This window comes from Vigna unguiculata, chromosome 2 (genome assembly GCF_037176805.1).
Source record: "Vigna unguiculata cultivar grain cowpea cultivar isolate G323 ecotype 2 chromosome 2, ASM3717680v1, whole genome shotgun sequence".
Taxonomy (NCBI): domain Eukaryota; kingdom Viridiplantae; phylum Streptophyta; class Magnoliopsida; order Fabales; family Fabaceae; genus Vigna; species Vigna unguiculata.
Window position 1 is genome coordinate 17,199,538 of NC_140793.1, and position 72,089 is coordinate 17,271,626.

Genomic DNA, 72,089 nt, shown 5'->3' on the forward strand with positions numbered 1-72,089 from the left:
ATAATCGATTATCACTAGTGATAATCGATTATCCTAGTCAGTTGGGCGCGACTGTTCAACTTTTTGACCTAATTTCTGGAATCCCTATTTAAGGAACATCAGAGTTACTTCTCACTTACCTTTTTGAGAAGCTAGAGTGCTAGTGTTGTGACTGCAAGAGAGTTCTCTGAGTGTTCTCAATAGAAGCTTTGAAAAAAAACCTAGTGTGGGTAGAGCGATAACTTTTCTTGAGAGGTGTTCTAGGAGATTGAGTGCTACTGCTGTTGCTAGGAAAGCTAAGGTCAAGGTTCTTTGTGTGATTCAGAGAAAGATGTTCATCTCTTGTGTGATCAAGAGAGGTGTTTTGTTTCCTTACTCTTTTACTATCTAATTGTAAATCTGTTATTTGTTAGTGATTTAGTTAATCTCATTTTTGAGAGATTAACAACTGGACATAGGGTCTTTTGATCCGAACCAGTATAAATACTTGTGTTCAATCTTCTTCTCTATCTATTTATTTCATCTATTATTGTGTTTAAAGAAATTAATATTTGATTTAATCGATAAATTTTGGAAAAATTTTAAAGTATTAATTTTATTACTTAAAACCAATTCATCCCCCCTGTTGGTTTTTGTCCAAACGCTTAAACATTCCGCTGCGCGATACCAACAATTGGTATCAGAGCTTGCTTTGATAGTTATTCAAATTTTTCGAAAATTGTTGGACAAAATCAAACCTTTGCTGAGGGTGCGTATATCAACAGACCTCCTCTATTTACTGGTGAAAACTATCCTTTCTGAAAAGTTAGGATGCAAATTTTTCTGAAATCTGTTGATAGAGGTATTTGGGATGCTGTGGTAAATGGTCCATTTGTTCCTGTTAATGTTGTAAATGATGTGCAGGAACTAAAGCCATTCTCGCAATGGACAGCAGACGAAAATAAACGAGCCTAGTATGATGTAAAAGCTAGAAATATAATTTCATCTGCCTTAACCCTAGATTAGTTTTACAGGATCTTAGTCTGCACCAGTGCAAAAGATATGTGGGAAATATTGTGTGTGACCCATGAAGGAACAGACGATGTGAAAAGGGCACGCAAGAACTCCTTGATCAGAGAATATGAAATGTTTCGGATGCAACAAGGAGAAACTATCTACGATGTGCAGAAACGATTCACACATATCGTCAATCATCTCACAGGTCTAGGTAAAACTTTTGACACTGATGAATTAAATATAAAAATTCTTAAATCCTTGAACAGGACTTGGCAGCCGAAGGTGACAGCCATCACGGAGTCACAAAATCTTGCGACAATGACGATGGCGGCTCTATTTGGAAAGTTGAGAGAACATGAGCTTGAATTGGGCAGAATAAATGAAGAAGAAGATATTGGAAGAAAAAAAAATATAGCCTTTAAAACTGAAGTGGTTAAAGGCAAAAAGCAAAAGGAAGAAGAAGATTTGGATGACGATGAAAATCTTAGTCTTATGATTAAGAAGTTTACAAAATTCATGAAGGCAAAGGTAAAAATCAATTCAAGAACAACAAGAAAGATAATCAAGGATCATCCTCAAATTTCAAATGTTACGGATGTGGAGAATCTGGACACGTCAAGGCTGATTGCCCAAATTCAAAGAAAAGTGAAGAAAAGAAGGGTATAAAATTCTTTAAAAAGAAGGCATACATAGCATGGGAAGACAATGCCTCAAGCTCATCAAATTTCAGCGATTCTGAAAATGAAGAAGCAAATCTATGTTTGATGGCTAATCACGATGCTTCTGATAATGAGGTAAATTCTACTTGCTATGAAAAAGACTATGATGATTTGTATGATGCTTTTCAATAATTACTTGTTAAATCTAGTAAATTGGATACTGCTCATAAAAAGTTAAAAACTGATTTTAAAGATTTGCAAAGTAAATTTGAAAAATCTCTTGAAGAAGAATAATTTTTGAAAAATAAAATTTCAATATTAGAAAATAAAGAAAAAAAAACTGTTGAATGTGCTTCATGTAAAAGTTACATGTTTGATATATGTATTTTGGAAAAACATCTTGAAGATGCCTTAGAGAATAAAAACTGTGAAAAGTTTGATATCAAGAAATATCCAAATAAGACCAAGCATGCTCATAATCATAATTCTAAAAATAAAACTGAGAACTCGTAGAGTTTGGGTAAAAAAAGGAACATATCATTCTATTAATACATATGCATGTACTGCTACATGTTTTTATTGCATGAAAAAGGGTCATACTTCAAACAAATGCAATATTAAACATTTTGGTGTTCCTAATAGGAAGTATCATTGGGTTCCTGTTCATAAGTAGATATTTTTATTCTAACCCCAAGGACCCAAACAAGTTGTTGGGGACCTAAATGAATTGTTTCCTTATTTTGCATATGACTTCTAAATCCAGAAGATCAATGTGGTATCTTGACAGTGGTTGTTCAAGACACATGACTGGAGACAAAAAGAAGTTTAAGAACTTTAAAAGAAAGGAACAAGGATTTGTCACTTATGGGGATAACAACAAGGGAAAAATACTTGGAATGGGTGATGTAAGTGGAGGAAATACTTTGGAGATCAAGGATGTACTGTATGTGGAAGGACTAAAGTACAATCTTCTCAGTATAAGCCAATTATGTGATAAAGGACTCAAAGTAATATCTGAGAGTGACTATTGCACTATTCATCAAAAGGACTCCAAAGAAGTAACCTTAAAAGGTATGAGACACAATAACATTTACTTGTTTGATCTTGATAATGCATCATCCAGTGATATAACTTGTTTGGTTGTTAAAGAAAAAATTCTTGGTTGTGGCATAAACGAGCTGCTCATATTAACATGCAACAATTAAACAAACTAATTTCTAAAGAATTAGTAATTGGATTGCCAAAAATAAAGTTTGAAAAAGATAAACTATGTGATGCATGTCAAAAAGGAAAACAAGTAAAATCTTCATTTCATTCAAAAAATGTGATTTCTACATCAAAGCCTTTAGAACTTTTGCATATGGATTTGTTTGGTCCTTCAAGAATAAAAAGTTTTGGAGGAAATTACTATGCTCTTGTTATTGTTGATGATTACTCAAGATATACATGGACTTTCTTTCTGACACTAAAAAGTGAGGCCTTTAAAGCTTTTAAGAAATTTGCAAAAGTAATTCAAAATGAAAAAGATTTGAAAATTAAAGTTTGTAGAAGTGATCATGGTGGAGAATTTCAAAATGAATTGTTTGAAAACTTTTGTGAAGAAAACGGAATTATGCATAATTTTTCTGCACCTAGAACTCCTCAACAAAATGGAGTTGTAGAAAGGAAAAATAGATCCTTAGAAGAATTAGCTCGCACAATGTTGAACGAATATGATGTGCCTAAATATTTTTGGACTGATGCTGTGAGCACAGCATGTTATGTATTAAATAGAATGCTCATTACACCAATTTTAAAAATTACCCCCTATGAATTGTTTAAAGGAAGAAAGCCAAATGTAGCACATTTAAAAATATTTGGATGCAAATGCTTTGTTCTAAACAACGGAAAAGAAAATTTGGGTAAATTTGATTCTAAAGCCGATGAAGCTATTTTCCTAGGATATTCGTTAACTAGTAAAGCCTATAGAATTTTCAATAGAAGAACCTTGAATGTGGAAGAATCTATACATGTTGTTTTTGATGAAATTATGGACCTTGAGGAGAACCCTCTTGAGTCAAATAAAACAAATGTAGGTGATGAAGAATATTTTAAAGAAGCTCTTGATGAGATGTATCTAAATGAAAATCCATTGACTGAACCTGAAGATCTTGCCAAAAGCTGGAAATCACCTAGAGGATTGTCTTTGGAAAATGTCATTGGAAAAATATCAAAGGGAGTAGTTACTAGAAATATGTCAAATTTCTGCATGACTGTTGCTTTTGTTTCACAGATAGAACCCAAAAGTGTAGAAGAAGCTCTTCAAGATGATCAATGGTGTATAGCAATGTAAGAAGAGCTGAATCAATTTGAAAGGAATGAAGTTTGGGAACTCATTCCTATAGATGATTCACACCAAGTCATAGGAACAAAATAGGTGTTCAGAAACAAGCTGGATGAAGATGGAAACATCACTAAAAACAAAGCCAAACTTGTAGCAAAGGGATACAAACAAGAAGAAGGTATAGACTATGATGAGACATACGCTCCAGTTGCCAGGTTAGAAGCTATACGTTTACTTCTTGCCTATGCTTCTCTCATGAAATTTAAACTATATCAAATGGATGTCAAAAGTGCTTTCTTAAATGGATTTATAAAAGAAAATGTGTATGTTGAACAACCACCTGGCTTTGAAGACTATAAGTTTCCTAATCACATTTATAAATTAAAGAAAGAATTGTATGGATTAAAACAAGCACCTAGATCTTGGTATGAACGATTAAGTACATTTTGGTTAGAAAATGATTTTGAAAGAGGTAAAATTGATTTAACACTGTTTATTAAAAGAGTAAATGAGCATATTTTGCTAGTTCAGATTTATGTATATGACATAATATTTGGGTCTACTGATAGTTCACTATGTAAAGGCTTTGCAAGCATAATGCAGGGAGAATTTGAAATGTCAATGATGGGAGAATTGACATTCTTTTTGGGTCTACAAATTAAGCAAATGGAAAATGGAACTTTCATTTCTCAATCTAAGTACTGTAAAGAAGTACTTAAGAAATTTGGAATGGATACTGCTAAGGAAGCAAGTACTCCTATGGGAACCTCCTGCTACTTAGACAAAGATGAATAAGGAATAGAGGTAAATCAAACTATGTTTAGAGGCATGATAGATTCTTTGTTGTATCTTACTACAAGTAGGCCTGACATTATGCAATTTGTATGTGTGTGTGCTTGCTTTCAAGCCAATCCAAAAGAATCACATCATACTGTTGTGAAAACAATTTTAATATATTTAAAAGGAACTGCATGTTTTGGACTTTGGTATCCTTCAGGAGCATCTCCTAATTTGATAGGCTATTCAGATGCTGATTATGGTGGTTGTAAAATAGATAGAAAAAGTACCAGTGGTACTTGTCACCTCTTAGGAAGTTCATTAGTCTCTTGGCACTCTAAGAAACAAGCTTGTGTGGCTTTGTCAACTACAGAGGCTGAATACATAGCAGCCGGAAACTGTTGTGCTCAAATTCTTTGGATGAAACAACAATTAGAAGACTATAATATCTTTCTAAAACATATACCTATGAAATGTGATAATACCAGTGCTATTAACTTAACCAAAAATCCCATAATGCACTCTAGGACAAAGCACATTGAAATAAGGCATCATTTCCTAAGAGATCATATAAATAAAAGGGAATTGTGAGATAGAATATGTAGATACAAAGCATCAATTAGCTGATATTTTTACCAAACCTTTAGCTAAAGATAGATTTTATGAACTAAGAAGAGACTTAGGCATATTAGAGATCTCTTAAAATTGCCAAAAACTCAATTTCCTTAAAAATCCGAAAAATAGCGTCAATAATCGATTATAAGTGTCAATAATCGATTATCAGCCAACCCTTAAAAATTCAAAAATAAACATTATGGAATAATCGATTATTTGGTGCGATAATCGATTATCCTTAATTCTGAGCTAAAAATTAAAAACTCTCTGGAATAATCGATTATCACTTAGGATAATCGATTATCAGCTCGTCAGGATCATATTTTACCCAGTTCTTGAACCAATAATCGATTATCACCTTCTGATAATCGATTATTACACGTCGTTGGACCAAATAAATTCAAAAACTAGTTGTTGCAACAGCTAGATTTGCATTAAAATTCATGTATATGGTCGTTGGAGACACTTCTCTATAAATATTAGCCATTTTGGTCGCTAGAACACTCTTTTCTCACCTTCCATACTCAAGAACCTCTCATTTTCTCAAAATTCTCAAAAACTCTCAAAGCTTCCCTCTCCTTTACCTCAACAATGGCTGAACCCTCTCGTCGAAAGATTCCTACCCGCAGAAGGACTGCATCTTGTGCCTCTCAACCCTCAACTGCACCTAGGACTGCCTCCATTGAAGGATGGATTTCAGATGAAGATAGAAGATTTGAATTCATCACATTATGGAAAGACAAACCCCTTATCACTCCGAAATGCATCCAGTCTCAATGGTTTATCAATCGCCATTTCACAATTCCTGCTTTTCTTGCTGAACAAGGGGTCAAATTCTTCACAAAGATGCATGGCACCTACTACCCTGATTTGGTACGATCTTTCTATTTCAATTACAAATTCAAAGATGGAGTGGGTTTTACAAAGGTGAAAGGTGTTGACATTATTCTGGATGATGATATTTGGGAAAATGTTGCTCAATTTCCCATTGATGATGGCACATCTCCAATCCTCACTGCTGGAATTGAAGGGTTCAACAGAATATTCGCTTATAGATCCTTTATGCGACGACCGAATCAAGAAATAGGCCGCCAATTGCTAGCAGGACCTCTCAAAGTTGATGAGCGTCTACTTCACTACCTTATTGTTTGGATTTTATGTCCACGTGGTACAAATGACGCACAGTGCAGTGAAGCATATCTTATGATCATCTATGCTATGCTCAACCACATTCCTATCCATTGGCCAAGCATCATTCTTTACACCATGCTCAAAGCCAAGAGATTGCCTTAATATCCACTCCCGTATTCCTTGCTCATCTCTCGTATTTGTGAGTACAAAGGGGTAAATGTCTCTGATGAACAATCTCATAAAACCACTGAGGCAAACAAAATTGCGGAAAACTCCTTGAAGCAAATGAAATTTATTCCTTTTGGGAATACCTACATTCACAAGGATGATATGCCTTCCTTGGACAATGAAGAAGAAGAGAATCCTCCTACTGCTCCTATTCCTCCTTTTGACACAAATATTAGACCATCCAGTGGTGTTGGTGGCTCACCCTCTTCTTTAGAGGATCACATTTTAAACCTAAACCAGAGACTTGAAGAATTCTTTCTTCTCTCCACTCACAGACATGGAGAAGTCACTAGCTTAATTAGAGGACTAGATTCTAGGATTTCTAATTTAGAATATAAGTTTGATAAATATGATGAAGGTGATGACATGAGTCAAGACTTTTAAAAGTCTACATCATTGTAATTTTTTATTTGCTATTGTAAGTGTTTTCCAGTTTTATTATTTCTTAATGACAGTTTATTTTTTATTTTTCTTTACAATTGTTTAATTGAGGGGGAGCTTCTCTATTAAAACTTTTTTTCATATGATCAAAATAGGAGAGAAAATGTTTAAAATTTTAATTGCAGATAACAAATCTACTTGTAAGATATTTTGATTGCAGATACTTTAAACATATTATTTTGATCATCATCAAAAAGGGGGAGATTGTTGGCAAAAGCAATACAAGTCTAAATGCTGAAGCAAGATTTTAATGATGATAAAAGAAGCCTGAAAGCCATCTGGAAATCAATATGAAGAACATGTGCTATTATGTTTAAAGCTATCTTGTAAAGTGTAATTAGAATAGTTAGAACCAATATTGTACAAGGAAATTCTGGATTTCTCGAAAAATCAAAGTGATAATCGATTATCACTTAGGATAATCGATTATCCTGAGCTGAACCATTTTTTATCAAGAAAGCAATGGAATAATCGATTATCACCTCTGATAATCAATTATCTGTTCAAAAGTTTGATTTTCATAAAACACACTGGAATAATCGATTATCAATCGATTATCCTGGTCAGTTGGACACGACTGTTCAACTTTTTGTCCTAATTTCTGGAACCCCTATTTAAGGAACATCAGAGTTACTTCTCACTTACCTTTTTGAGAAGCTAGAGTGCTAGTGCTGTGACTGCAAGAGAGTTCTCTGAGTGTTCTCAATAGAAGCTTTGAAAAACCTAGTGCGGGTAGAGCGATAACTTTTCCTGATAGGTGTTCTAGGAGATTGAGTGCTACTGTTGTTGCTAGGAAAGCTAAGGTCAAGGTTCTCTGTGTGATTCAGAGAAAGGTGTTCATCTCTTGTGTGATCAAGAGAGGTGTTTTCTTTCCTTACTCTTTTACTATCTGATTGTAAATCTGTTATTTGTTAGTGATTTAGTTAATCTCGTTTTTGAGAGATTAACAACTAGACGTAGGGTCTTTTGATCCGAACCAGTATAAATACTTGTGTTCAATCTTCTTCTCTATCTCTTTATTTCATCTATTATTGTGTTTAAAGAAATTAATATTTGATTTAATTGATAAATTTTGGAAAAATTTTAAAGTATTAATTTTATTACTTAAAACCAATTCACCCCCCTCCTGCTTTTTGTCCAAACGCTTAAACATTCCGCTGCGCGATACCAACAGACTTAGGGTTAACTTTACCTTTTCTATTTTCTTAACTATTATCTTAGCAACACTGAAGTTGCTATAGTTTAGTAGTATTAATTTGATCGTGTCAACGACAACGTTATCAAATTTGGCGCCATTGTCGGGGAACACGGTTAGAATTTTATCATTTTTGTTCTTTTTTTTTTTATTTTTTTTGTTTATCACCAACATTTTTTTCCTCAATTTTTTTTTCTAACATTTATTTTATTTTCTTTAGTTATTTTATTTTTTTTAGTTACTTTATTTTTTATTTAATTTTTTTAAGCATAATATTTGTTTGAGGAATTTTGTTGAGAGATTTGTGAAACTAGTTGGGAAACACTTTGGCTAAGAAAGATAAGGTACTTAAGTTGTCCATTGAGACACACCTCTTTTTCCTAGAAGTCTATTCAACAAGGTTTCAACTTATTTCTTTTCAGAAAATCTCTTTCAAAAATGCAAAATCATTTTTCATATGAAAATAATCAACAATATAGTTTTCAAATGGATTACAATTACTATCCACAGCAACCATGTGTTCCAAATAATTTTCAACAACAATATGTACCACCACAGCAAGTTGAAGCAACTAATGGACCATCCAATAGAGAAGTTATGATACTAATGGGTGAAGTGATAGAGAAATTAGAGTCCGTGGATGAAAGGTTGCGAGTTGATCAATGATGCAAAAATAATGAGCAAGAGTGGTACGAATATAAGAAAATATTGTGTGATATGTTGAAGGATGCAAGTAAGAACAATTTCATAGAATTACTTGTAACTATTAATACCACCCTTCAACCCCATCAGAGATTTCTTGAAAATCCAGATTTCAACGCACTTCGTCATGAAATCAAAGATATGCTTCTGAAGTTGGCCATCAAAGCTGAACAAATGTTTGAAGATTTGAGTTAGCTAATGAATGATACAGTTAGAAAACTCACTTTGGAAGATATGATGAATATGATGACTGAAATGATGAAGATGAATCAGACATATTAGAAAGAGAAGAAGAATGCCGCCACACAAAGCTTGCAGAATCAATTTGAAAAACCAATAGCGAAATCACATCATGTTGATATATCTACTAATGGATATAATGGTTGTCATAGTAATATGTCTGCTGATGGACATATTAAGGATGTTGCTAAAGTTGATAAGGAAATTGAAGGTTCTCACACTGACATATCTACTGAAGGATATGATGTTGCTCAATGTGAATATAAAGTGTTACCTGTTGATGAGGATATGAGTACAAATGATCATTTTCAAGAGCAAAGTTGTGAGGATAATACAATGGAGGAACCAAGTGCAATTGAAGAGCCAACGATATTCGAAGATGCAGTTGAAGCATATACTATTGCAACTGACTTGGTTAATGATGAAGCAGCAAATTCAACTACTTCAAGTGCAGGTTTTTGCTCACAAGATGAGATTACAAGGATTACTGATGATCCGGTTAACCATCTGAATGCACCTGATGATGCTCAAATTGAGTTGAAGTCACATACTCCACACATCAAGTTTGTTGATGTGAATGATTCAAATAAGTTTTCAGTGGTTATCTTTGTTGACATGGCTGCAGAAAAAGAAGAAAGGTTGCTACAACAGGAAAAGTGGTTAGATTCAAAACATTTGAACTCTTAACTTATTTTCCATCTTGCTTTGTGACCAACACATTCCCAATAGCCACGACTTGAATAATCATATTGCCAACAAATATCACTTGCTATTCCTTTTTCCATCAAAATCAATAAGTCATTCATAGTTACCCTTCACGCGATTTAAGAACTTGAAGTCTATCTACCAGATTCCATTATTTAACCGATCTAGGTTAGTGAACAATCATCAATATCATAGGTTCTTCTAGTTCTTAATTGTTCTCCTCTTTGGCGATATGTGCTTGATAATCTATCTTTGTTTGATTCCCTCCATAATATGAATTACTAGCTTTTGTTTTGCATTCTATTGAGAAGTGACCAATTCGATTACAGTTGAAGCATTTTATCATCTTCCTATCAGTTTTCTTCTTTCCTCCTTGCCAACTAGTGGAATTCCATTGTTTGTTGTCAGAATGATCTTCACTACCTTTTTCTTGTTATGAAATTTACTACCATTTTCATATCTACCTTTTTAGCTTCTCCCGTGACCCCAACCTTGGAAACCTTCTCAGAAATTGCTTCTACTTTTGTTGGACATTTGAGCCAACAAAGCTTCATGAAGGTTTTCCACCTTTAATTCTTCTATATTCTTGGATTCTTTGATCGTCACTACAATATGGTCATATTTAGGATTGAGAGTTCGTAGAATCTTTTCAACAATCATCTGATTATAAATCTTTTATCATAGTTCGTCATGCCATTCGTATGGGTGACGATTCTATTGAATAAATATGTTATCTTCTCATTGTTCTCCATATGCATTAGTTCATATTTGCATTACATAGTCTACAACTGTATTTTCTTTAATATTTCTACCCATTCGTTGCATTTTTCGAAAATATGCCAAGCTTCTCTTGAAGTTGCAACTCCTACAATACTATCAAAATGTCTTTCATCCACACACGTATGAATCAAGAACACTGCCTTACAATATTTCTTTTTTTTTTTCTTTATATAGAGCCTTATGTTCATTTACCAAAGCTTTGCCCAGAGTTTGAAACACTTCTTCCACGATCTCTGAAACATCTTGATAACCTAAGATAGTCTTCATTTGCATTTGCTATCGACTCCAATTCTTCCTATAAGAACAAGGATATTTTTTGGAAACACACCAAATCCCATTTTGGATACTAGTTTGTTGGAACAAAGATTGCAGAGCAAATGCACGCCACACACTTAGGCAGATATACAAAAATGATGCTATATTAAAATGAGCCTTCAATCACGTTGAATATTAATGAAACAATATTTATACAGGACGATTATTCAGAAACAAAAAGAACTTTTACTATTGTTTGGATCATAACCTAACAATAGGTTGATTGAATGTTATACATATTAAAATATAATAGATATCATTGAAGTTTAATTTATTAATTTGAAAAGAAATTTATGGGAGAGTATGATGAATTTTTAGAGGGAAATGTTCGTCTATAACATGAAGATAAACTCATTTCATAATTTTCCTAGAATGTGTGTTTGAAATAGGGGTGGCAAAATTATGGCCTAACCCATTTTTGGCCCGTTGAAAGCGGGTCGGGACAGGCCAACACGTTTATACAACACGGACCAAAAATTACAACCTATCTCGTCCCATGATGGGCTAACAGGCTAACGAGTCAACCCGTCTAGCCCATTCTCTTTTAGTAGAAAAAATGTATTTTTTTTTCACAAACTGTGCCATTCTTTTGTCAATTTTCACCTACACAATACATAATGTCTTCAATTCCAAAACGCCATCTTGCAACAATGACATTATTCAAGGTAACGGACAAAAAAAAAACTTTATTCATAATGCTCCAACAAAACAAACTCGATACAATATTATGCGGAGAAGTAATACATTTGAATATCACTTTTCAAAATAATGTCATTATCAACAAAGAGAGGTATCAAACATCCCTAAAAGCGATAATGCAGAAAACTTAACCTCTAAATGAAGGTCAATGACATTGATTTGCAAAGAGATAGTAAGAAGAAAAATCCAAAAGCATGTACACGCAGTCCAAGAATAAAACTTTCAAATGTTTAGCCATGTTTTTCGAATCACACAAAACCAAATCCAAAAAACCATTAAGAAAAAAAAAGATCATAACATTATAATGATGGATTGAAAGTCAAACAGAACTATTCCAAGAAACAATTGGAAATGAGGGAGTTACTTATTGGCAGAATAACGATGGTCGTGGTCATCAATTGCTCGCTGCCAACATCATGGGTTAAATCTTTGTCGGTGACTGATAGTGGCTTTCCACCTCTGTTCCTTTATTGCGTCTTTGAATTCTATTCAGTAACTTCAATTAAGGGAGATGGGATGAGTGAGAGAAGTGAAATCTAAATTTGTAATTAAACGGGTTAGGGTTATAAGGGCCACCCATTTTCATAATTGAAGAAAAAAAAATATTATGAGCCAGCCCGTGGCCAACCCGTCCTACAATGCAATATAGTGATGGGCTGGATTGATACAAACTAATGGCTTTAGTATTTTAATCCAGCCTACCTTTCTTACTGACAAGTTGATATGGCAGCCCGTCGATTCTGATCCATTTTGTCCCCCTAATTTGAGAATAATAATCTTTCTTTTAATTTTTTCATTGAAATGATATTTGTTTATTGAAACTACCATGACTTGGGGTGGGCAAAAGTAAGAGAATTGTACTGCACTAATAAAAACTGTACTGAACTAAATAATGGGGTTTGCCTGAACTAAACTAAACTAAAATTTAGTTCAGAAAAACTGAACTATTTTTTGTTCTACAAAACTGCACTAAATTGTACTGAACTGCACTCAATTAAAATATAAATTGAACTATATATCTTAACCTGTTTCCAAACTGCACTATTCCTGACCTGAACGGTTTGTCAACTACCTTTAACTTGTGTTGGATTTTTTTTACAAATTAAAAAAAAAGAAAAAAATAATACCCAAGATTAATTTTGGCTATACTCATCATTTATTTACAAATTGATTAAAGAAACAAAATTTGTTTCTTAAAATTTAATCTATTAAATTATTGAATTTACGACATAAAAAAGTAAGTAAATCATGTTAATTAAAACTGTATCGTGCAGCGTGAAGCTCAACACTAAACACAGTTAATATTTTTTGTGTTTGAAATAGAAGATAATAAAATATTTTGGAAATATTATAATTTATAATAAGCTAATGTTTTATATATATTTATCATGATCTCAATTTCATAAATGTTTTTCAAAATCCTTAAAAATAGTAAAATACATCCTAAAATTAAAATATAAGCGTTAGTGCACAAGATTTGAATTAAGAAGAAGAAATAAATAATGATAGTTTTGAATTTGTTGGAAGAGAAAGGAATTAGGAATTACCAATTAGCAGAATGAATGAATGAATAAAAGTAAAAGTGTGTGCATCACTAATGAGTTGGGGTATGATTTGGGAATTGAATGAGTTGAGGTATGGTTTGGAAATTGAAGTTAAAGTTTGAGATGGTAAGTGAGAACAATTTTATTAGTTTTGCAGGTAACTGAACTATAAATCTAAAAGTTTTAGTTTCTTAAAACTAAACTAAAAAATATATAGTTCAATTATTATTATTAATAATTCAGTTTTTTTTAAAATATTACGGTGTAGTTAATTGTAGTTTGGTACAGTTAAGTTATTACTGTCCAGATACGGTAATAAGGTATTATCATATAAAAGATATTTATTAAAAAAGTAATAATAACAAAAAGTACAGAGATCAAACTAAATCCATACACAAAAATATTGCTATAAATAAATAAGTAAATAACTTCAATTCAAAAGAAATATTTTCTACAGCAAATTTACAATAATTTAAATAAATTTCAAAATGTATTTTCGACGTTAGTTTTGTAACATTCAATTTTTAATATATATATATATATATATATATCGTTCATAACTTTATTTTTTTAATGTTACGTTAGACGATGAAATCGTTGGTAATATTATATAAGAAAATTACTAAATAAAACTAATTTTAGTTACTGAAAGAATTATGTTTTACAAATTAATTATAATATTTTATTTATGAATGATATTATTTTAAATATTAATAATTTTAATTTATAAATTAATATTTAAATTAATCGTTATAGTAATTAATTATATTTTATTTATAAAATTGATTGCTTTTTTAATGATTTTTTAGGGCGAGAAGTAATAAATATGGCTTGGAAAGTGAAAATCCGTATATATTCCAAATTTTGTAGTTTACGATTTCTTTATAAATAAGTTAACATATATTTTGTTTTTTTTTTTCTGAGTATTGGCTCGGTCTCTCGATTTTTGGTTACTCCCTTCTCCTTTTACATAGACTTATAATATGCTTTTGCACATTATAGATTTCCTTTTAAGAAAATTACGAACCAAAATTGGAAATTGGAAAGTATCTACATTTTATAAGAATTCATTCTACATTTACTCACAAAATTATTCTATAAAATTGTGCACAAACAACATGCATTACGAACATAGTTGACAAAATTCGGAAAAATTAAAAATAAAATTAACATTAAATTAATTTATATGTAAGTTAAAAACAAAATTTACATAAACTATATTAAAATTTTCTAAACTACATATATACAATTCACTTTTTATTTCAAATTTATGAGCCCAGTTAAATTAAAAAGGACAAAAGACAATCCACTCCTTTTTTTCCTTTTCAGAAAACTTTTCAGTTTTTCACTCTATTTTCTATCTCAACTTCTCCACTCTTCACAACTATTGTTCTCCCCTTTTCTAACTCAGTTGCTACCACTCCATCAAATAGAGACTGAGTTGCGAAGTTCTACAGAGATCAAGTCGAACATTTCCTTCCTCCACGTAAGTTGAACTTCACACCTTCGTTTCCTTTTCCTCTTTAGTTTCGAAGTACTGGTCTGATTCGGTTTTTGGTCATGGACTTCACTGTGTTCTCCCTTTATTCTTGCTTGCCAACTCCTTAAGTTGTAGTCGTGTTGTGGTACTCTTCCGTTGGGGCTAAGTTTTGTTGGGTTAGCATCTGTTAAGGTAAGAGAGGTAGGGTTCAAAACTTTTGAAGTGTATTGCATATTTTTGGTCTTGAATCATGTTTACAATGCTTGTTTGATGTTTGTGTTGTTTGGAAATGAGTTAGGTGTTGTTTTGTTTGTGTTTCTAGATTTTGCATGCATGAGCAGGTGAGAAACCTACTATTCTCGCCCAACCGAGCAGCCCTCGCCTAAGCGACAATAGTAGAAAACTCACCCTTGTCCTGTTCGAGTTGTCACTCAGGTGAGGAGCTTCAGTTTTGAACGAAGAGCAATCTCGCTCAAGCGAGAAGGTCTCGCTCAAGCGAGAAGGTCTCGCTCAAGCGAGAAGGTCTCGCTCAAGCGAGAAGGTCTCGCTCAAGCGAGAAGGTCTCGCTTAAGCGAGCACTTGTAGAACCTCACAATACCTACTGTTCGAGCTCTCGCCCAAACGAGAATGCCTAGCTTAAAGCGAGAGAACTTCTGTTGCTTAAGCGAAGGCTTCTAGCTTAAGCGAAATTGGTGCAGGGAAATGTTTAATTGCTTGCTTTCTTCTATGGTTAACTATTTTACTCCTCAAGGGTATGACATGTGATGTTGTGCATGTATGATGTGATGTATTGGGACAATATTTAATATGATTAGCATGGGATGATAATGTTCTAAGATAACATGTGGACTTGGTGTGGATATTTCATGGAGAAATCCCTTTTGATGATAAAGTAGTGTGTGTAGTGACTTAAGGATTAAAATAAGGTTGCATCTTGAAACTCTAATGAATCAGTCAGACTCACATAAAGTAGACTAACTCATGTGGTGAGAGTAGCAAAGATCTTAGTCTCTAGCAGGATAATGGCCTTAGACGATTATGGACTAACCTTGTGTGTGGTAGGATGAAACACATTTGCAATGACTCTGCAGAGCAATAGAGGCCACCATAAGTGCAAGTAACCAGTGAATTCAATTTCATTACATGTATAAGGATAATCGAGTTAGAGGGTCCTTTATTGTTTGCTCCTACATGTTGTTTGTGCTCATAATCTGTTTATTTATCTATTAAAATTATTTTCATTAGCTTATCTTTTTTTTTTCTGTGTTTGGTTCCTTCTGTTTTCCTTTTTGTGATAATCACGAATGTTGGATGTAGCAGATATGGAGACCCCTGATGATTGCCAAGATGATGGAGATGTTGTTTACTTTAGACATGTTAAATCTTGCTCATTGTTGAGCATCTTTTGAAGAACTGCTTTTCTTTGTATTTCTTTGCTCTCTAGAGTAATGTTTTGTCAAATTGTTTTATGTTTTAAGATATTTTATGACATTGTTTTGTGCCCAATTATACTTCTATTGATTCTAGTCTATTTTAGAAATGACTAAATAGTTCATTTCTGATATACTTTTAATGGTTTGCTCTATTTTATTATAAAATGTAATATTTTATTTATTAGAGTTATTTTATTAAATGAGATGTCAAAATAATTTTTTGAAAAAATTAACTTTAACTTGCGAATAATTTTTTAAACTCATTATAAAATGAAATTCCATTGTATTTTAAAAGGATTTCGATAAAAACATGACGTAATGCTGTTTTGTCTTACTTCTCTATATATGCCATCGCAAGTTTTTTATATGTACTAGCCAAAACATTGGTGCTGTCGTGTTCCTGTGTTTGATTTTTTTATTTTTATAGAAATCTTAGTTAAATTAATAAAAAATATATAATGGTTAAATAATTGTTAAAAACAAAATATGTTTTTAAAATAATGGTTAAATAAATTATTTATAAAATTATTAATTTTTAAAATAATAATTAAAAATAAAATTGGAATAACAAAATATGAAAACAAAAAAGAGCGTATCTCCTTTTATATATATATATATATATATATATATATATATATATATATATATATATATATATATATATATATATAAAAGTAACTCTTACGTCAAACCAGTATTATGAGAAGTGGTATTCGATTAAAATGTCATTTAACAGTGGTTGGTACATCAGAAAAGTAAATTTTATTCATCTCGTTTCGTTAAAAATGATCTAGTATTTGTTTTTTTTATGTTCTTGTTCATATTTTTCGGTGAATAGGATCAAATTGGTCAATATTTTTTATATGCACATGGTCCACAAAAATCAAACGTTTAAATAAATTTGAACTTAAAATTAACCTCTTGTCCACTTCTTATAAAATTGGTGGGATGTTCTTTGGTTGCTGAGATGGCAATAAAACCAAACATAGTGAAGTGTCTCCATTGTTGTTGTAGGAGAACTACAAAAACTTCAATTTCAAATACCACCTTCCTTTCATAAGTCTTGGTCGTGGTACCTACTTAGTATTACAGACATACCTAATTTGGAAACTTTCCGTTTCTAATTCTCCACATGACAGAACCATATAAATGCTTACATCTCTTTCTCTCATACTGAAGCTAAGGTTGTTGGCCAGTTGTTTACGTTGTCCTAATTAATAGGTTTCAATTAGCGTAATGATAAACACTAACTAGTAAGGTATGGTAGTACTAATTAGGTAACATATGCGAAATGTAGGTGAACACTTAAATCTTGACGTGTGGGAAACCCAAGAATTAAATTTGTAAAGCTTTATTGGAGAGCAGAGTTGTCTCATTTTCAACCCAAGTAAAAAATATTAAGGCTTAATATGGTTTGATCCTAGTTTTTATTTGTTTTTTTTTTTTTAATTTGGTTCTATTTTTGTTTTCTTTTTCAATTTAGTTTTAATATTCGTCAATTTTATTCAATTTGGTCATTTTCGCTAACACTGTTAAAATAGTTAACGGATTGTGAACAATAGTTACCACATGTCATTTTCTGATTTTTTTGATTTTTTTTAATTTTTTTTAATTTTTTTATTTTTCTTAAAATAACGAATATATGGACTAAATTGAACAAAAATAACAAATATAGGGACTAATTGAACAAATAAAATAATACTACCACAAACTGACACGTGCAGTGGCGGAACTTGACCAAAAATCCTAAAGGGGCCAAATTATATTTGTTATATATAAATTATTTTTTTAATTAAAAAAAATTAATTTCTTTACATCATTTTTTTTATTCAAAATAAGCACTCATGACAATAAAATCTAAACAATATAACAATAATATATATGAAAGAGTAACATAAAGTTTATCATCAACAATAATATATAAAAAAAACAAAAGTTACCTTTATTCAGAGTGCTACTTTACGCTCTTTCAATGACTTAAAATCTTCAATAATTGAATCAAAGCTGAAACTAGTTGCAATATCCCTTTCAATATAGATTATTATAGTGCTTGCTAAAAATTCAGCCTCCATCTTATTTCTCAACTTGTTCTTGATTATTTTCATTGCAGAAAAAGATCTTTCAGTTGTAGTTGTAGAAACCGGAAGAGTCATGATAAGACAAAGTAATCTATTTATCAAGTAGTAAACTTCAGACTTTTTTGTTGTTGCCAAACATGTACATAACTCTTGCATTGTTGATAAATTCTTCAATATTTGGATTCTCGTGAAGTTTCTCAATTTTAGATGACGTAGATGCATTTTTTTCATTTTCATCACAAGCCTTCCTCTTGAAAAAAGAATCAATTCTTTTACTTTTTATCATAATTTTTCTAATATAAATATTTCACCTCTCACCTATTTACAAAAAGATAAAATTATGAATACTTCAAATTAAATCTTAAAAGCAAGACTCAATATTTTAAGAAAACTAATAACTTCTAAATGATTAGCTTCCCTTACCTTAGAGTAATTCCTAATCTTGTTCTTTCCTTACACAATTTCAAAGCTTAAAATAGCTCTATCTATACAAAGAAGAGTTTGATCAACAATTAAAGCATGATTTTATGATCTCTAACACATACATGCCTAGAGCGTAGAAAAGTCACATACAAGAGAGAAACATATTGCTTCAAAAATAAAAAGGAAAAGATGAATGTACTCAAAAGAAGAAATTGTTCGGTCCAAAATGTTTCTTAACTCTTCAATTTTGTGGTAGTGCAATTTGATTTTGAAAATAATAAGGAATTGATGGTAAAAATTGAGATGAAAATAAAACGGGAGAAAGAGGTGAAGGCACAGAAGAGAGAAACCAAATAAAAAAGTATAAGAAATTATAATAAAGAAAAAAACATGATTTTTAAATTTTAAAAAAGATTTTTCAAACTAAATTAATTTAAATAAGATAATAATATATAAATAAAGTAATAATATATAAATAAAGTAATAATATATAAATATATTTTTAAAAATATATAGAAAATAAAATAAAATAAAATAAATTAATATAAATAAAGTAATAATTTATAAATATTATTTTTCAAATATATAGTAAATAAAATTAAAAAAAAATGGTTGGGGGAGCCGTGGCTCCCCCTGTCCCTTCATACTTCCGCCATTGGACACGTGACACTAACATTGACACGTGACACAATTGTGACTTGACACGTGGACCATTTTTTTGAAATTAAAAAAATTAAAAATTAAATAATTTAAAAAAAAAAAAACAGGAACTGACACGTGGCATGTACTGTTAAAAAATTTTAAGTATTTAAACACCGTTAGTGAAAAGGACTAAATTGACCACAATTTGACGAAAATGAAGACCTAATTGAACATAAAACGAAAATAGGGACCAAATTGAATAAAATCAACAAAAATAAGGACCAAATGTATATTTAAACCTAAATGTTATATGGATATTCTTATTAAAATGCATTTTTTTATTAAATATTTTTAATTTAGAATTAGAGTTGGTTTAAAATTAAAACGAGAAAGGCAATAACACCATTAATTAAAAATTTTAAGAGATTAAATTTTTTGTTTTTTTTAAATTAAAAAATTAAAAAAATCACAAAATTACAAGTGGTATGATATGAGCTTGACACGTCTACATTTTTTTAAAATAAAAAAAAAATTTAAAAAATTTTAAAACAATTTTAAAAAATTTTAAAAAAATTTTAAAAAATAAAAAAATCATAAAATGATACATGACAGTCACTGTTCACAGTCCGTTAACTATTTTAAGGGTGCTAGCGAAAAGGACAAAAATTGAATGAAATTGACGAATATTAGAACCAAAATAAAAAAAAATAAAAGTATGACCAAATTGAAAAAATCGAACGAAAACTAGGACCAAACCATTATTTAAGCCAAATATTAAAATGATGTCTTTAATAGATCTCATGTTATATATATATATATATATATATATATATATATATATATATATATATATATATATATATATATATATAAAGAAAGAGAAAGAGAATTACATTCATAATAATTATCTTTAGTTGAACTAAAACTAGATTTCTCTTAGTTAATATATAATTGATTCTCTCAGATAATGATCAATTATGTTAATAAAAAATTATTTTCACTACTCTAAAAAGTAATTGATAATTTCCAGAAATAATCAATTATGTTTAGCAAACTAAAAAACCATTTTTCGCAAATAATTGATTATATGGAACAAAATGTTTTTTTTTATGAGATGAAAACATAATAATCCATTATAATTTACAATAATAAATTATTTAAGTCAATTCAAAAACTCTTTAAAGAGAAATCCTTTCAATTTTTCTATACATAATACATTTTTAACACATGTAAAAAATATGTTTCATGCTTTTAAAAGTTGAAACTCAATTGAGACCTTTTTAAAAATGGGTATCAAACTGACAGATATGAACGAAAGTGGGTAACATCCGACTAATTAAACCTAACTATACTCTATTGTCACTATATTTGGTCACTATTTTGTGATTTTCCTATGGTGATCTCATTTGTATGGATAATAACAAGAGTATACAAAAGCAGGTTTGACTATACCTAGGCCCATCCCAAAAGTAAAATATCATATCCATTCATGTCCCATCAAGTATGAAATTTATGTCTCAACCCCATATCCATTGGCCAATGGGTACGCCCATACATGCTTCTATATTCGCTCTCATATTGTCTTAAATATAAGGTTTAATTAGTTAGATGGTACACACATTTCTTCGGATGTGTCAGTTTGGTACTCGCTTTTAAAAAAGTGTCAACTACATTCCAACTTTTGCAAAAGTGCCTCAATTAGGTCCCATACAGAAAAAAAAATATTAACACAGTTAGCGGTGTGCCACGTGTCGATCTCTAGTTTTTTAATTTATAAATTTTTAATTTTTCTTTTTAAATTTTTTTGTTGTTGCCACGTGTTAGATCCTTGGTGTGACACGTGACACTATCACGTGACAAGGCACTACCAATGTCCCCATACATAGTCCCCACATATATGGGGACTATATTGAAACAAAATAGACATATATGGACACTAAATTGAAATGAAGACAATGACATTTGGTAGTGACACTAATACGTGACAGTACCTTGTCATGTGGCATTGATAATTCCACGTGTCACACTAGGGACTTGACACATGAAAACAAAAAAAAAAACATTAAATTTAAAAAAAATTTAAAAAAATTTTTGAAAAAATTTAAAAAAATTTAAAAAAAGATAGAAAAACCTGAGACTAACACGTGACACATTGTTAATGACACTAATAATTTTTTTTTTCTGAAAGGGAACTCATTAAGGCACTTTTGCAAAAGTTGGGACGCAATTGACACATTTTTAAAAGCGGGTACCAAATAGACACATCCAAATAAAAGTGAGTATCATCAAACTAATTAAACCTAAATATAAACTGAATATTGTTTTACAAAAAATAAAAATTATAGAAAACTAAACATAATATGGGCAAGGATTTATTGTCAAAAGGACATTTTCATTTTTAGTATCAAATATTAAGGTTGAAATTTGCATAAATCTTAAAATAGAATACTGAATAACAATTACATAAATGTCAAGTAATTATAAAAAAGAATAAATAATTACACATGATTAAAATTTCATGACAACTATTATATTTTTTTGTTTTTTGCAAATGTTAAGAGGGAAAGTACCTTAGGGAGTGAACTTGATGAATATCAAACAAGTCGAATCATTGAGAGAATATGAAAAGTTTTGTAGCAAAGTAATAGTTTTTCAAATATAACAAAATTATGAAACAAAGAAAAAAAATAATATAAGTTTTTAGGTTACCTATGTGATTAGACATTCAAAATTGAGAGTTAGATATTCGGGCACGACAGAAAAGGTAAATAAAAACATAAGAATATAGAAAAGGAGTGGAAATGATAAAATATTTGTCGTAAAAGTTATTTAATTTGATAAAATTGAAGTTTGCATATGCTTTTTTTCAATAAAATTACACAAAGAAAAAAAAAATGTAATTGATGTGTGAAGAGAGGGAAAGTATCACGGGGATCTAAGTGAACTTGATGGATACCAAATGAGATTTTTTCTTGGGCAAACGATAATAAGATTTATTCTAGGGTGGTTGGATCCAAAGAATACTCAAGTTTAGCCAAGAATTGCCATGTTTAAAGAATACTAGTTATTTAGTCAAAAGTGGTTAGGTCCAAATAATACTTGTATCTTGCAACGATAGTATCCCTTAGTAAAATATGATCACGTTCATCAAGAATTGGTTGTAATTTAAAGTTTATAGATGAACAAATGTAAAACTATCAAGCATAAATTCTTCTTTTCGCTAATCTTTTTATGTTGCACGTTACTATCTATAATTAATCTAGGAAAGATAGGTTTGCAAAAAACATATTTTAGAAGGCATTTTAAGTTGTGTGACTATCTTGTTGAGGTTGTGTCTAATGACTCTTCATTATCAAGTATACACTTTGTCTGTTGACCCATATTAGACGAAACTTTAACCAAAAGTTAGCAAAACTTTTAAATATAACCCTTCCTTTTTTGTGCATTTCACATGCTCGATGAACAAATTGTCACACAAAAAGCAACATAGATCACCAACCTAGGAATGCCTACAAGGTAGTTATTTTAGGAGGCAAACTTCAACGAGAATATTCTTTTCTTCGTTGAAATTGTTAAGGCATAGAAAATAGTTTACATGATTAGGCGTAAATCTAAATTTAATAGTCTTTCCATAAACACCAATGAATGATTTGATAATAACAAAGAATAACATATTTCAATGTGTCTAAGATGGTTATTTAGTGTGTAATAAATTATGTAAGTGTGTAAGAATGAACAAACAAATACAGATGTAGTCTAAAGGTAGACAAGACATAAGTCTTAAGAAATTATAGACATAAGTCTTATGCATACACAAGAAGATTAGAAACATGTATACAAAAGTTCTAGGTGTGAGTATGTTAGGATCAAAAGAAGTCTAAAGAAGTACTAGGCTCAAGATTATAAAGATTAGATGAAGTTTACAAAAAAGCATTAGGCAAATACATTTGAATAATAGAAAAATGACACTAGATGCAATACACAAAGACAATTAACATATTTAAAATAGTAGATAAAGCTTGCATGTGGAAATCACAAGAATTCATCAATGCAAGAATGTATACATTTCAAGGAACTTGAATCACTCTTCCCAAAGACGATTGTCAAAATTCACACTATCCTCCAAGTTTGTATTCTCAATATGGAGTTGTCAAAAACACAAAATAAGATGTAAAGTAAAGGATGAACTTCACCATAAACATTGAGTCTAATAGTGAAAATTATCAACAAAAAGTTAAACATGTTAAGGAAAAAAATGTTAAACAAATGAAAAGAAAAACGCAAAAAACCTACAACAATCCTTTTTAGGAAGTTTATAAACAGAAGTGATGCTCTGTGAAATAACCTAATGAAATATACAAGAATCACGTGAGATATACATTCAAAAATATTCTCCAAGCTTATAAGTCTTATTATAAAATGATTATTTGTTAGATAATTCTAAAGTTAGATATTTCTCTATAAGTCATTCAATTTTATGATATTAGACTATAGTGCAATAATGAGTGTTTAGTTTATATATCCCTTATTTGTGAGTTTTCCTTGTAAAATACCAACTTTTAATAAATCAAAAACCAATTAAGAGACAAAGTAAAGATTTATGGATTTGGAAAGATGAGGAGGAGATATATACTGTCAAATCTTCATATGTAAATTTGCAATATCCAATATAGGAGAACAATCTGAAATGTATAACATATTTTGGAGCATAAAGGTGATTCCATCAACACAATATTTTGTTGGGAGAGCAATGCTCAATAAGGTGGCGACAAAGAAAAACCTTATAAGGAGAGGTCACCAGGAGAAATTGTTTGTGCTTTTTATGGACTACAAGAGTAAACACTAAGCTATTTATTTCTCACATGTAACATCGTAAGTAGAGTTTGGAATTTGTGTAACAATTAGGTAGGTATCAGTATAGTCCACCATAACTAGCTAAATGTGCATTTTCAACAATTCTTCTTATTGGTGCTTAATAGCAAAGGAAATAAATTATGGAATAAGATTTTATTTAGGCAAGCTAAAGTGGATGCAGAAAAAATTCTTACTTTGGTACAATTAAGCACTTGCGCATGGATGAAACATAAAATTCCTAATGTTAACTTTTCCTATTCAAATTGGAACCAATGCCCAATTGAGTGTATTAAATCAACTACCTAGGAATTTAGAAACCTGTATCTGATATGAAAGGGAGTAATAGTATGAATCAGGTAAAAATAGGATGCATATTTTACTATAGTAAAATCTTATGAATCTAACCAAACGCATACTATCTATAGTCTAGAGATCCCTTTTTGATGATTTTGCGGAAAGCTTTCTGAACGTTTTGTTCAATGGTTGAACCTCATAGTATATTCAACCCATGTAGACCTTATGTTCGCAAATTCACATGCCAAAATGGTTTAACAACCCATATATTGAGGCACTAGTTTATATAAGACACATGTGATGGGATAAGTTGTTTTTGTCAAAACTTAGTTGCTCCATGGTGTAGAGCATAATCCATTTTGCTTTTTCTCTGTGCAAATAAAATGGATAAACTTATTCTCCTCAAATTGTCCATTACATCTCTGTAACGTCCCATTTAATAAATAGACTTACTTAAATGACACATCACACAATATAATATTACGAGCGAAGGTTCGGAGTATAAACTCACTCCTCGAAATATCCAAGAAATTCACAAAAAGAGGCACACCATGATGCCAAATACACACATGGTACATAATTCCCACAATAATACAATTAAGATTTAAAACAAGTTAATACATGGGCCATAGCCCGAAGAAAAAACCCACTAAGCAGAAACCAGCCCAAGCGGGCTACATAGCAGAGTCATCGTTCCCCTGTTGACCGCGAGTACCTCTTGCATCTGCTCATATCAATAAATTGATGATCATCACAAAAGGAGAAGAACCACATACAAGGCAACCAAACAAGCAAAAGGGTAAGCTAGAGTATAAAATAATTCATCATACAGATACATGTTATTTCACAGACCAATGAATATATCTCAACCAATCATGTTATGACTTGCAAACGATACACTAAGACTCAGACTCGACTCATTCGGATACATATAATTTAGTCGGATTCAGCGGATGCTTGCACTTGTGGTGGATTACTTTGTTCACCCCGAGCTGCTCACCCTCGAGCTAAGTGTTACAGTGTCTCAATACCCCACACACAAGGTTAGCCCTTAATGAATTCTAGGCCTCCTGCTACTCTCACCACAAGAGTCAGTCCGCTGTATGTGAGACTAACTGACTCCTTAGAGTGTCAGGATGTAACCTTACCTTGAATCCTTACCAAATTATATAGATGGGGCACCACTATGAACTCCCACTAACAGGGGCCATGGAATTACGTCCCGACCAACTAAGGCACCACCATAAAGTCTCACCTAGAGACCCATGGAATTACGTCCTGACCACATACCAAACGTATTCCACCAACCAAGTAATACTTATCATGCATATAAATCTCATGCCAACCTTTTTAACCAACCTCTTTCATATTCCAGGTTAAATCCATACCAACTCATCATTCTCAAACCATGAATATAGAATTGTATCTCATATTAATACCATGCCACTTTGATTACCAACCATCTCATTTGTTTTACATACCAAGGTCACACCAACACATCAATCCAATTCATAACCATAGATTTCCATGCATTGCACAAGCCTCATACTTTAAATGGAGTAAATCAATCAATCAAACAATCCATAACAACCATATGAAGAAAACAACGTGACCTTCAACGGGTCTCGCTCAAGCGAGAGGAGTCCCCTCGCTCAAGTTGTAAACTCTCGCTTAGGCGAGACTACGACAGTGGTCCTGGGAGAATTTGCAGGCGCTCGCTTAGGTGAGGCCATCTCGCTTGAGCGAGATGGTCTTTCACTCAAAACCCAGTTCATTTGCCTGGGCAAAAATAACAGTTTGCCTCTCTTGTTTCACGTAACAGTGGCACACACAAGTTCCAAATAATCACCAATTCACTCCCATTTCAAATCAAGCATTTTCTAAGCACATCAATCAGAAAACAGGAGTAAAACAACTAACGTACAACAAAAAATGAAGAACCCTAGCTTCCTTTACTTGGAAATAGCTAGCAGAAAATCCTGACCCCCAAGTTGGTGAATACGTGATGAAGAATTATCTTGTTCCTTTTTAAGATTATTGAATATGGTGTGAGTTGATTAAGAAAGCTAAGTGAAATCCCCACTGGACATTAAGATAGCAAGCTATCTAGATGTGAAGGTTCCTTTCACAAAGCTCAAGAGAAGAAGATGATGGATTGATTCAAAAAACAAAAAGGAAATGGAAAGCACATAAACCATAGAAAACCAAGAACAATTAAAGGAAGAAGAAAACATAAAATGGAAAGGAAAGAAATGGTAAAAATGTGAGAAGCACGCCACTACAAGGCTAGGCTAGAAGCCATGGCAACCTTGAAGATGAGTGGGTGTGTGCCGCCACTTGCTATGCAAGATAAGGCTTACAAGTTTCACTCCCAAGGGAGGAAACTCTCACAAATGGTTGAGACACAAGAGTGTTTTTACTTCAAAATGTTCAACCCTTTTACATGTCTAGGAGGACCCCTTATATAGAAGAGTTTATGGGCCTTTAAGCAAATAAAAGATACCTAAGGATGACTCTACAAATACCTAACCCTAGCTTCTAGAAACTAGGTCAAATAAGGTTACAAAAAATGAGAGACAAAAGAGCTAACTATGGTGTGTGCAAGGCTAATTTCGTTCTAGCACAAAAGGAGACAAAGAATGTGTCTCATATGTCTCCAAAAAGTGGCCAAAGTGTGCTAAATACAAAGGAGACCAAAGGTACATAGGTACACTTGCTTCATGCCTTTTACTTTATGCTTCATGCCTTTGCTTTACTCTCTCCTCCACATCATTTATGCTCCCCAATCACCATGCGCCACCTAGCATTGCTTTCTTACTCCTAATTAACCTACAAAGCAAATAAACATAAATTAGCATGTTGGCTTAAGTCAAGTCAACTATAGTCAACAAGTCAAACCTAGTCAAAAGTTAACAAGTCAACTAAAGTTGATTCAACTAAGTCAACTTAGGAAATCAAAATAAACAAACACAAATGAAAGGGATGAAGGATTAGTGAACTTCCTTTCTAAACATGCTTAGTCTTCTTAAGCATGTGCCTCCATCCTTGGTTGGGGTCAATCCTTCATCATCCTCCCCTTCTTGGAGAGAATTTGACCACAAATTCTTTAAGCCTTTGTAGATGGAGCTTGATATGATTTGGGGGAGGTTTTGCGCCTCCCTTTTATGAGCTCTTGTTCCATCTTTTCTAAGAGTATTACCCCTATCTTTGGTTAGGCCATCCCTCTTTTATAGACCACTCTTCTTCTCATGCTTGCGCATTGGGTCTTCCTTTTGAGCCTTGCAAGAGAAGGAAGAATGGTGATGTCCATCTTGCTTTGGAAATATTTTTGTAGAGGCAAGTAACACTTTGGAGGTAACTTGCTCTTTTTCTTTTTCATCTTTTCTCTTATCTTTCACTTTATTTTGGTCCTCATTTGCTTGATTGGGTGAGAGAGGTAGGAGTGTGAACTTCTTGCCTTGGAAGGAAAAAGCATAGGTGTTAGCATGGCCATCATAAAAGACTTTTCTATCAAATTGCCATGGCCTACCTAACAAAATATGAGTTTCTTCCATAGGCACAACATCACATAACACCTCATCTTTAAAATTTCCAATTGAAAAGTTAATGAGGACTTGTTGAGTTACTTTAATGTCTTTTTTCTTAAGCCATGATAGCTTGTAGGGCTTGGCATGAGGGATAATTTTCAAGCCAAGCTTGTCCACAACCCTTGTGCTAGCCACATTTACACAACTTCCATTATCTATGAGGAGGGGACATAGTTTGTCATTGATATGACACCTTGAATGAAAAAGGTTTTGTCTTTGAGAAGTGTCAAGTTCCTTGGAAACTTGTTTGAGTTGGTGCCTTATCATTAACAATCCACCTTCAAGGGGTTTAATCCTTTCACTTGAAGAAGAAGTGTGGGAAGAAGTACTTTTGGGGGAAGGAGGAGAAGAATGTTCACTCTTTACTTCTCTTTTAAGGTTTAAGGCCATGGTTCTTTTGGTAGGACAATTTGAAGCTATGTGCCCATATCCCAAACACTTAAAACATTTTATAGAACTTATCTTTATACCTTGAGAAGAATGAGGAGTTTCATTAAAAGGCTTAGATGAATTAGTCCTAGGAGGTGGGTCTTGGGAACTCTTGAGTGGTAATTTATCATGTTTTCTTTCTTTATCTTTCCAAGTACTAGAATAGTAGTCATTGTATGAACCACTCCTCTTGGCCTCTTTTTTCTTTTGCAATTGAGTTTCAACTTTGATGGCCAAATGTAAAACTTTGTCAAGAGAGGAGTACTCATATAACTCTACTAAATCTTGTATGTCCCTCCTTAACCCACTTACAAATCTAGCTACCTTTTCCTCTTCACTTTCAAATTGGAGTCTTACTTTTAGAAGCATGGACTCCATTAACTTGTAATATTCATCCACACACATGGACCCTTGTTGAAGCCTTTGGAGCTTCAAAAGAGTCTCCCTCCTATAGTAGGAGGAACAAATCTAGCGCGCATCAAATTTTTAATGTCCCTCCAAGAAGTCGCGAGTGACTCTTGGTTAATATTGTCCATACATAATTGATGCCACCAAGTCATGGCATAATCCTCAAACTCTAAGACTACCAAATCTACTTGCTTTTGATGACTAACTACATGAATGGTAAAAATTTGGTCCACTTTTTGTTCCCACTCGATGTAGATGTTTGGGTCATTTTCTCCTTTGAACTTAGGAATCTTTGGAGTTTTCTTCTCTTGTGATGGGTTGTGCCTAGAATGCCCTCTTTTCCTAGCCTCTCTTTCTTGCTCCCTAGCTTCAAGCCTTTGAATGTGCTCTTGGATTCTTAGGTCACTTTGCTCCTTGTCCTTTCTCAATTGTTCAAAGGCCTCCTTCCTAGACAACTCCAAATCCTGAAGCAATCTCATCAATGTATTATTTTTGTTTGGTGTAGGTGCATTTGATGAACTTGCCATGATTCCTACAACAAAAACACTCAAATCCGAGACAAAATAAATGGATTAGGGGTTAGACAACATGAAAATCGAGACCAAATCCAACCCAAAATGCAACCCAAGTGTTTAGATCACACTCCCAAAGTAACAAGGCAAGGCTAGCACTCAAAATCCACCAAAGGAGTGAAGCAAACACTTTTAAAAACTTGTTCAAAACCTTTCAAATGCAAGACAAGTGATTCAGCCACAACATCCCAAGAGTTTCAAGAAAAGAAAACTACTAAGACACAACAAAGAACACCTAGTGACAAGCAAGAAAAGCACAAAAACAAGAAAGTTTAACTTCTAAGGAAATTTTGTTTTAAAGACAAAACTTGAACAAGACTAAAGCAATGAAAAACACTTTTAAAGACTCTATGGAAAGCATTTGAACAAGCCAATATTATACCTCAAATTATGCATACACCAAGAAAGATCATAACCAAGTTAAAGCATGGAACTAATTTGCCAATATCACCCAAAATCCAAGTATAAAATTTGGTAACATAACACCTAGTAAAAATGGCCAAATGGATTCACCAAGCAACACATTAGCTCTCGGCCAAACTGTTTTTGGTCATGAAAATAATATTTCTTTTCAAAACTAGGTACTTAAGATGATGAGAAGGATATTTTAGGGTGTCTTGAACACTTAGTTCCTTAAAAATTAGGTCAAAATCAATTTCAAGGAGCATGCTACAACAAAAGGCATAGATCTCATGCAATAGCTCAAATACTTAGAAACAAGAATAAGAAAACTCAAAGAAGCATATGACATATGACTCAAGCAAAAGTTAGACACATTTAAAGACTCAACATGATATACACAAAGACACAAACATGTAGCTATCATGCATTTAAACTCATGGATTTGAGGCTCAAAGACTAAGGATCCAAAGATATGTTATCCAACCACATTTAGGAGTAAGAAGAGTAACAAAAACAGTAGCCAAAACTGCCCAACATAACCTGAAAAACGTTGATTCGCGGTGATCTCGGTAGCTCTGACCTTTGTTACTATTTCAATCATAACTCTCTCCACAAAACTCCAAATGCATTGGTTCTTTTTTTGTTAGAAACTAGACTCACAGAGCTTTCTTTTTACATCAAGAACGTAATTTTTGGAGCACTGAGCAGGTGCAGTTTAATATTTTAAAATCGTGAACAGTTTCTGCCAACATTGTTTTTGTGTGCAATGGAAGTGGATTTGAACCATACAAAGATAGCTACAACAACACAAGGTTAGCACATGAAAAACACTATATTCAAGATAACCTAGGCTCTAGATACGAATCGATTTGGGCACCCTTTACAATTTAGAAATAGTTGGCTTTACAATCTCTACCTAGGATTATTAGGAAAATTGTGTGTGAACTACAACATTTTTTTTAACTCTTTTTTTTTTCGAGTTGAAACACCCAAAGTGTCTTTATATATATATATATATATTATTCTTTGTTGAAAAAAAATTATAATACATATCATGATAAAGAAAAAGTCTAAAACATTTTCAAGCTCTATTCAAAATTTGTAAATATGTTTTTTTCTCGATTTGTAAAAGTATTTCAATGATAAAATTGGACCAAATTCAGCCCTAGACTTCCGAATAGACAAGAACTTAAATGCATTCACTCTAGCAATATTGGTTAAAACATTATACTTCAAGAGTTGTAACAAATAATAAGTTATAAATATTTTCTCTTCACAAGTAGGGTGAGTCTTTCCATTAATTATGTGGTTCTATCACTTTTAAGATTTCTTTTTAACTTTTACTCTGATGGAAAAGTTTGGGAAGAACCACACGTTAGTTAATTAATTAATTAATTATATAATATTTTATTTTTGCTACTGACAATTTTAATTTTTATGATACAATGTCTTAATTTTTAAGAGATTTTGTAAAATTCAAATATTAAATTTATGACTTTTACAATAAAAAATGTGTAAATATTGATGTAGTTTTTTCTTTATAATATAAATTTATATTTACTATAAACATAATAAATCCAACGCCTAACGCTATACTCTTAGTTTTCCTGTTTCCTTACCTTCTAAGTTTGTTATTATTAATTTTAGCACAGCTCTAAATGGCAAAGAAGAATCTTCTGGCTCCCCACCTGTAATGAAAACCAAAGTGCAGCGCATGTAGATGACTCAAATGTCTCATGCATAGAGGACACGTGCGTTTTCTTTAGATCTACACTTCTCTGTTTCATCGTGGCAGCAAATAATAGAGGATACGTAATCATTCTCCTTTGCAAGAATTGACAAACAATGAGTCAATGCTTTCGAATGATTTGAGAACTTTCTGATAAAAAAACAAAAGGGCCCATTCCTTAAGAGATCGATCAAATCCAACAAAACTCCACTCATCCATGCCATTTGTACCTCAATTAATTCATATCCTATCAACATGCATGCTCTCTAGAATCTAAAAACCTCATTACTTTGATTTATGCTGCCTCCCATTTTTGAGACTAATAAATCCACCATACACATACGCAAATCCTTCTCGTTAAATTAACATTTTTTATCATCTACATATCCATATCCGTTTGTTTCTTGAATCTATAATATATTTTGTTTTCAAAAAACTATTCTTAAATTATTAATATATAATTTCAGGTTGAATATATATGTGCTTAAAATAAGAAAATATATTAGAAATTTCACATGTATTAAAAGAAAACAAATTTATAATTTATAATATATAAATAAATTTAAACCTCCCCTTACACATGGCTTATAATAATTTCTCTCTTTCGTGTTTAATGAGTTGGATCTACTAGTTGAAGCAGTTTCTGGTGTATGTTGTTTGTCGTGTCATTTGGTTGCAAATATGTTCTGTGTGGCTTTCTAGCCACATTTAAGTGGATGAAAACATGGCCACAAAAAATATAATAGGCGAAGACAACTGTACAAAAAAAACTGATAAAGTTTTAGCGGTGAAAAAGTGCTTGAAGGTTTAGTTAGAAGTGGAAGGGGAAGTTATGAAAATGAATGCCAACTTAGATGAGCGTTGGGTGATGTAGACTCTTTCATTAAATCCCTTCATCTACCCCTTCATTGCGTAGGGTCCCTCTTGCCTTTAAAACCTCACCACCCCTACGCCCTCACTTATTATACCACCCAATCCCATAACAATTCTCAACCCTAGCTACCTTCCACCCACCTCAAACTACTAAACTCACCCCCACCATCATGCCTCATTCCTCAAACTCAGTGAAGCTCAAGTATGTGAAACTTGGCTACCAATACCTTGTCAACCACATCATAACCCTCATCATCCTACCCCTAATGCTTGGAACCTTGATTGAGGTGCTTCGTTTAGGCCCAGATGAAATCCTCAAACTTTGGAACTCTCTTCTTCACCTTGACCTCGTTCAAATCCTCTCCTCTTCCTTCCTCATCATCATCATCGCCACCATCTACTTCATGTCCAAGCCACGCACGGTGTTCCTCGTCGACTACTCCTGCTTCAAGCCACCAGTCACGTGCCGTGTCCCTTTTGCCACCTTCATGGAGCACTCGCGCCTCATACTCAAGAACAACCCCAAAAGCGTCGACTTCCAGATGAGGATTCTCGAAAGATCTGGCCTTGGAGAAGAAACATGTCTCCCTCCGGCGATCCATTACATCCCCCCCAAACCCACCATGGAAGCAGCCAGAGGTGAAGCTGAACTTGTGATATTCTCCGCCATGGATTCTTTGTTCGAGAAAACGGGTCTGAAGCCAAAGGACATTGACATTCTCATAGTGAACTGCAGCCTCTTTTCTCCGACGCCATCTTTGTCAGCCATGGTGATCAACAAGTACAAACTCAGAAGCAATATCAAGAGCTTTAACCTCTCAGGAATGGGGTGCAGTGCAGGGCTTATTTCCATCGACCTGGCTCGTGACCTTCTCCAAATCCATCCTAACTCCAACGCAGTGGTTGTGAGCACCGAGATCATAACCCCCAACTACTACCAGGGCAATGAGAGAGCCATGCTTCTTCCGAACTGCTTGTTCAGAATGGGTGGTGCTGCCATTCTTCTATCCAACAGAAAATCCGAACGCAAGAGGGCTAAGTACAGACTGGTTCACGTGGTGAGAACCCACAAGGGTTCCGACGACAAAGCGTTTCGTTGCGTGTTTGAAGAGGAAGACAAAGAAGGAAAAGTGGGGATTTCTCTTTCGAAGGACCTCATGGCCATAGCAGGAGAAGCATTGAAGTCCAACATAACCACCATGGGACCCCTGGTGCTTCCTGCTTCGGAGCAGTTACTTTTCCTTTTCATGCTTATCGGAAGGAAAATCTTCAACCCCAGATGGAAGCCTTACATCCCTGACTTCAAACAAGCCTTTGAGCACTTCTGCATCCACGCCGGTGGGCGTGCTGTGATCGACGAGTTGCAGAAGAACCTCCAGCTTTCTTCTGAGCATGTTGAGGCTTCCAGAATGACCCTGCACCGCTTCGGGAACACCTCTTCTTCCTCGCTTTGGTACGAACTGAACTACATTGAGTCCAAGGGGAGAATGAAGAAAGGTGATAGGGTTTGGCAGATTGCGTTCGGAAGTGGGTTCAAGTGCAACAGTGCTGTTTGGAAGTGCAATAGAACCATTCAGACACCCCTTGATGGCCCTTGGAGTGATTGCATTGATCGCTACCCGGTTCACATTCCTGAGATCGTTAAGCTCTAGCTAAATCACACCACGGTAACCAATATTGCAAAGGAGAAACACGACCAACACTCTTCCTTTTAGTTGTCTAAAACGTTCTTGTAAATACACAATAATTTTTCAGAAATCACAGGATTTATGTGGTTCTGACTCTTCTTTCAACGAGTCGCAACAACACATGATTTTGTGATTTCAAATAATGTTTACAAAATAAGAAAAATTGTGTCCTGAAGAATGTATTAGACAGGAAAAAAAAAAAAAACACGAGGTTCGTTTGTTTAGGTGCAGGTTTACTTTATGTTATTTGGGAAAGAAAACTGTTTTAGCGGTTGTTTACTTCCTCCGTACCTGTTTCTCGTTCTTTTTCATACTTGTTATTAACATTTATTCGTATTTGGATTTTTTTTTTCTTGACAATCACAAGAACTTGTTGTGAATTGCTTACGGAAAAATTCACAGCGGGCCTTGTATGATACGTGTCATGTAAGGGAAATAGACTCCAGATCCTATTAATTAGTTGTATTTTTGTTTATGTAATGAATTCAATAAAATGCATGGGAAGCAAATGATTATGTTGGAGTGAAGTCTCGGTTGACTTTGACATTAGCTAAAAATAATAAATAAATAAAAGGATAATATATAAAAATATTCATAAATTTATTATCTTCATTTTTTATATCGAAAGGGATCATTATATGCATTTATTCATTATTTATATGTTCGAAATAAATTCAAACAATTAGGAAAATAATATTTTTAGATTCCTTAAAAAAATACACTCGCTTGACAACTTTCTTTAATAATATAATAATATAGTACAATTTTAAATTAAAAAATAAATTAAATAAAGTCAAAATATTATTATTTTGGATTATAATATGAATGTTTTTCTTAGCTTTAATAATGTGAATATATAATCATTCTAATAAGATTGTCATATGTCATATAACTAAAATACTAAAATAGTAAAGTATAACCACAAACTCAAAGACTAAAGAGACAAAAGCATTAGAATTTAGAGATTGAATTGAAAATGTAAATATGAGTTTAGGTCTTCCTTTGAATATAAATGAGAAAATTAAGCATATTTTAAAGAAGAAGATCATAAATTTACTGTATTAAGATTTTGAAAGTGATTTTATTGAAATATTTATCCTAGTAAATCGCTCTTCAAAGAATCGTTAGTAGTATTGAATTTTAGGTACCGTTGTATTCCCTCGATATTTCCTCAATTTCCAAGTGGTATGCTTCACACGTGCGCCAGACAAACTTTCCATCCAACAAAGGTCCCTTTCTATAGATGCATGGACAATTGACTTCATTGTTCCTTCCTCTTAGCATCTACCTCAACTTCACGTCATATTTTCTTTTGTTTCTCGTGACATTGCCTCCTTCCACCCTGTATCCAAGGTCAATGAAGTATAAGTTTTTATATTCGAAAGATACTACTTTCAAGGTTCATCAAAAACATCCAATGAATTAAGGCTTGTGGTACCCATTGCAACCTTTTTTCTTTCTTAAATATGTTCCGAACTTAATAAATATTTCTTCAGATATTCAGTATTAATAAATTATTTTTTTTATTTAGATATCTCGATGTATATTACACCACATGGGTAGCCAACCTCTTATCAAAGATACAGATCAATATAGTTCCGTATTAACCGATATTTTAATTATTATAAAAAGTAATGATTAGTTAAAATATATTGAAATCTTTTATTATAAGATGTAATATATGTATATATCCTTATAAGATCTTTCTCTTTCAATTTTTCTTTAAGTATGTGATGATGTCTTCTTTAATATATCTATCGTCCCTCTTGTGCTGAGATGTGAGAGTAGATGTTTGTAAGAAGACACTTTAACTTTCAAGCGAGCAACCCATACAAAAAAATATTTTATTAGTAACTAATTTTAGTGATTAAAAATTGTTAGTCATCCTAGTGACAAAAAATTATTAGTCACTATAATGACCAATTTAGATATCAATTTATAAAATAATAAATTATTGGTTACTAAAATAGTCACTATTATGATTAAAAAATTATAATTAATCACTAAATTGGTCTTTAAAATTAGCTACCATGATTTTGGCTACCAAAAGAAATTGATTACTAAAAATTAACTACCTAGGTTTTGGCTACCAAAATGACTTAGTTTCTAAATTGGTCTCTAATTAATTAATGACTTATTTAGTGACCAATTATAATTTTTTTCTTTATAATAGTGACTATTTTGATAACTAATAATTTTTTATTTTTTAAATTGGTATCTAAATTGGTCATTATAGTGACTAACAACTTTTAGTTACTAAAATTGGTTACTAATGAAATATTTTTTTGTAATGAACATGAGAAATGTAGTTAATACAATAGTAATTAATGAATGTTTACTTCGTCAATCATGTTTTTGTATAATATTTTAATGAATTCTTACCTGAATGGATCTAATTTGATAGTTTAAGTCTAGGTCAAATATGTTTCGGATATTATAATCTTTTATTAACCATAATTTATTATCTTAAAATACGATGATTTTATTTTAACATGTTGATCCAACTTGATGTTGTCTGCTGCCACTAATCATCTCGGCTACCCATGATACAATTTCCATTACAATGAAAATATAAACTTAACATCCATAAAAGACTAACACAAATATAACAAAAACTAATATTAACTCCAAATAAGCTCATGTTAAATATCACTATCTCAACTATACAGACAACTCAAAGTTCATCTATCATTTGTCATCACATGAAATATTATTACATAAAATAAAGATAAATACAAAAAACATGGAGAGACCACACCAAACTCGTGATAAGAAACTACATTGCACGAAACATAGACAAGTTATACCTATTATGAAAAAAATCTAAATAAATAAATGGTGACAAAATATCAAACCATTTATACTACTTCCTATGTGTAAAATCCAAAATAGCTAACTTACCCTCATGAAACATGAGAAAACTTAAACATTACTAGAAATAATGACTTTACTAATGGAAAATGACTAAAGGATCAAGATTCATCAGTAATGCGCAATTACTAATGGATGTTAGCAACAACCTTTGATATTTTATTTACTAACAAATTTTTTTGTTGGTGAATAAGTTAGGTAATTGTGGACCAATCATTCATCAGTAATATCCGTCGATAAGGTTTTTGTGGTTGTTTACCGATAGTTTTTGGTTGCCAAATGTGGACTGTTAGGAATTGAATAGGAGAATTAAAATGAAATTTTGAGATTCAAATTCCTTCCTTCTCCATTTTACGAAGAAGTGAGGTCCAAGCTCGTCTTCTCCAAAATCCGCCATTCCCAAGCTCCATTTTCCCAATTGGTTTCAAATTTGTCTTCCCAAAGTCTAAATTTTCAAGACATTCATTCAACATATCTTATGGCCTTCAAAAGCCCAACTTTTCGAGTGTGGTTCTCATGTTGTCGAGAGTGATAAGAGGTGATGCCATTGCTTGCCCTTCATCGTCGTCGTTGACCGTCGTACTAAGCCCATTTGTCCTTGTGATTACAAGAAGATTACGCTGGGTAGATGAATAACCCTTTCTTTTATTTTCCAAATTCAATTCTTCTTTTTTCAATTTCAATTTAGTTTTCCGCAATCAGTCTCTTTTTTACTGATTAAAGATATCTCTTTATTGAATTTGTTATAGTTCATACTATTAATGTCAATTTATGTTTGCCCTTTTACTGTTGTGTATTGTTTTTGTTTTTGTTGCCCGATTGAGATTATATTCTGAGTCTTGCCCTTAGTTTATGGAATCTTCCATCCATTAAACTTGTTTGTAAGAGACTAATTTGGGTTTCAATCCTCAATAGTTAGCTAATCTCACTATCTCTAAACTCTACCATTGACTTTTAGTTTTCTAATATGTTTTTCATCATCTTTTCATCTATTAATCTATTCCCATGAATATAAACGTTCCGATAGTTAAATTTAAGTTCCAATACCTATTTCTAGTTTTGAAAGTTTTAGTAGTTAAATCTATTAATTCAGTTTTCTAAGCTATGTTAAAATTATATTTTTTACTATAATTTATTTTGCCAAATTATTTGTTCCAATAGTAAATTAGGATCATTTTACACTTGTTTGCTTGTTCATCTCATTAATAAATCCAATTTTCATAATAAATTAGGTGATCCACATTTGCTAAAAATTTTGATATGCCACTATTGGTTATGTTGCTAGATTTACTTTTAAAAAGTGAATTGGTGAATTATGTGTTGTTTAATAGTTTTACATGCATCTTATGCATCATTTTAGAGATTCAAATAGGTTTCCATTCATGACATTACATCTAACTCAATTTTGGTTTTTATTTTGAATATGTGAATTTGCCATAGTTTAATGTTTCTACATGCATCTCATACATGCTTGTACTGTTTCAATTAGGTTCCAAGCATCTGCATTGCATGCAATTCAAAATTACATATCAAACCAGATAAACTACTTATTGTCATGCTGATATAAAGTACATTTGCTATCAAAGTTGCCAATTTTGGTTTTCATAGTGATTTATTACATTTTGAGTTATTAGATAGTTTTGCATGCATATTGTAACACCTCTTTCAAGATGTCACATGTATGATTTTTTTTTTCTTTTAAAACATGAAGCACAACATCTGATACCATCCTATAAGATAAGAATTTTTTTCACAATTGTTTTTATCTCAAACAACACCTGATAAAAGATTCATCCAAACCTCTTTATTCATCAAGATGAAAACATCGTTCATATAATCAATTAACTTAAATCGTTCGATGAGGTTTAATATTAAATCCTTCATGTGAAAACTCAAAACCACTACACTATTACATTTTATTTCAAAAGAACCTTTTCAAAGGTCAAAATAAAACTTCCCAGACATTCTCCACGAACTCCTCACACTTAAGCTTCTCCAACAGTATATGCATCAACATCTACTCATGTATAACGTAAGTCATACGATCATCATAGGTGGAAACCACATCCACAAACATGCAAGGGTGAGCTAACCATATATCACATCACATAACAAGAATATTAACATGTAACACACGTAGCATATATAATGTAACATAACTCATTCATAAAAAAAAATCCACCAACATGTTCTAGACACCACAACTTGAACGCATCAGAATATTACCACCAAGTAATATTAACGGTATGACATTCTCTCATAATTAACCAATATACCCTTCTTGTGCACCAACGCCTCCTGAAAAAGTCTCATTCCCTACTTTTCATAGACTTACTCAACAAAGCCTTAGGTGGAGCACTCTTGCTAAGCTCATGCTAAAGACTTATAAAGTAACGAAATCCCTTTACCCTAACTCAAAAAAGTCCTCTGAGTAAAGAAACCATCATGGCTTTACAACTATTAGAGTGTTCATATTGTCTGAAAACATATGCACACTCATTCATGCCACACCTCATCACATCATACCATCTCATACATATGTACATATAGTTCACATAATCACACAAGTGTACAAGCATTCATCATACCATGACATACATGCATCACAATCCCTAACATAATGCATGATCCTAAACCACTTACTACAATATGTTAAAGCTTAGATATGGGCAGTGAATTGATGTAGGATCATAAGACAACAAAATTAAAAATAGTAACCACAATTCTGGATTGTTTATGACTTATGCATTGGTTCCTAACTTCTCAATTCCTCGTAGTCAAGTTTTTTCATGGTTTGTTTAGAGTTAATGACTTATGTTGTTTATGTCAGTTGCAATTTTGGTCCTTCAGTTTTAAATTCTGTTCACTTTAAATTCTTGTGGCTGATTCTTGTTGCTCTTATTTAGTTTAAGTAGTGTGTTGTGGTTTTTTGTATGCTTGTGCTGCGAAGATAGTATTTGAGTATGATTCACAAATTTGTACACAACTTTAGTTCCTTTTTGAAACCCATATGACCCCAAAGTGGCCACAATCTTTTGAGATGTCTTCTCGAGAGCAGAGGAAGCATATTCCAATCACTGAATAAATTTTTAGTTTAAACATTATCTTGCATTATTGATTTTTTTCCTTGCATTTATTTGAAACCTTTCTAATTTCCCACCAGTAGAACACATACCTTGGTAGATCAATAGGGCTTTTATTTGGCTTTTAATAAGGATAGGGGTAAGATAAAGGGTATTGAGGCTAAGACCTTTAGTGGAATGAAGAACACAAAGTGTTACACCTTGAGGATTTGTTCCAATTTAATATCCTTTTGTTGCCTATTTTCATTTCTTTTTTTCTTCTTTTCAAGGCTTGTGTATTTTGATCCAAATAAATGTAGTAGTTTGCCTCTTGTTGAACACCAATAAGCTCAATCTCACCTTTTCTAATAGAGTCCAGAAAAATTAATTTATGGTTTAAATTGTTAATCTTTAGTAGATTACCAACTACCAAAAGAGGATGTAAATCCCTATATCCATAAAGATCTATCTTAAATGCCTTCGACATTCACTTTCGAGCATGTGCTATGTGAACATTGAACTCAAGTTCCACAAATTCTAATTGGACAATGAATGTTTGCAAGTGAGTTGAATGAGAATTAGTGCAACTTGAGTTCAAAGTGCATATAGCACATTGATGTAGTCTTGACCCCAACCGAGGATGGAGGAACATGCTTAAGAAGACTAAGAATGTTTAGGAATTAAGTTCATTAATCCTTCATTCCTTTCATTCTTTTTTATTATGTTTGAATTTCCCTAAGTTGACTTGGTTAACTTAACCTTGGTTCACTTGTTTACTTTGACTAGGGTTGACTAGTTGGCTAAAGTTGACTTAACCTAAGTCAACATGATAATCTTTTTTTATGTGTTTTGTAGGTTTAGTTAAGGTTAAGTATGGTGGATGATGTGACGCATGCAAGGTGGAAAGCATAGGTGACTTGGCACCTTGGTGGATGAGAGAGGAAAGCATAAAGCAAAAAGCACATGTACCTTGTACCATCTTTGTACCACTTAGTCTCCTTTGTCTTTAGCACCTTTTTGGCCATTTGCGAGACATTTGGCACACATTTTTTTTAGGCCTTTAAGGCTTGGTTGAAAATCACATAGCACACATCATAGTAATTCATTTTGTCTCTCATTTTGTAACCTAATTTGCCTTAGTTTCTAGAAGCTAGGGTTAGGATTTTGTAAAGACATCCTTGTGTATCTTTTATTTGCTTAGAGAACCCTTAACTCTTCTATATAAGGGGTTTAATATGTTAAAATATCTAATTCTTTCATAATGTCCAATCCTAATTGGCTTATGTGGTAGTACCTGAAGTCCATCAACAAGACCCTTATTAACAAGATCATAATTCACTTTGTACATTATTAGGAGTTTTCGTTATATAGTTTGATTGTTAGGAATTTTCATTATAAGGATTTTCTTGTATATGTTCATTATATAGATGTTCAATCTCGGCACATAATGCAAGCATTCTTTCCTTAGGTGAAGAGGGAGGTGTTTTACCAAGATGTTTAGAATTTGAAGATGCTTGATAAGCTTTCCTTGAGGGTGTTCCTTTTACTTTCGCTAGACGATTGAGAACCTTCTCCTTTCCATGTAACTTAAATCAAGTACCCTTTGTATGGCCAAATTTCTTACAACGAAAGCACCAATGCTCTTCCTTACCTTTTAAGCTAAGTTTCAGACTTGCAAGATTTAAAGTCCCAGGTTGGAAGTCTTTTTGGAGAACATGGTAGCTCCTTCACTGGCCCATTTATCATGGCCATTTAACAAGCCTCCGCACCTTGGACAATGAAGAAGACTTCAGAAAGAGAAGGAAGTTTTTCCTTCCCAAGAATTTGAGCCCTAATAGTATCATATTCAGGATTTAATCATGACAAGAACTCACATATTTGAGATCGTTCAACAAATTAAGCAAGTGTGATAGCATCTTTTGTTAAATTATTTAAAAGTAAAGGTTAAAGATGATGTAATTTCTTTTATTTGCTATTATTATTTGAAAATATTTAGATGATTGTTGTTTTGATTTAAAGTATAAGTTTTTACTTAAGTACATTTTTAAAAACTGTAAGACCCGAGAAATTTAAATAATTAAATAAATAATTATTTAATAAACGTGGGTAGTAGGAGCCTTTATGGCATTTAATGCAAATTGTTATAATGTGGAAAAGTACTAGCTTAAGTGGTTGAAAGTACTTGATTGTGTGAGAGGACTTGGGTTCATGTCCTATGTGTGCCAATTCTATGTTATTTTAATGAGTATTATTTTAATGATTATGTATGAATGCGATTGGTGATAATGTAATCCTAAAATTACAGGAATTATCATGAAACATGAATTGGATGAATTGGTTGTGCATTAATTTAGTAATTGAGGGGTTGTGGGTTCAAACCTTGTTAAGAACGAATTTAACTTTCTTTTTGCCAAATTTTCTTTTGGCATGAATATGAAAGGGCTTAGGAACCCAAGCAGCCAAGACAGGCAACTTAGGTTAGGGGGCTGAAAACATTCTGTTAATGATCATTGAATAACCATTAAACCAATTCTAAGTTAATTTTCGTTTTATTGGAGTAAAGGGTGATTAAGGGGTATTAACTCAGAGAGAGAAGGGAATTAGAGGAGAGCAGAGTATTGTATTTTCGTGTGAGTCACTGGGCCGAGAAGTTCTAGAGAATTATTGTTGATAGTAGAGAAGATTTGGAGTGGAAGCCATTGTTGGAGGGGGAGCAAAGGAATCCAAGTAAGGGGAGTTGTTTTCTTATGTGTTTGATTCGTGTATATTGTATCGTGCTCTGGTATGATCAAATTGCATGACTTCCACTCCTTTCTTCGTTGTTTTTAGTAGGTTTCTGGGTTTTTCCCAGAAACCGTCGTGCGACCCAACCCTTACCGCTAGGAAACACCTCACATTTTGATTGTGTTCTTGGTTCTGGCATGAACCGCTTGACGATGATGAATAACCGCTAGACGGTGTGACGTTGTTCGCGATTGGTTGGTGTTATTTGATGCGAGAGTCCTTGTGGCTTCCAGAAATTTTTGTTGAATCTTTGTACGTGGTGTTGAAAGCTATTAATCGAATGGAATTATGTTGAGTAATTACCTGTATGACAAGGACGATGGGGTGATTATGAATTGTGAGAAGGGATGAAAGAGAATAATTAGGAAATTGATTTATAGCGGGTAATTGGCATTTAGTCTGGGCAATTTTGATGCATACTTACTTCTAGGATTGCGAACGATTTCGGCCTAGTGGGCGGTGAGACAAGACAACAAGGAGCAAGGGATTCCGCAAGCGATGGCTGGAATTTTTCAGCCTGGCAGTTTGTTGGTACGTGGAATTTTGATTCGGGTATTGGTCCGTGATGGGAAATTGGAGGAACGAGAATAGTAGGCTTAAGTTGTAATAAACTAGAATATAGAAATGTAAAGTGTACGATTTTATGGTTATATGTGTATGTGATAGGCAATATGGACCTAGAATCCAAAACAGACTAAAGGATAATGGTAAGTGGGATTGTAGGAGTTGGGAAGGTAAGATTTCATTGAGTTATAGATTGGAACTCTTGGAAGATTTAATATGGCAGATTAAGTAATTCACAAGAATTAGGTAACTTAATTGGAAGGTAAGTGAAGAAAAATGTTAATATCAATGCAGAGCAGTAGTAAGAATTGTCTAAGTGTAAGGTATTGGATTGGTGGTTTTCTTTCCATAGGTTTGATTGGGATATTATGCAAAGTTAAAGTGCTTGGTAAAAGTATAGGTCTTGATTAATTGACTTGACAACTACGAATAATAGACATTGAACCATGTGATGGCTGTGGATTACCAAGAGTGTAACCTTGACTTGACTAGTGTATTTCTGGATTGCTGGGATGGCTTGGGCTGTAGGCCAATCTGTGTTTGGATGCATAAAAATCAGTAAAAGTTTCACTACTGGTATAACGCTTGTCGGTACGGGTGTGTGCGCCAGGCGGTAGGACCTCTAGGGAAGTCCCTGCACCGCGTGGTGCCTGGCGGCAAGGTGTGTTCCACCAGACGATACACCCTGCAAAAGTGGGTCTGCTTGAGCCTAGCGCCTGGCGGCGAGGACATCCCGCCAGGCGATCTGTGCAGGTTTCGCGTAGCGGCGCTTAGGCTGCGCTAGGCGATAATGCTGCAGTTAGTGGCTTGCGTGTGTTGCTTGTAAGCACTGATGCTATACTTGGATCAGGAGATGTTGTGCCATGAACGGGTAGGTTCATGGATGGTGGTGAACACGTGATGATATGAGCGGGGAGGTTCATATCCAGTTACTCTCATGTGGGGATACGAGCAAGGTAGGTTCATATGTTCTGTGCTCACACTTGGGAGATGCTGCGTGTGGGAAGGTACGTAGCTGGTGGATCACGTGTGTTGGACTACGGGTGGGCAAGTCCGTAGGGCAGGACCATGAGCGGGGAGGTTCATAGAGTAGGACTACAAGCGGGGAGGTTCGTAGAGGTAGGACCACGAGTAGGTAGGTTCGTGTGAGCATCACAAATCCTGAATCCAAGACTAACTATTTGTATGATTTGAAGTTTGAAAATCCTAGGGGTATTAAGGTCTTGGCCAAGAACTAACTAGGATGAATAAGATGGGTGCATTGCTTATATTCTGCTACATTATATGTTATTTTTATTTTTATTTTTATTTTTATAAGCTCACCCTTTCTGTTTGTGATTGTTGATGATCGTGTGATTCATTACACGGGAGCAGATGATGCTACAGGTGATGTTGTTGATGCGTAGATGCGGAGAGATGGCTAGCTTGGGATATTGTGAGCTAGGGATTTTTACCGTGTTTTCATTTGTTTATCGAACTTTGGAACTTGTAAGACATTATACGCTAGTTTCATTTAAATTTTGGCAAACTGGATTTTATTTTAAATTTTTCCGTGTTTGGGAATAATAACATGACATTTGAATTTAAACTCTTATTTATTTCATTTAATTAAGTAATTTCCAGTAGGGATGTTACATTTGGTATCAGAGCAAAAGTTCTAAGTTTTTGGGGAACTTGGGGAGTGAGCTTACCACGTTTTGTTTGTAAACTTGTGTTGTGTTATTGATTGTTTGTTATAATCTGAGTTGTTTAATGTTAACAGCTCAAAAAAATATGGCATGCAAAGGTAATGGCAAACCGGAGGTGTAGAAATACCGCTGGAGTTGACGAGATTGCTAATGCAATCCATAGGATGGTGGACGCGATGCAACCTGTGGCAGCGTAGTTGAGGGCGATGATTCCACCAGTCAGACCTGTGACGATTGAAGATAGCATGCGTCATAAGCCAGCGAAATTCACAAGGAAAGCCACCCCAGATGAGGCAAACGCATGGCTACATGAATGTGAGAAGATCTTCAGGGTAATTAAGTGCACAAAGGCCCAGAAGCCTACATTTGCCACATTCCTATTGGTGACAAATGTAGAATACTAGTGGATGGGGATGCAGCAATAGATGAAGACCCGAGAGGAGGAGGTGACATGGGTCAACTTTTGTAGGAGGTTCCTGGAGAAGTACTTTCCAGACAGCGCTAGAAATGAGTGCGAAGTCGAGTTCTTCACCCTGTAGCAGGGGAATAAGATAGTACAGGCGTACGTGGAATGATTCGAGTATCTTGCGAGGTTCTACTCGTAGGCGGTCACAGAAGAGTGGCACTACAAGAAGTTTGAGGATGGATTGAAACATGAGCTGCGTCGGTTCATTGTACCATTGAGGGTACGTGAGTTCCCGATCTTGGTGGAGCAGGCCAAGAGTGTTGAGCAGCTTAAGATGGGGCCCAGTCGAGTCAGCCGACCTCAGAAGAATAGTGTAGAGGGTTGGCAACAGAAAATGCCCTAGTATAGACCACTGTCATCTTCTCGGAAGCTACAATGTTATAATTGTGGTGGGGAGCACCTTAGGAGGAACGGCACGAAGCCCGCGGGCAATGGAGGACGTAGCGATAGCACCCGCAAGTGCTATACGTGTGACCAGCCATGACATTTTTGCTAACAAATGTCCTAATAAGAAGACTACTACAGGAACACGATCTCAACCACCCTCGACAGAGAGGCCTAGAGCAGCAGGCTAAGTTTTTGCTATGACCAGTACAGAAGCCACCCAGTCAGGTAGCCTTATACTTGACTATTGTTTATTGTTGGGTAACAGTGTGTTAGTGTTATTTGACTCAAGAGCTTCGCACTCTTTCATATCCCACGACTGTGTGAAGAAACTGGGATTGTCGACTCGTGACTTGGGATGCGAGTTAATAGTCTCGACATCAGCATCTGGACAAGTTTCAACCAATTCTGCCTGTGTTGGATGCTCGCTAGAAGTAGAGGGCCGAAGATTCAAGGTGAATCTTATATGCTTGCCTTTGAACGGATTAGATGTAATATTGGGAATGGACTGGTTGTCTATCAACCATGTTGTGATTGACTGTGGACGGCGCATAATGATATTCTCAGAACAACAAGGGGTAGAATTGATATCGTCCCAAGAGGCGGTGAAAGAGATGAAGGGATGAGCTACTTGTTTTGTGATAGTGGCTTAAGCTGAAAAGAAAAGCATAAAAGAGCAGATCAAAAGAATACCAGTGGTGGATGAATATGCTAACGTGTTTCCATATGAAATACCCGAGTTGCCACCAAGCAGGGACATAAATTTCTCGATTGATCTAATCCCTGGAGTGGTTCCAATGTCGACGGCTCCTTACAGAATGGCACCAACAGAACTAACAGAACTGAAGAAGCAGATCGATAATTTGCTAGAGAAGAAATTCATCAGACCTAGGGCATCTCCGTGGTGAGCTCCGGTGTTACTGGTGAAGAAGAATGATGGGAGTTCCCGGTAGTGCGTAGATTATCGGTAGTTGAATAAATTAACGATAAAGAACAAGTACCCACTGCCGAGGATTGATGATCTCCTAGATCAGCTGAGAGGGGCAAGTGTGTTCTCCAAAATTGACTTGAGGTCTGGATACCATCAGATCTTAGTCAAACCAGAGGACGTTCAGAAGATGACACTCCGATCGAGATATGGACATTACGAGTATGTAGTAATGCCATTTGAAGTAACTAATGCTCTAACAGTCTTCATGGATTACATGAATCGGATTTTTCGCCCCTATTTGGATAAGTTTGTGGTGGTGTTCATAGATGACATTCTCATCTACTCCTAGAATAAGGAGGAGCATGGATATCATCTGAGAATTGTATTAGAGGTACTCAAAGAACATCATTTTTATGGCTATCTGTCAAAGCGCAAGTTCTTGTTAGAAGAGCTATAGTTTCTGGGGCATGTTATCTCTTCACATGGTATTGCAGTAGACCCGAGCAAGATTGATAGAGTGCTGAAATAGGAAAGACCACGGACGTTAACCGAGGTGCGAAGTATCCTAGGACTGGCTGGGTATTATATAAGGTTTGTGGAAGGGTTCTAAAAAATGGTGAGTCCTCTAACCCAACTCACTAGAAAAGATCAACCCTTCTCCTGGACAGATAAATGTGAAGGGTGCTCTGAGGAGATGAAGAGGAGATTGACTACAGCTCTAGTACTCGCTATTCCAAACACTAGTAAGAAGTTTGAGGTATATTATGATGCATCCTATCAGGGTTTGTGGTGTGTATTGATGAAGGAGAAAAGGCCAGTAGCTTATGCTTCTAAGTAGTTGAAAGTGCGTGAGAAGAACTACCCCACCCATGATTTAGAGTTGGCTGTTGTAGTTAAGACATGGAGACACTACTTGTATGGCTCCTAGTTCCACGTTTTCAGTGATCACAAAAGCCTGAAATACATGTTTGATCAAAAGGAGTTGAATATGAGACAACAACAATGGATGTAGTATCTCAAGGACTATGATTTTGAGTTACTTTACCATCTTGATAAAGCAAACATAGTGGCGGATGCCTTGAGTCGGAAGACGATACATATGTCAGTAATGATGGTGAAAGAGTTAGAATTAATTGAGAAACTCAAGGATATGAATCTGGGTATACAAGTGGGAGAGGATTCCATTAGGTGTAGTGTACTGACACTAACTAATGACGTCTTGGGGTGATATGAGATGAGCAGAAAAATGATGCTGAGCTGCAGCATTTTGTGAGCTGGTTAGGAACCTAGAAAGGGAAGGATTACCGGATGGGGTTAGATGGCATCCTTCAATTCAGAGATAGAGCTTATTTATCGATGAATTGGAGGTTGAGGAAGCAAATTCTGGAAGAGGGTCACAAAAGTTGTCTTAGCATACATCCAGGTATGACTAAAGATGTATAAGGATCTGAAACAGTCTTTCTAGTGGAACAAAATGAAAACTAATGTCGCCGACTTTGTGGCATCATGCTTGGTGTGTCAAAAGGCAAAGATTGAACACCAAAGGCCAGGTGGTACATTACAGCTGCTAGATATCCAGTAGTGGAAATGGGATAGCATCGCAATGGACTTCGTGACGCATCTGCTGAGGTCTGCTAAAGGGCATGATTCAATTTGGGTGATCATAAACAGGTTGACTAAGTGTGCCCATTTCTTAGCAATTAATCAGAAGATGTTGATGGACAAGATGGCTGAGCTATATGTTAGAGACGTAGTCAGATTGCATGGGGTGCCGACTAGCATCATATTTGACAAATAACCGAGATTCACTTCTCGCTTTTGGCAGTCTCTACAGGCAGCGTTGGGGACTTATTTGCGGATGAGTTCTGCGTATCATCCTCAGACTGATGGGCAGTCTGAGAGGACGATCTAGTCATTGGAGGATCTACTACAAGCTTGTGTGTTGGATCATATGGGAAGTTGGAATGAAATGCTTTCATTGGTGGAATTTACGTACAACAACAATTATCACTTCAGTATTGGTATGGCACCGTATGAGGCATTGTATGGGCGGCGATGTAGGACACCGCTATGTTGGAATCAGGATGGTGAGTCACTAGTGTTGGGCCCAGAGTTTTTAAAGCAAACGTCGGATAAAGTCAAAATTATCCAAGATCGCATGAAAGCAACTCAGAGAAGATAAAAGTCCTATGCAGATAAGAGTTAATGACCTTTGGAGTTTGAGGTAGGGGATCATGTGTTCCTAAGAGTCACACCGACGATTGGTATTGGAAGGGCTATCAAATCAAGGAAGTTAACTCCGAGATTTGTTGGGCCATATCAGATTTTGAGGAGGATCGGCGCTGCAACGTATGAGATTGCATTGCCACCGCACTTGGCGATCTTGCACAACGTATTTCATGTTTCTCAGCTGAGGAAATACATAGCAGATTTGTCACATGTGCTGGAGTCGGATGACATTCAGATCAATGAGGACTTGACAGTGAACACATGACTAGTGGGGATACTCAACTCACAAGTGAAAAAGCTATGAGGAAAGGACATAAAGACCGTGAAAATGCTCTAGGACGAGGCTACTCAGGAGATGACTTGGGAGATGGAGGATCACATGAGGCAATCCTACCCGCACTTGTTTCCTAGTAAGTCCCATTTTTGAGGACGAAAACCTTTTAAGGTGGGCGAAATGTAAGACCCGAGAAATTTAAATAATTAAATAAATAATTATTTACTAAATACGGGTAATAGGAGCCTTTATGGCATTTAATGCGAATTGTTATGACATGGAAAAGTACTAGCTCAAGTGGTTGAGAGTACATGATTGTGTCAAGTCCTATGTGTGCTAATTGTATGTTATTTTAATATGAGTATTATTTTAATGATTGTGTATGAATGTGATTGGTGATAATGTAATCCTAAAATTATAGGAACTATCACGAAACATGAATTGGTTGAATTGGTTATGCACTGATTTGGTAATTTAGGGGTTGTGGGTTCAAACCTTGGTAAGAACGAATTTAACTTTCTTTTTGCCAAATTTTCTTTTGGCATGAATATGAAAGGGCTTAGGAACCCTAGCAGCCAAGACAGGCAGCTTAGGTTAGGGGGCTGAAAACATTCTGTTAATGATCATTGAATAACCATTAAACCAATTCTAAGTTAATTTTCGTTTTAGTGGAGTAAAGGGTGATTAAGGGGGTATTAACTCAGAGAGAGAAGGGAATTAGAGGAGAGGATAGTATTGTATTTTCGTGTGAGTCACTAGGTAGAGAAGTTCTAGCGAATTGTTACAGGTTGCAGAGAAGAATTGAAGCGGAAGCCATTGTTGGAGGGGGAGCAAAGGTTAAGAGAGCTTTTGGGTTCGAGACACCCACCATATTTGAATTTGGAGCAAGGAATCCAGGTAAGGGGAGTTGTTTTCTTATGTGTTTGATTCGTGTATATTGTATCGTGCTCTACTATGATCAAATTGCATGATTTAAACTCCTTTCTGCGTTGTTTTTAGTAGGTTTCTGGGATTTTCCAGAAATCACCTGAACGTGTCAAACAGTATAAACAACTCAAATAGAATCTTGAAATGCATATGAAACGTCAAATAAACCTAACAAAATTTGATTAAAAGGACTAAACTCACGTATTTCAAAAGATGAAGGACTAAATTGGTCCCAAGTTTCGAAATGGACTAATTCCAAAGTTCACTAAAAGTTAAGGGACCAAAAACATATTTAACCCTATTTAATTTTCCACAAAAATAATAATAAAAGGATGTACAAAAGAAACAAATTTTTTTTTTGTTTTTTGGGTCCAACAAGGATTAATCCTCGCTCCTACGTATCTCCATATACAAAGGAGAATCAGGGTTACGTAGTTCTTTAATGAAAACACAATTCAGAAAACTATTTGGAAAAGGATTTGATTTTTTTTTATAATTTTGAAAATATTTTATTTAAATTTTTAGTATTTTGAATTAATTTAAAATTGGTGTCATGCGACGCGAGCGGTCGAACAAACACAGAAAATAAATTCTTTTATTTTATAATCTTTATTTTTCATTATTTTCTAATCTTTATAATTTTTCATATTTTTTTGGAGTTATTTGAAAGTGTGTGTGGATGTCACTGTAACGTGAGAAACTGGATAGATATCAGAGAGTAAACAAATAAAGCTATTTTTAAATTTTAGATCTTTATGTATTTTTTAGAAAAAACAAAAGTCTAAATTGGGTATCATGCACCGCGGGCGGCCGGACAGGCACTAAAGAAATGGATTAAATATTTTTTTTGATGATTTAAAAAAATAATGAAAATTGGATAAAAAAATTTCAATAATTTTCTTCTATATCAATCTCACCCTCTCATTTTTTACATTACAAATACATTTTATCTTTTCTTTTTTCTTACCTCCTTTTCTAATATTTTTCTTTTTTTCCTAAGAGAGATAAAAATAAGATGTGTCATTGTGGGTGGTAATGAGAAAGAAAGAGAAAGTGTAGAGAATGTTTTTTTTCGATCCCTTTCATATGATAGGATGCGTATTTATATTCACACATTGTAATATCAATGTCATCCTAGCCTTAATTGTAATGAACAATATAAGGAAGAAATTTGTCATGATAGTAGGACATTACGAAAATCAAATCGCGGCAAATCAGAGCACAATATCAATCATCATTAGTAATATTGATTCTAATCATTAGAAGAGATATTGCTTCTAATTATTAGAATCATATCACTATTTTCTCTATCAAAGGGTAGAAAATATGTTGGGTTGTTGGACTCATGAGAAGGAGTGTCATAATTAAAAATTAATTGGCCTCTTCCTTCTTTTTTTCCTTTTTATTCTCTTTTTTTTCCTCTCTCCCTTTATTTTTATTTTTTTGCTCAAATTAAAATTTGAAAATCTTTGAAGAAATTTTTATTTCACCATTTTATATTTACCCCATTAACTAAAAAACATCTTTTTATTTTTATTATTTTGAAAATAAATTTATTCAACTGGACGAAATTGGGTGTTGACAATAGTTGATATCTTGGATGCGTTATGTTATAGTATGGTAACGATAGGTGAGTTATGTGTGGTGAGTGTGTGTGTGTGTGTATGTGTGTATATATATATATATATATATATATATATATATATATATATATATTATGTGTTGTGTACACGATTATCCCACCTTACATGTTGTGGTTGTGGTTTCTACCTGTGATTATATAACTTTTGTTATTTGGGAGCACATGTTGATGCAAATGCTAGTGGAAATGCTTAGTTGTTGGAGCTCGTGGGAAAGACGTGGGAGTTTACTTAAAGTCTTGGTAACTATTTTTGAATATAATGTAATAATCGGCTACTTTGAAAGTTTATTTTCTTTCAAAAGGTTTTGTAAAAAGTTTATTTAATGACTCGTGTTGGAATGGTTGGGTGCAAATTTTAATAATATTTCATTTTGGATTGATGAAATTTTCTTTGAATGTTTTTGGTAAGTGGTTTGAGACAAGTTATTTGTGAAAGTTCCTATCTAAATAGAACGGTATCAGAGTTTCTTTTGGATGGTTTGGAAATTTTAAATTTTCAAGTTGCATCTCGAAAGGGGTGTTACATTTGCCATCATCCCCTCCCTCTTCAAAATTATTTGTCCTCAAATCTGCAGGTTTGACTTTCTTTCCTCGAGGTCAAATACCCTTACAAAAAAAAAAAGACAAGGTAAGTGTTGTTAGAATAATCATTCAAAGCATGTAGCTCCAAAGGATCATACACCTTTGATCAAGTGAATGATCAAGGCATTGGAGTTTAGGAGCATTCCCATTTAAGCTATTGTTTGCCTTCTATTGAATGCATGTGATTTTGGAGTGACTTCCCTTTTCAACACAAGGTTTTATTAGGTCTTGTCTTTCCATTCTACTAGAGGAAGATAGGAAGAAGACCTCTTTTGAATCTTCACACAAGCCTTTGGCCCTTAACATGAGTATTCTTTTAATGGACACTCATTGAACTTGTGTGTATTACTTTGACACTTAAAGTATTTGATTTCACTTTTGTGTTTGTAAGTGTCGTGACTTTTCTTTTTATCTTTTTCTTGTACTCTCTTATTTTTCATTTGCACATTATCCTCTACCACTTGAGATGATATTAGAGGGTGAACACAAACTTTCTACCCTTGTTGATGAAGGTTATCTCATTGTTATGGCCATTGTGTATGGTTTGCTTTTCAAAATGTCAAGGTCTTCCCAACAAGATGTGACAAGCTTCCATAGGTATTATGTCACATAGCACACTATCCTCATAATTCCCTATGGAAAACTTAACCTCCATTTGTTGATTAATTATCATGTCCTCCTCATCATTAAGCCATTGGAATTTGTAAGGTTGTGGATGAGGCAAGATAGTTAATGCTAACTTTTCAACCAACCTAGTGCTACAACAATTGAAACACGAGCCACTATCCATAATGAAAGAACATGTATTTTCTAAAACTTTACATCTTGTGTGAAAGATGTTCTCTCTTTACGTTTGATCTTGGGGACTAGATTGTTTGTGGAGAGTTCTTCTTAACACAAGAAGATATTCATTGCAAGGGTAGGCATCCTCACCTTTAGGTGCGCTAATTTCCTCACTCCTATTATCACTCTCCTCATCTTGGCTACTATATACATCAATACCCCTTAAGATCATGCTCCTTTTGGTAGGGCATTGTGATGAAATGTGACCTCTACCAAGACACACTTGAAGAACTTGATATCACTAGTGCGATTATGTGATGATGTTCCTTCCTTTTTCTTCTTTTTCTCCTTATCTTCTCTTTTTTCTTTTCCTAAGCTCCTAGAAGGTTCTTCTTATACCAATTGCTTGCCCTCCCTCTTGTAGTCTTTCTTAAGACTAGAGTTAGAGTGGAAAGCTTTAAACCTTTTCTCAAGAGTTGTTGCACCAAATCATTTTATGCACATTTGTACCAAATCATTCAAATCTCAATATTGTTTCTTCTTCCTCTCTGATTCCCACCTTAATCATGTAAAGCTCCATCTTTTGCCTATACTCATCTACACTCATGTTTCTTTGTTAGAGCCTTTGGAGTTTGTCTTTAAGCTCCATATGATAGTAGGAGGGTACGTGCTTTTTCTCATAGCACTTTTTAAATCATTACAATATTGGACTTGAGGGGAATTGGAGAGTCTTCCTTCTCTCACTATGGAATTCTACCAATACATGGCATTTTCTCAGAAGCTTAAGGTTTCTAGGGAGACCTTAGTTTCCTCAACCACTTGATGGCACTCAAAACGTTGTTCTACTTTCAGTTCCCAATCTAGGTATGCCTCTAAAACTTCTTTTCCATGGAAATGAGGAAGGTCAACTCTAATCTCTCTTGGTGCATGGTCTATCTCATGCTTCCTTCTATGCACTCTTAGTGGAGGAGGTTGATAATATTGATTAACAATTCTACTATCCTTCTCATAGTCTGTGATTTGTGTGGGAGTTTTGAAGCTTTTCCTTGATTGGCTCATAGTTATCAAATTCTCTTGAATCTTCTTCTCATTTTGCCTAAGTATTCTCAGCTCGTCCTCTAGGATGACAAGATGAGCATCCCTTTCAATTTTATCTTTTTCTTTCAGAATTCTTCTTGCTTCCTCGAGAGTTTAAGTGATCTTAGTTCTTAGGTCAAATTGTACAAACTTTGATAAATCCCTAATCTCTAGAGTGTTTCTAAGCCAATTACAAGAGTAACTAGTCTAAAATTAGTTTAGTTAGGTTTCTAGTCTAGTTTTGCAAAAGTAGCTTAATGAGGTGTTTTTAATGCATTTTTGGTGTAATCCTTAAAAGTGTTATTAGTTTGGTCAAATTTAGCATGCATTTTAGGTCCTTAAATCCATAGTGGCATGATAATGTAAGTCTTAATTTGATAGATAAGCTTAGTGTAACATCCAGATCGGATATTATTAATTTTAATAAAACAAAAATAGATAATATAAATAAAACCTCATTTATTAATTATATTGTATTTTTCCAAAACGCGAGAAAATTAAAACCATACATTAATAACAACAACAACAACAACAATAATAATAATAATAATAATAATCGTAAATAAACTCCAAGTTTTACAATTCCAAAACCAATCATAAAACCAACTGAAAAAACTAAAATGAGCTGAAATCGTAAAATCCCCATGTTGCCCCGCTTCGATCAAGGCCTCACTAGAGCCACCTACAACATCATCTGCTCCCATGTAACGCATTACACGATCATCGCCAAACACAAACAGATAGGGTGTGTAAGACCCGAGAAAATTAAATAATTATTTAATGAATGCAGGTAATAGGAGCCTTTATGGAATTTAATACAAATGTTTGTGATGTGGAAAAATACTAGCTCAAGTGGTTGAAAGTAATTATTTATAGGAACGGACTTGGGTTTGAGTCCTATGTATGCCAATTGTATGTTATGTAAATGGTGCATTTTTTTATGTTATATATTGAATGAGAATATTAGTGATAATGTAATCCTAAAATTATAGGGATTATCATGAAACGTGTATTGGTTGAATTGGTTGAGCACTTGCTTTGTGATTGAGGGATTGTGTCTTCTAATCTTGCTGAGAACAAAATTGACTTCTTTACTTTTGCTAATATAATTGTAGTATGAATGTAAGGGTGGGTAGACCCTAGAGACATTGGGCAGCCAAGGGAATGGGAAAAACAACCCATAATGAGCTATGAAAGGCAATTATAAACAATTAAAAAGCCCTTTTTTTTTACCATTACCCATAATTAAGGTCATATAAAAGGGGTAAGATATAAAAGGATTTTTTTAGACTGAAAAACCTAGAGTACTAGAGGGGTGCGAATATTTTTTTAAGAGATGATAGTCATTCTGGGTTGAAAGGAGAGCTACAGTGTTTTTTTGGGAGAGCCAAGGAGGGCTCCTGAGTATCACGAAGTTAAATCTAAAAGTCAACTGAAGCAAGGATTTCCAGGTTAGGGGAGTTCTTTTGCATTTCTTTCTGATTGTGAATTTTCGTGTACTTTGAAATATATGTTGATTGTGTTTGATCATGAATTTTCGTACTCTACATGGTATGATTCAGAGGTATAATTGTTTTGATGTTGTTTGAGCAATCTTTTATGAGTTGTATGAAAATAATGGGGTTTTCTGCATTGGATGTGAATTTTGGTTCAATCTTGAATTTTGATGGTTAATTTAGGGTCTAAATCATATTCAAAATTGCTTGTGCTTTGTGGTGAATCGTGTGTAATGATGAAATGTGACTTGGGTATGAAATTTTGGTGTCTGCGTGCCTGAACAGGGAGAAAGTCTGCTATTCTCGCTCAAGCGAGCAAGGTTCGCCTAGGCGAAAATAGCAGAAACTTGAGTCTGGTTGTACTCGAGCATCTCGCTCAGGCAAGCGTATCTCGCTTAAGCGAGAACTCGTGATTGTTATGTAGTTCTGCTTGAGCACCTCGCTCAGGCAGAGAGTTTTATGTTTGGGCAACAAAGCATCTCGCTCAGGCGAGTGGTTCTCGCTTAAGCGAGAAATCGTGCAAGGTCCTGTGTTTTAGCTTAATTCGCTGCCTAGGCGAGAGTTTTGGTTTTAGGCGAAGGGTGACTTCGCCTAGGCGAGAAGAGCTCGCCTAACCGAGACTTCGTAGTGAGCCATTGGAGCACGCTCGCTCAGGCGAGAAAGCTTAGCTTAAGCGGGACAGGCCTGGTCACTCAAGCTAAGGCTTCTAGCCAAGCGAGTTTAGTGCAATTTGTGTTGTAGTACGCATTGATGCGGACATGGATAAGGAGATGATGTGCCATGAGTGGGTAGGTTCATGGATGGTAGTTAACATGTGATGGTATGAGCGGGCAGGTTCATACCCAGTTACTCTCATGTGAGGATACGAGTGAGGTAGGTTCATATGTTCTATGCTCACATTTGACAGATGTTGTGTGCGGAGAGGTACGTGGTTGGTGGATCACATGTGTTGGACTACGGGCGGGCAGGTCCGTAGAGTAGGACTACGAGCGGGGAGGTTCATAGAGGCATGACCACAAACGGACAGGTTCGTGTGAGCATCATGAATCCTGAGTCCATGGCTAACTATGTGGTGTGTTGTGAAGGATGAAAAGCCTTGGGGTTTAAGGTCTTGGCCAAGAACTAACTAGAATAGAACAAATGGGTGTATTGTTTTTATTATGCTATATTATATGTTATTTAATTATTTATAAGCTCACCCTTTTTGTTTGTACTTGGCGATGATCGTGTGATTCGTTACACGGGAGCAGATGATGTCACAAGTGATGTTGGTGATGCTTAGAGACGGAGAAGGCTAGCTTGGGGGCTCTTGATATAGGGATTTTACGATGTTATTTCATTATGTTTGATTTTAAGAACTTGTAAAAAGATTATTATTTAGTTATGTTTAAATTATGGCGCTTTGAAAACTAAATTGAATTTTTCCCGCATTTGGGAATAATATTATTTATGTTGATTGATTTTCCATATTTTAATATTTATTTAATTAAGTAATTTTCAGTAAGGATGTTACAAGGTGAGCTAACAATATAAAGTTATATATATAATTCAAATACATATGCATACACTCATCAAAGGAACTTTATCCTTTGATTCCATATCACATGGTCATCACCATGTTATCCATGTTTTACATCTTTAGATGATAACCTCAAGATACCCTTTGTTGCCACCACCTGCAAGCCACAACTTGTAGAACACGTGCGTGGAAACATGCTACAGACCACACTTTGTAATGTCAGGTGGAATTCCTGATACAAACTATAGTTCATCTTCTCGACACAAGATTAGCAAATGACTGGCCATAACCTGTGATTGATCAATCGAGTGGAGACCCTTCGTACAAGCCACAACTCGCACACTCACACCGGTAACACTTGCCAATCCAAGCCATAACTCAAGGAATGCTTGTGTTCATCCGTCATCCCGAGCCACAACGCAAGAGATGTCATTTTAAGCCACAACTCAAGGAATGCTAGTGTTTACCCTCTATCTTGAGCCACGACTCAAGGGATACCATTCTGAGCCACAACTCAAGGTACGCTTCAACAAGTCCATCATCAAGGTATCACCCAAAGCCTTGTAGACCATGCACATCCAATTCATACAAATATTATGCCCCTGCATTATTACTTGGCGTCGCTCTAGAGCCGCCAAGCAAAATTCAGTTGCAGACCGCCTGGCGAAAGCATCAAGCCGCCAAGCGCCACACGTTGTAGTGCCCACTGCCTTCCAATTGTCGCCAGGCGTTGATCGCTCCAGAACCCTCCTGCTTTGTAGCTAGGGGCTACACTAGTACAACGAGTTTATTGGTTTCAGTCCCTACAGAACGCTTGCACCCATTGCTCCATTATTGCAATCGCGTCTTAATCTCTAAGTTAGTAGATACTACCATATACTATGGTCCATACTTCAAAATCTATAACCCCATTGCCTAAATAGTGACAATACGCTCATAATTTTTCCATTAGGAACTGATGTCACACTTTAACCTTTTCACAAGTAAAACCCAATCATAAGAACACCCTCATCCATTAATAACGTATATCTTAAGAACAATTTCCATCTCATTACCAGAATTACAATAATTACCCATTATGAACCAACCTACTACATTTCTAGCCTAACCATCCATACTTAACAGAAAATCCAACCACTCATTTCATAAGGTACCCAAATAAAGAATATTCAATTCTTATATCCCAACTACAATTAAATTGTGTACCATATTGGTATGTCAACCCCTAATACAATATTTCTCACATCATAATTCTCCTCATTCAAAATTCCTTTTAAAATCATAACTTATGTATAATTTATGTATTTTCCTTCCACTCAACCTTGGTCCAATGGCCCATAATTCACCATCATAAAAAAATTAACCCCAAAGAGACCCATACCCTTCTTTTTCCTCCCAACCACATAGAGTTATCTTCCACTGCCCTGGTGCCTGGAGGCACATAGCCAGCCTGCCACCAGGCGATGCATCCAATTCTGAAAACCCAGAAACTCTCCTTGCACCTACGAGAATCCTATTTTTTCCAACCTCCAATTTCCCTACCTATCTACTATATTCCACACCCAATTACATCACCCACTGCCTACATAACTAGTTTAGCATACCTCAATTAAATTCTCGTCATAATTCATACTTAAATTGTTCCTTAAACCCAAAATCTCAATTATTCAAACCCTAGCATGCATACATATCGATTTCATCCAATTAATCCCAAATCCCCTTACAATTCACCAATCATTAGCAATCAAAATTCCATCCTCTAGTAATAATCATTTTTCTTCCATTAGAATCAGCCTAGAACTCCCAAGAACACCAAATCGTGCCAAACTGGCTCACGTCGCCTGGCATGTGTTCATTACCGCTAAGCGGTTCATCCAAAAATCCAAAATTTGGGTTAAATAGTTTGTGTTGCCTAGCGGCCATTCATGCCGCAAGGCGGTTTTTGGCAGAAACTAGAAATCCATAAAATAGGCAAAAAATATATGAGTCGCTCGGTGGCTTTGAAGGCCCATCAAGCGGTTTCTGGAAATTTTCTAGAAATCCAGGAACTCAAGATTTTTGCAGAGAGAAATAATACACAATTTATTTCATACAACATACAATTAACCAATCACATCAAAATTACGAGTTCAGCACCCCTAACCTGGTTCTCCTTGCTCAACTTGCTAATTTGAAGTTTCCTTTTGATCAACTATGACCTCCCTTGTTACCTTTCAGCAACAATCCTCAATCCTGTCTGAAGTGTAGTCCTTATGCTCTCAAAATGCTTCCCAGATGTTTTCCTAAGTTGCCCTATGCTTTTCTCTCTAATTTTTCTCCTTTTTCACTTCTCTAACTCAATTTTATTAAACTTAATTACCATAAAACGAAATTATGATTAGGAGGGTTTAATGATTAACAATTGTCATTAACAAGGTGTTTCTTCAGCCCTCTCAATTGCTGACAGGTAGGTTTCTGACCCTTCCCATCCATGCCAAAAATAATTTTAGCAAAAAGGAAGCTTAATTCATGTTTACCAAGATTCAAACACAAAACCATGTCAATGTCCAATCAATGCACAATCATTCAACCAATTCATGTTTCGTGATAATTCCTATAAATCTAGGATTATATTATCACTCCTCATGATCAAGCATATTATAAAAAATAATAAACAATTAAAATAACACACAATTGGCACACATAGGACTCAAACCCAAGTTCTTTCAAGGACAACCAAGTATTCTCAACCATTTAAGCTAGTATTACTCCACATCATAAAGGCTAGCACTAAATTTCATAAAGGTTCCCACTACACGTACTTATTAAATAATTATTTATTTAATTATTTAAATTTTTCGGGTCTTACATTTAGAAGTAGAATTTGGTATAGATTTAGGACTCTTTAGAAGTGGTTTGGCATGACTAACATTGTCTTCTTAGATTTTTGAGTGAAATGAATAAGGAAGACCTAGAAATCCATCTCAGAGTTCAGAGAAGTCACAAAGAGAAAGTTGATCTAATAAATTTGCTCAAATTTCACAAAGTTGAATTTTTGGAGCAAATGTTGACCAAAGTTCGACCCACAGTTAAATTTTTGCATTTCAATTCCAAATGAGTGGGCAATGTAAGACCCGCGAAATTTAATTAATTAATTAAATAATTAATTAATAAATGCGGGTAGGAAGAACATTTATGGTATTTAATTCTAATTTATATGATGTGGAAAAGTACTAGCTTAAGTGGTTAAGAGTACTTTAATTGTGTGAGAGGACTTGGGTTCAAGTCCTATGTATGCCAATTGTGTGTATTTATTTGTTATTGTTTTAAATATATGTTAATCATGGAGTGGAATAATATAATACTTGAATTATATTAATTAACAAGAAACATGAATTGACTTGGTGGTTTAGCATTGATTTGGCATTTGGCAATGGTGTGGGTTCAAACCTTGGAGAATTCGAATTAAACTTTATTTTTGCCAAACTTAGTTTTGGCTTGAATGTGAAGAGTTGAAGGAAAACCTAGATGCATGAGCAGCCAAGGTTGGCTGAAAAACGGACCATAAAGGAGTAATGAATGATAATAAACATTACCATTAAAACTTAAATTCGTTTTTGGTAATTACCTAGTCTTAAGGCACCTTTAAAAGGAAAAAATTAGGTTAGGAGAAGGGTTTTGCAAGGCTGAAATTGCACTCAGAAAATAGGGCACGAATTTTGTTAGAGTGGTGAGGTTTGAACAAGGTTTTTGGAGCCAAATTGAGAAGAACCAAGGGGAGTCCTTAGTGATCAAGGGAGAATTCTCCCCGTGTCAAAGCTTAAGCTAAGGAAACCAGGTTAGGGGAGCTTTTACGCGTTAACTTTATTTTTAATTTGAATGGCATGCTAAATAGGGTAATTCATGCGTTGATTAATTTAATTCTGATTGGTATGCTGAATTGGGTATGATTATGTAGGATTTGTATATTCCATTTTTTAAAGTTTGTGATTCTGGGAAATTTCCATAATTAGTCTGGTTGGTGGTTAACTGCCGCCAGACTATCTTTTCCTTGTTAGGCCAATTAGGGTTCCTACAGAGGAACCACTTGCCAAAAATAGTGACACATAGTCTATTTGACCAATTGTGACCAAGCCTTGCCCAGAGTTGACTGGTTGACCATTCTTGACTTTTTGATAGCCCATTGAGAGACTGCCACGTGTCAGGGAAGTTTCTCTCCCCATTAGGGTTTGGCTGCCGTGAGTGGTTCAAGCGAGATTATGGTGGTTATCGCGGTGGCTGCCATGGAAGCGATGTCGTCGACGACGGTGCAGAAGTGAACGGGGTCGACGCAGTTCTGACGTGAGCGTGATGAGGGCGCAAGCGTGAACTCGTGGTGGCTTCCATGGCGAACTCGTAGTGGTTTCCATAGCTTCGATGGTGGCGCGAGAACGACACAGCGGAGCTCACGTTGGCTGCTGCAGGACTCGCTAGTGTCGCAGCAATGGTGGTTGTCGGCGACGTGAATGAAGGAGCACGCTGTTCTTACATGAGGAAGCATGAAGGACCTCGAGTATGGTGGAGCGATAGTGGCGCGATGGTGGCACGATGGTGGCCGAGAGTTGCAGAAGATGGAGGTGTGATGGAGACATGAGGAAGATGACACTGCGGCTGGAGTCATGGCAGCGCAGGAATGGCATGTTCGAGATGTTGGAGCGCGACGGTGGTGGCGTTCCGGCGCGAGCACGACGTAGTGGCAGCAGTCCGGCGGGAGCGCAACGATTGGCTGCATTCCGGTGTGAGCTGCGGTGGTCAGACGAGGTCGTGGCACAACGGAATGGATTGGTGCGGAAGAGAGAGAAGAAGGAGATTAGGGTTAGGGTTTTGGTTGTGTGAAGGAGAGAGAGAGTGATGAGGTGGCATGTTTTGATTGGTGATTTGAGTTCGTGGAGGATTGATGATGTGGCAAACTGCGAGTGGCTATTTTATTAAGTGAAGGATTGCCACGTGGCGAAATCTGATGGATTAGATCTTAAGTGACATTAGGGGTGCAGCTTGGTAAAAAGGAGGGGTGCAGTGCAGAAATTTAAAGTTAAATTACAGAATGGGGTGTAAACTTGAAAACAGGGGGTGCAGCTTGTTGGGTTTTTAATAAACTTAAATGTATTAACCACTATAGGTAACTAGCCGTTGTAAGAAACTAGCCATTGTGAGTGGTTAATGCACTAGCCGTTGGAGTCTAGGTAGTTAATGAGTTAGCCGTTTATAGCCGTTTATAGTCGTTTATAGCCGTTGAGAGTACAATGGTGAGGAAATGTGGGTCTATAAATATAATGTATTGTAAGAACAAATATAACACAAGAGGTGAATAAAGTTTGTTCACAAGATTATAGAGTTGTTGTCTAACAAAGTGCTAACAAAGTGGTATCAGAGCCAGTTAGCTTGAGTGTTTGAGTGGAAAAGAGAGAGAGCTTGAGAGCTTGAGTGCTTGAAAAAAGAGAGCTAAGTGTTTGAGAAAAAAAGAAAGTGAGATGGCCAGTCTTACAAATAGTATTTCTCTACCCAAGTTGACAAAAGCTGTCAACTATGACAATTGGAGTCTCAAAATGAAGGCCCTTCTTGGATCCCAAGAAAATTGGGAGGTGGTTGAAGATGGTTTCGATGAACCAGCCAACACCACAGGTTGGTCAAATGCCCAGTTGAAAGTGTTGAAAGACGCACGTGTGAAGGACAAGGCAGCTTTGTACATCCTGTACCAAGCTGTGGACGAGTCTGGCTTTGAGAAGATTGCAAGTGCCAAATCTTCAAAAGAAGCGTGGGATATTTTGGAGAAGGCGTATAAGGGAGATGACCGAGTGAAGCAGGTGCGACTTCAAACACTTAGAGGCGAACTAGAGAGCATGAGGATGAAAGAGACCGAAGGAGTAGCCGAGTATATTACTCGGGTTGAAACTGTGGCGAATCAACTTAGTAGAAATGGAGAGACGTTACCCGCTAGCCGAGTTGTGGAGAAGATCTTGAGGTCATTGACAAACGACTTCGAGAATGTGGTATGTGCGATTGAAGAGTCCAAGGACTTGTCAATGCTCACGGTTGAAGAGCTTGCCGGGTCCCTTGAGGCGCATGAGTAGTGGAAGAAGAAGAAGCAGTGGGAGCCACTTGATCAATTACTCCAAACAAAGATGTCAATTAAAGATGACAAAGTTTAGAACACTCAAGGTAGAGGACGATATCGAGAAGGTATAAGAAGCGGTCCTGGTGGTAGAAGCCGAGGACAAGAAGAGAAAGAACAATCCGGTCAACAAAATTGGCACGGAAGAGGACGCGGTCCATGGAGAGGAGGTCAATCAAGCAACTCAAATGTTGAGTGCTTCAAGTGTGGCAAGTATGGTCACTATGCAAAGGAGTGCTACTCGGGCAAGTGTTTCAGTTGTGGTAAGTCTGGACATTTTGCCAAAGATTGTAGATCTGAAAGTAGAAAGGAAGATATGATCAACCTCACAAAAGATGTTGAAGAAGAAGTGACATTGTTGATGATGGCACGTAGCTCGGGAGCTGAGCATAAGCAAGTGGTGAACTCGGCAAGAAGACCGAGTAGCATGGAGAATTCAACAAGAAGGCTAAGTATAGTTGATAACTCGACAAGACAGTCGAGTAGCGTGGATAGGTCAACAAGACAACCGAGTAGGTTGCACAGGCTGGTGAGCCATGTAGATAGCCCGGACAGGGTGGTGGAGCGTGTAGATACCCCAGACAACATGGTGGACTATGAGGCCAACTCAGTTAACTTGGTGGAATGCCTACAAAGCTCGGATAAGTTGGTGGAGCAAGTGGATTACTCAGATAGCTCGGTGGAGCATGTGAAAAGCTTGAATATCTCAGAATTTGAAGAAAAGCTTCTAATCCAAAGGTTAGAGATTGCAAAAGGAGACTTGCAACAGAGTATTGAAAAGGAGGTTAGAGACAATTTAATTCTACAAGAAAGCGTAGAGAGAAGGAAACAGGCTTTGCAAAAGCGGCACTTGGAATTTGAAGAAGATGTTTCAAGTTTGCAAGAACATTTACTAGTTGAGAAGGATCTGAGAGCTGCACTCGAAGTGCAAGATGAGAAGCGGCGACTTGAAATGGATGAGGAGATTGAGCACAACAATACGTGGGTGTAGTCTAACCTTTCAAAAGGAAGTCAACCTATAGATAAGAACTCAGTTAACGACAAATCGACAAAGAACCCAATGAGTAACAAGTCGGTCAAAGAGAAGAATAAGTTTGCCAGTAAGGATGCAAAAACTGAGAGCAGATAACAAGTTAGCCACAGGGAAAGCGAATTACAAGTCGACCATAGATAAAGTGGAAGGGAAGTCAGTCATGAAGAAAGCGAAGAACTTAACTATTCATGAAAGGGACAAACATAATGTGGGAAGAGTTATTGCACGTTGGAAGCCGTGATGAAGAATAAAGGAACAAAGATGGAGAATAAAAGAAGCATTTAAGTTTAAGGGGGAGTTTTGTTGGGTTTTTAATAAACTTAAATGTATTAACCACTATAGGTAACTAGCCATTGTAAGAAACTAGCCGTTGTGAGTGGTTAATGCACTAGCCGTTGGAGTCTAGGTAGTTAATGAGTTAGCCGTTTATAGCCGTTTATAGCTGTTTATAGCCGTTGAGAGTACAATGGTGAGGAAATGTGGGTCTATAAATATAATGTATTGTAAGAACAAATATAACACAAGAGGTGAATAAAGTTTGTTCACAAGATTATAGAGTTGTTGTCTAACAAAGTGCTAACACAACTAGCTCCAGAAATGTTTTATTTTAGAAATAGATTTTCCAATTGGAAAAAGGGGTGTAAACATGAGGATTGGGGGTGCATTTAGTACCTGAACTATTTCTCTCCAAAATTCCTATTTTGGGACTTAATTTATGAATTAAAATATTCATTATTTACACCCTTGAGGACCTAAATTAAATTACACTTGCATTATTAAACTCAAGAATATTTAATAATAAATTTGATGCAACTAATATAAAATTTGTAAGCGCAAAAATAATATTAAATTCCCCAAAAGTTAATTATTGAATGTGAGCCAAGGTTTGACTCATCATACCTTCCAGGCGGTTTGGAAGCGGCAGTGCCTGGCGGTACGTATCTCCCGCCAGACGTTTTTTTTACTGCAACAGTAATGGTGTTGTTGATTCTATAGGCGTGATCTATGATGCTTTTGGTGATGCTCAAAGGTGGGATTGCTGGTGGTCCTTGAGTTGTGGCTCGAAACGTATTCCTTGAGTTGTGGCTCGGGATAGGGGTTAAGCACGTGGTATTCCTTGAGTTGTGGCTCGGGATGGCGGATGAACACGAGGAACCCTAGAGTTGTGGCTCAGGTTGGTGAGTGTTGTCGGTGTGAGTGTGCTAGTTGTGGCCAGTACGGATGAGTCCAGATAGATTGCCCTCCTCAGTAGTTGGCTGACGAGTTTGGTAGTCTTGGGACGTTGCGAACTATGTTCGCATTTGGGAACTCCACCTGGCGTTATAGTGTATGATCCGTAGCAATGGTACCCGCACGTGCTCTATCGGTTGTAGCCGATAGGTATGGCAGCAAGTCACCTCGAAGTAATCACTAGAAGATGTAAAACACGAATAACCTGGTTGTGGCCAAGTGGTATGAATTAAAAGGGATGGAATTCATTTGGGATGGATGTGTTGCTTATATATAAATGTGTTATATATGTGTGTGCCATTTTATATGTTGTATCTGTTAAGCTCACCCTATCTGCTTGTGATTGGCGATGATCGTGTACGCGGTACACGTGAGCAGATAATGTTGATGCAGGTGGTTGTGGTGGAGCTTAGCTGGGGATAGAGGATAGCTCGGGAATCTTTTATTTTATTTTTTTATGGTTTTGAGATAAGTTGTAAACCCATACGGGTGTTTGCTTAATAACATTCTGGTTTTGAGAATTTATGGATTTGAGTACTCCTTGTTTATTTAATAAAAATTAAATTTCCCACGTTTTGGGAAATGAAGTATTATTAAATGTGACATGTTTATTTATTTTTCTTTATTTTATTAAAATCCATAATATCCTAACGGGATGTTACAAGCAACCTTTGGGAAAGCTTTAGGGCATTGAAATACACTTGTTTTGACTCTGAGATGGTTGAAATATTGTCCAATTAGGCATAACACTCTTAAATCTCACTTTTACATTGTAGGCATAGTGAAATTTGGTTTTGTGAATGCTAACTTGTTCTTTTAGTGGAAGTACAGCCAGAGGGTTAGATTGGAGCTGCTGGATTGGAATTGAGTGCGAGAAGATGTTGCTTTGTGATGTGGAGCTAATGTCATGCAAGACTAAGTTGAAGAAAAGCTTGTGAATGAGGAGTTTGGAGTTTTATGAGCCAGTTGGACATACTCACTTACTGCAGCGGGTCATAAACGTGGAAGCACCACTAAACATGAACAATTGACCTAGAGTAGGCTAGCACAACTGCTGGGAAACTTGCCACCCAAGTTCCAAGTAGAAATTGCAAAGTAGATAGGCACATTTTATGGTAGTTGGTAGTTAATGAAACCTGTACAACTAGTAACAGGTGTTGGTTCGGTTAACTTTGGCGCCAATTCACATTCAAAAGACACACACCAGAATTCACACACCATTCACCATCATTCCTCTCCTCCATCACAATACCAATTCCTATTCTCCACCACACCACACGTTGCTGCTCTGGGACACTTCTCTGCATCATTTTTTTGCACTTTTCTACCACAATTCTTTATTGTTTTGAGTTGTATTGTAAGTCATACCTTCATTATATTAATTCCAGTTGTTGTAAACATCTTTTAAGCTATGATTTTCTTGTTTTCTGTTTGTTTCTATCAATTAATGACCATGATTTCCATCATTCATGGTTGAAGTGAGTTGATGATACAACTTGGAGTGATTAAGTGATGTTGATCTACAACAACACTGGTTTCAACTTGGAAACGAGTTAAATTTGTAGAGGATGCACAATAATCCTACTTAGATATCCAAGGTTGTTTGACTAAGATCAACCATAAATAAATCACTGAATTGAATCATGATTCTCATTTCTGCTACGTTCAACCATTGTTCCACTCACTTGTGATTTTCGTTTTCGATTAATTTGCGTTTCTTGTGTTCGATTCTAATTTGCATCTTCATCGTGAGCTCACATGCATGGTTTCTGCACCATTTCCGCATCCAATTCATCGTTCATTATATTCAATTTTACAATTGTTCATAAGTTCGTTAAAACCATTAATTAGGGTTCATCATTTAGGATCTCGAGTTTTACTTATCATTTTTTAGTGATTCTTGTTCCTGTGTTCAATAGAGATCATACCTAAATATTTTGCATCATTACATTTTTTATTCATGCAATAGATTTTGAGTTCGAACACTACCATGTATCTACACACATGAGGTGCTCTCAGGATTTTTCCAGACTTTCATTTTTTGCATATTTGCATTCTCGACTTGTTTTGTTGATCCAATTAGGTTTCATTAGGTATCGTAAGTGTTCTGTAATCTTAATTCGATTTTTGGATCATGACATTGCATATTCACACATCTATGGCCTTGGTTAGTCTTAGCATTTTGTCAAACATCTTAGATGCATCAGATTGCATTTAGGCAATTCATCAAATAATCTGCATTTTTGCATGTGCATAGTCTTTTAAGGTTGTCTTAGTTTTAATTCAAAAATATTTTGATAGATTTCCTCTTTTCCACAAGATAAGTTTACTAAGTCAATCATTATCATTTGCATATCCTTCAAATTGATCCTTGGTTGATCATTATGCTATATTAGTTAGTATTACTAGAAAATCAAGTTTGATTGAATCTCTAGGTGACAAAAGTTTTATCAAACTTGGTTGGGCCTCTTCACTAGAATCACTTCCAATTTGGTATGATGGAGCTTGAGACATGCTTAGGGTTTTCAAAAATATGAAATGCACAAACAAACTTGTATTTCAAAAAGAAATTCCTTAAGAGAGTTAAAGAGGAAAAAGGATCGTAAGTTCACTTCCTAGAAAAGCATGTGAATCACAAAGGATTACTTAATAATCAAGCCTTTCCTAACCCAAGTTACATCAAGACCTCTTGCATCAAACTTTTAAAATGGAATTAGGTTTGGTACACAAGTGAACACATACTAAACTATAAGCAAAAAGAAAGCAAATAAAGAAAGCAAGCTAATTTAACTATACAACTTAATGGTAAAGTTAGAAGGCACTTAGAACCTTCAAGCCTTTACCAACTAAAAATGATTTTAAATATGGTTTATAGGTTCAAGTTAGGAGATGGGATTGAGAACCAAAGACTCTCCCAAGACACCTAACATGTCCATGAGGTAAAAACAAGGCAATTTTACAACTCAAAAATTGTAATACAATTAAATGGTGCTTGTTCCTTTCCAAGATGTTTCACTCCTCCTCTTTGTATCTCCTCCTCAAGGTTTCTAGGTCCAGATAGGTCTCCACTCCCTCAAGATGCTATCTCAAGGGTCAATTTTCCTCCAAAGAGAACTTCTACAATAAAATCAAGCCAAAACCGAGAAGAAACCCAAGGAAAAAGCAAACAAAGGTAATGAAAACAAGGATTCACAAAAGGAGTTTACACTTGGACAAAATCACGATCATCAAGGAAAGACAAGCAAGAAAAAAAAGCTAAGAACAAAGGTTAAGTGCTCAAAAGGAAGGCACTAGAATGGGTGCAAAAAATAAAAAATAACTAGAGTATAAAAGAGTGTTTCTTGTCTACACAAGCAATGAGCTAATGGTGCACTATGGACACTCTTTTAGCCTCAAATCCAAGACATGTAGCTATTGTTTAGACCAATAATCAATACAAAAATAGTGAGCAAAACTACATCAAAAGTTCACACAAAGCAAGCTAGTGGTAGTGTTCATAAGCACATGATTTTCAACATTTTTCTTGGCTCTTTTGGTATTCTAGACACCATGGATGGATTTAAAATAAAAGTGACCTAACAATACAAGATATAATCAAATGGTAAAATGAAGAATTACTCAAGAAAATAAAAATCACAAACACTTTTAGATATGGAAAGCTAATGGTAAAAATTGAATGGTTCAAAGGAAAGAACAAAAACTAGAACCATGAAAAAGCACAAAAGTAACGTGAAAATGGAGACAATAAAAAACAACTCATGGACAACAAATAAAAGCAATAAGATAGGTAAAGACCAAGAAACTTAACTCTTGTAAGACCACATCTTTGATACCAAATGATAAACTCCTTCTCAAGCTAAGTTAGGCCCAAGCATGAAGATGAGGGAGGCTATGAAGTGATTATTGGCAGAAGCAATGGGGGATGGACATCGAAGCTAGCTGGAAGGACACTAAAGTTGTCTCAGTTTAGTGGTTTGGATGGTGTGGTAGTGGTGTTTGATGGTTCTCTTGAGAGCTTTGGCCAATTCTAAAAAAGGTGCCTAGAGGAGACCACACGGGATGCTCTAACCTTGACTAATAAGACAAGTATGATGGCTCAAAATAATTTGGCAGCATAACATTACATATGTTGAATTGAAAATACTTGGGGGAGACATATCTATTAATAGAAGAATGTGTCTCCGAAATTTCTAGACACAAACCCCTAAAAATCCCTTCTTGGCCACCAAAGGTATAGCGGTACAAGTCTAGACATCATCTCCATTGAGAGGAGGACATATGGCCACTAACTTGTAGAAAAGCTCTCCAGTCCTAAAATGTCATGTGGTCACTAATTTGCAAAAGGTTTTCCCACTAGAAATATGACACATGGCCACTACCTATTAAAAATACTCTCCATTATGGGCATGCCACATGGCCATAACTCCCCATGTGGGACTTCCTCCACCTAGGCAACCAAGCTATGTTAAAAACCTTAACTTCTCGTGGTTAACTAATTTAGGCGCAAATTACTTGGGTCAACTATAAACGTTGACTTTTGTTGTCCCAAGTTGACCAAAAACCCTATATTATTTGGCCTATGATACAAGGCCTAAAAAGAAAATCTTACAATACTTGACCCTTAATAAAAAGTCTAAAATATTTCTACACTACTAAAGATGCTCCAAAATGGCCTAACAGAAAGAGTTTTGATTCATCTTGCATAGATGACTCTAGCTCTTCTTGAATATGCTTAGTCATGGCCAAGGGTATGTCATGAATAACTTACAATCAAATTTAGAAAGAGAGTGTGTGGAAACTTACCGGTACTTAAACTTAGGCAGACATCTAATGAAGGCTTTGAACTCATTGAACCCTTTGGTGGGAAGCAAAGGGGACTTGGATCTATAGGATTGGAGAATCTATCAGTTTCACAAAAAAAGAAACCATATTTTGAAATTTGGAGCTGCAATTCGTTGTCGTCACACAACCATCGCCACCGCAAAGCTACCATCGGGGATAGAACTACCTCTGGAAGCAATGTGCCACACGCCACAAACCATTGCCACTATCCCGCACCATTGTCACACAATCACTGTCCTCATACAGACACCGCACAACAAAGCCAACGTCAGAAACGAAATTGCCTCTGAAAAGAATGCACCACAAGTGCAAACCCTCATCTATGTCTCGCGCCACTACCGCACATGCGCCGCTGTGTCACACCATGCAAAAACCACAACCAGAGATGGAACTATCTCTAAGAAAAATGAATACAACATGCCACAAACCCTTACCTCTGTCCATGTCCCTATGTGATTCACATTTGACTTCATTTATCACTTTCTTTTATTTCTTTACTTACATTACATTTTCTGATTCACTCACAAACAACTTGCCACGTTAAAAAATTGCTGATTCATTTTCATTTGAAAATAATTATATTTTCCACCTATAGATGTCGCACATGTGTTTGCCACGTGGGAGTGCAAGTTGGAGTAGTCAACATTAAGTATTGTTTTATACTATGTCACGTCTCGTTAATTGCAATAACAATTTCATTGTTAACACATTTCTTGTTGTTCATTGGGACAATGTTATACTCCTATGATGGCAATTCTATAAAAACAATAAATCATTGTTCAATTTACACAAGAATGTTTATAAAATAAATTAGAATTTAAAAAAGTGATTTTATTCTGCCACAATCATTACATTATTTAATGTCTAAATCGGATATAGTTTTAACCATTATAAGAAAAAAAAATATTGTTTACATCTATTGATGTTCAAATTGATGTAAAGAAAAATTCTACCTCTATCGTTGTTTCAATTTAAACTAGTATCTCTTTCTACTACATTTGTATATACATATGCATCTTAATTGGATGCAAAAATTCTCTTTAGTAACTTCAAATTAACGAACAAGATGGTATAAATGAAAAAAAAAAAACAAGATAATAAACTAAAAGTCAAATAACAAGATATTTCATTCCAACCAACATCTCTCAAGCTAAGTAATTGATATAAATGCATTATGTAACCGTCAATATATTATATATAGTATTGTTTTACAAAAGAATTTCAATTGAACTTTATTTTGTAACCTACATCGTTAAGGTACCGTAAGTCAGAGAACCCGTGCAATCTGTGATTCATCTAACGTGGGGTTGGAATTCAATGTATTAATTACTCGTGCATCACCATCATGTTGGGG

At 34.9% G+C, this 72,089-nt stretch overlaps 1 protein-coding gene and 2 pseudogenes across 3 annotated transcripts in view; 1 reads left to right on the plus strand and 2 right to left on the minus strand.

Moving 5' to 3' along the window:
* The first annotated feature begins 32,615 nt into the window (after window positions 1–32,615).
* LOC114169318 (3-ketoacyl-CoA synthase 6 pseudogene) lies at window positions 32,616–34,500 on the plus strand (annotated as a pseudogene). The gene has a single exon (XR_014984993.1). The product of XR_014984993.1 is annotated as a 3-ketoacyl-CoA synthase 6 pseudogene (transcript).
* Window positions 34,501–52,779: 18,279 nt separating this feature from the next.
* On the minus strand, window positions 52,780–55,189 carry LOC146888371 (uncharacterized; annotated as a pseudogene).
* A 16,649-nt stretch (window positions 55,190–71,838) lies between these two features.
* LOC114174235 (lipid phosphate phosphatase 2-like) overlaps window positions 71,839–72,089 on the minus strand; it is a 10,829-nt gene continuing 10,578 nt past the window's right edge. For both annotated transcript variants that reach the window (XM_085669604.1, XM_028059030.2), the window contains exon 8: window positions 71,839–72,089. This exon is cut by the window's right edge and continues 116 nt beyond it. In XM_085669604.1, coding sequence (XP_085525730.1) covers window positions 72,003–72,089 — 87 coding nt within the window. In that variant the 3' untranslated portion in view covers window positions 71,839–72,002.